At 36.2% G+C, this 72,089-nt stretch overlaps 7 protein-coding genes and 2 long non-coding RNA genes across 13 annotated transcripts; 3 read left to right on the top strand and 6 right to left on the bottom strand.

Moving 5' to 3' along the window:
* Positions 1–398: 398 nt before the first annotated feature.
* LOC121769817 (dof zinc finger protein DOF1.2-like) lies at positions 399–1,339 on the bottom strand. Its single transcript, XM_042166581.1, has one exon. The coding sequence runs from the start codon at positions 1,218–1,220 to the stop codon at positions 567–569; it is 654 nt and encodes a 217-aa protein (XP_042022515.1). The 5' UTR covers positions 1,221–1,339; the 3' UTR covers positions 399–566.
* A 15,955-nt stretch (positions 1,340–17,294) lies between these two features.
* Positions 17,295–18,397, top strand: LOC121771780. The gene is made up of 3 exons (XM_042168661.1): positions 17,295–17,703; positions 17,769–17,895; positions 18,039–18,397. Exons 1-3 carry the CDS (start codon positions 17,462–17,464, stop codon positions 18,372–18,374), a joined length of 705 nt encoding a protein of 234 aa, XP_042024595.1. The 5' UTR covers positions 17,295–17,461; the 3' UTR covers positions 18,375–18,397.
* A 1,841-nt stretch (positions 18,398–20,238) lies between these two features.
* On the top strand, positions 20,239–21,107 carry LOC121771513 (protein MKS1-like). Its single transcript, XM_042168312.1, has 2 exons — positions 20,239–20,689; positions 20,787–21,107. The coding sequence occupies exons 1-2, from the start codon at positions 20,287–20,289 to the stop codon at positions 20,840–20,842; spliced, it is 459 nt and encodes a 152-aa protein (XP_042024246.1). The 5' UTR covers positions 20,239–20,286; the 3' UTR covers positions 20,843–21,107.
* Positions 21,108–22,983: 1,876 nt separating this feature from the next.
* LOC121772133 lies at positions 22,984–25,067 on the bottom strand. Its single transcript, XR_006044272.1, has 4 exons — positions 24,225–25,067; positions 23,914–24,135; positions 23,689–23,782; positions 22,984–23,594 (listed from the first exon to the last, which is right to left on the bottom strand). It is a non-coding gene; the product is annotated as an uncharacterized LOC121772133 (long non-coding RNA).
* Positions 25,068–25,212: 145 nt separating this feature from the next.
* Positions 25,213–26,655, bottom strand: LOC121793079. The gene is made up of 3 exons (XR_006048988.1): positions 26,608–26,655; positions 25,778–25,869; positions 25,213–25,251 (listed from the first exon to the last, which is right to left on the bottom strand). It is a non-coding gene; the product is annotated as an uncharacterized LOC121793079 (long non-coding RNA).
* A 3,216-nt stretch (positions 26,656–29,871) lies between these two features.
* LOC121772213 lies at positions 29,872–30,327 on the bottom strand. The gene has a single exon (XM_042169225.1). It carries the CDS (start codon positions 30,325–30,327, stop codon positions 29,872–29,874), a length of 456 nt encoding a protein of 151 aa, XP_042025159.1.
* Positions 30,328–33,399: 3,072 nt separating this feature from the next.
* On the bottom strand, positions 33,400–37,096 carry LOC121785744 (tubby-like F-box protein 8). 4 transcript variants are annotated; one of them, XM_042184174.1, is made up of 5 exons: positions 36,922–37,096; positions 35,804–36,241; positions 35,585–35,672; positions 34,730–34,862; positions 33,400–34,266 (listed from the first exon to the last, which is right to left on the bottom strand). In XM_042184174.1, exons 2-5 carry the CDS (start codon positions 36,149–36,151, stop codon positions 33,564–33,566), a joined length of 1,272 nt encoding a protein of 423 aa, XP_042040108.1. In that variant the 5' UTR covers positions 36,152–36,241; positions 36,922–37,096; the 3' UTR covers positions 33,400–33,563. The 4 variants fall into 4 exon arrangements, with proteins under 4 accessions (XP_042040108.1, XP_042040100.1, XP_042040122.1 ...); XM_042184166.1 differs by having other exon boundaries at positions 35,804–36,221; positions 36,922–37,095; XM_042184188.1 differs by lacking the exon at positions 36,922–37,096 and adding an exon at positions 36,829–36,875 and having other exon boundaries at positions 35,804–36,221.
* A 16,479-nt stretch (positions 37,097–53,575) lies between these two features.
* LOC121785734 (trihelix transcription factor DF1-like) lies at positions 53,576–56,056 on the bottom strand. The gene is made up of 2 exons (XM_042184156.1): positions 55,642–56,056; positions 53,576–55,153 (listed from the first exon to the last, which is right to left on the bottom strand). Exons 1-2 carry the CDS (start codon positions 55,896–55,898, stop codon positions 53,869–53,871), a joined length of 1,542 nt encoding a protein of 513 aa, XP_042040090.1. The 5' UTR covers positions 55,899–56,056; the 3' UTR covers positions 53,576–53,868.
* A 12,144-nt stretch (positions 56,057–68,200) lies between these two features.
* Positions 68,201–70,458, top strand: LOC121760328 (pentatricopeptide repeat-containing protein At3g61360-like). 2 transcript variants are annotated; one of them, XM_042156006.1, is made up of 2 exons: positions 68,201–68,398; positions 68,561–70,458. In XM_042156006.1, exon 2 carries the CDS (start codon positions 68,613–68,615, stop codon positions 70,122–70,124), a length of 1,512 nt encoding a protein of 503 aa, XP_042011940.1. In that variant the 5' UTR covers positions 68,201–68,398; positions 68,561–68,612; the 3' UTR covers positions 70,125–70,458. The 2 variants fall into 2 exon arrangements, with proteins under 2 accessions (XP_042011940.1, XP_042011943.1); XM_042156009.1 differs by having other exon boundaries at positions 68,553–70,458.
* Positions 70,459–72,089: the final 1,631 nt, after the last annotated feature.

Raw genomic sequence — 72,089 nt, 5'->3', positions numbered from 1 at the left:
ATATAATACTATGTAAATATACATGTCATTTGCTCAACGTGACAACCCCCAGGCGATCTACTTCTATATATTAGTATCTCAACATTGAATAATTATATTTTCTGTCGCCAATCAAATATTACTAGTAACATTACAAGGATTTGCGTAGTTCATTGCACGGAAACCAAACAAGATCACAAAATATTAAAATAGTGATTTGTGAATTTCATTGTATAACCAAATATAATATGTATATGTGTTATACAAGCAATCACAAATGCACAATCAACATCATATATGTGCATCACAATCCACCTACTAACATAAATTGCAATTAGTAACTCCATGTGCCATAATTATTTGACGTGTGAGAAAAGAGTAGCAAAACCACCCCCACACCATCACAACAACTGAAGACATAGGACAAAATTTCATTATTCTCTCATAAAGTATAATATAATATTTTATAGACATCATTATATTTTGCCACTAGTCCCCTTCTTGGTGTTGTGACATTTAACTTCCAAGAATCAAGAGAGAAAAAAAAAAGATTTGAAAAGGGAAAGAAAAATTAGGAATTAAAATAATTAATAATCCTTCCCATTTAATAAATCAAGGGTGGAGTAAAAATCATAGGAGGCGAGATCAAAAGAGCCCCAATCATCCGGTGTTAACAGCCCACAGTCTTCCACCTGCACCATCGGCTGCTGCTGGTACGCGAAGCTCGGCAGAGTTGTACCTTCCTCCCACAAAATATCCTCCTGCTGCATCTCAAACCCATAAAATTCCTGGCTACTGACATCCTGACACGTGGAGATCTGCGGCATCAGCAGCTGATCATCTCCAATCAAACCAAACGGCGTCGTAACGTCGTCGGAGGACGATCCGGTGCTGGCGGCGGCGGGGCTGAACGACGACTCGTTGTTGTCAGCGACGTAGTTGGCGAAGACGGCGGCCATGTCAATGCAGGGTGCGGCGGGGGCGGGGGCGGCGTAGGGGGTGGAAGAGGAGTGGTGGCGGGCGCGGCGGGATTTGCGGCAGCCGCCGCCGACGGGGACGTTGCGGAGGGAGCCGCCCTTGGTCCAGTAGCGGCGGCAGGCCTTGCAGAAGTAGCGGGGCTGGGAGAGGCTGTAGTTGTTGTAGTAGCAGAATTTGGTGTTGGAGGAGGCGCAGCGGGGGCAGCTCGGGGCGATCTCCGCCGTCGTGTACTTCCATTTGCCGTCCATCGCTATCATGCTCATTGGATTTGAGTAGAGAGTTGGGGGGTTTTATGTTTTTGATTTATGGCTTTTGAATTTAGAGAGAGAGAATTGAGCATTAGATCCAAAAAAATTGAGAGAGGGAGAGGGAGTGATAAAATGAGGTGAGGGGTATATATAGAAACTATAGTTCAAATAAAATTAAAATATTAGTACTATCTAATTGAAAATGATACTCCTATAAAGCATGAAGTATAAACACTACTCTAGTGTAATGCATATTCAATGTTATTTCTTTCATTTTATATTTAGATTTTACACTAAAAATTATTATTAAACAAAAATTGGATTTATTTATTTTTTCTATAATTGAAATAAATAAATAAAATAATAAATTGATGATTGAATTTCATGAAATTCATAAAAAGTAGTATAAATTTCAATTTTTAATGTATTAGTATATAAAATAAAACAAAAATGTTAAATGTACATTAAATGAAAGTGGTGTTGGTAGTAATATACCCGTTTATCTATATGATCTTTAACTACTAAAGAATCAACGATAATGCGAACATCTTGGGTGCAAGCTAATAAGTAGTTTGTAATTTTATCGGCTCAATTCTAAGTGGGATATTGGTCTCTAAAACCCTAACTTTGCCTAAAATTTGGTATTTCTCATGAACTTTAAAATTGATCTGTAATATTATAAACTTTACATTTTGTTTGGTATTTCCCAAACTCACTCAAATAAGAAATATTCATCAAAATCTTAATTTACGTAGGCAAACTTGATACGTTTTATGATATTTTAATTCACTTTTTAAGTTCATAGCATATAGGATAAAAAGTCAAGTTGAAAACCACGTTAATTTAATTATGTCAAATATGATAAAAATGTCTCGTAAGTTAGGCAAATATAGTAATACACATGTCGTGGGAAATACCAAACAAAGTGCAAAGTTTGTGATATTATATACCAATTTTAAAGTTCATGGGAAATACCAAATTTTAGGCAAAGTTTATGGTTTTATGGACAAATTTCCCATTCTGATTTTATAAAATTAGCTGATTATTCGGATCAGTTCACAGATTTGAGACTGTTCTGACATACCTAACTGTAAGTCAACGTGATCAAATGACAGATTTAGGCCGAAGGGGCCGGGGGTCGACAAACCTCACCGTTAGCCTACTAAGGTTGAAAATTTTCATTAAACAAGGCATTTGAAGGTACTGCCGACTCCATGACAAGGTAGTTCTACCCCATTCTTCGTTCGTCATCCATTCTCAGGGACAACCACCTCACCGCATCTATCTTTTGACGACGGGAACGACCTTCTTAACTGTGTCCCATCTCATGCCCACCAACGCTCTTTCATCGTATGTTTTAGATCCATTCATATGTAAACATGCTCTTTTTTTCTCTCTCGGAAGAGGTGACTATGGACGGTTAGCGAGTCGTTAGGAGTAAGGAAGTATAGACATGTGAGGAGGAAAATGGGATATTAAGACATAAGCATGTTTAATTGCGGCAAAGAGATTACGTTTGGGTAATGTGGCATTTCCCCATTGGTTGTTGATGACCGCGATTGATGCCTATTGGTCAATGCCATCCCTCCTCAAATTTTCCATTTTTGTTGATTTTTTTCTCTATTTCATTTTGGCATCACATAGTTTGTTGAATTTTAGACAACGAGTTTCTTAACAACCATCTTGTTTCATTTGAGTAATATTTCCACTTTTATATTGCCTACAAATTATGTATTTCAGTAGTATGTATTTTGTTCTACATATGAATCGCTTGTTTTGGATTTGAACGTCTTGCGAAATATATGATGGATTATGTCTAAATATATTGAATTAATATTTTTTTAATTATAGAGCAAAGTTAGTTATTCAAAATATTTGCCTTCGCTATTGTATTTTTTTGAAGGTAAGTATTTACTTAAGAAGCACAATTACGATAGCAGTATAAAATAATACTCCATCCGTCCATAAAAAATAATCTTGTGTTTTCTATTTTGGAATATCCATAAATCCAATGTCTAAAAATGAAAGTTTCTCTCTTATATTTTATCCAATTTTCCCTCATTTCTTTCCCTCCTTTTCTCTCTTATTTACCAATCTCTCACTAGAACTTGTGCAATCCACTTATGGCATATTTTTCGTGGACGGAGAGAGTAGTATGTTCAAAGATGTTTGTCGAAAAAAATATTCAAGAACTTTCAAGATTTTCACCTTAACTTTTATTTCCATTTTCTTCTATTTCTCAGAGCTTGTGTGATTGCTCGCTTAAGTTGGTCAAATTCTAATCTATTTTGCAACTTTAAAAATCAATATGAAAAATAACAATGTTTTGACTTGTTTGTAATTATCAATCGGTGAACTTTTTTTGAAAAAATTGTTCATATGATATGTTGGTCGAGAAATCATACGTGCACGTAATGAGTTAAACCTAGTAATACAAAAAACGGTGCCGTTTCACTGAAAAACATCATCATTGTATTAAACGTAGGTGGGCAAATTTTTCCTTGTGGGAAAATTGGGAACAAGTCAAATTCACGATTTTCCTTCCGAGTTTTAAAGTTGTAGAACATGCTGAGAAATTGACAAAATATCATGATTTTTCCGACAACTTATTCTTAATTTTTTTAATCTAATTACTAAATACTACTACCATCTATCAAATCTTCATTTATTTTCGGGAAACTTGTGTGTTAAACGTATACTTTTGGGGATGGACGTGTGGTGCATTTCCTAGAAAGAAGTTACTACTATTTCTTGACTCAAAACAAACAAAATCTCTAAGAATTCAACTCACTCGAAGTTGATTACAAAAATAAAATAATTTGGTGTTTTCATATTCATAGCCATTTCAATATATGCAATTCATCAATCTTTATAATTATTGTTATATATAATTGGAACCCTTTCCAAATATTTTCACCACATATCGTCGGCAAGTCTTTGGACAAATACATCGAACGTAACTCACTCACCTAGGGATCGGTAAAGAATTAGTGTAATAGCTAGAATATAATTATAATAATTAATTGTCTTAGTTAATTCACGTCAAATGTTGCACCCACATGCCCATGTGCCTACGTGGCAAGATTTGGTGAAGTTTAATTTCTTAAACTCCACTAAATCATGTTTTTAAACCGTTTTAAAAGTGATTAAATCAATAAATAAAGCCCAAAATATATCTTAGTACGTACTTTCTCGAGTTCAGTCATTCCCCCTGATTCATTCCACAATTAACTGTGCGTTCATTTCAAAGTCAACCTTTTCATATCACAAAATTATTAGTATAATTAATCATTAAAAAGGTTAAAACTTCGTGGAGGGTTAATGAGTTAATGTCCTTTTGCTCATAGATTTTAGTCAAATGACCGATCACATAATTAATTCAATTCACTCGAAAGATTTTCTGAAGTTTTCTTCTTTTCAAGCAATGTATATATAGGGAGTATAAGAATATTTAATTCGAGGTTTGATTTTCAATATCGATGCACTTACCTTGGGACCGGATACTTAGATATTTCATTTAATTTTTAAAATACAATTATGATATTTTTTTTGTCTTTACCCTCATTTAATACTTAAATTTTAAAATTTAGTAATTAATTAGTTCTATAGATTCATTTATTAAGGTTAGGTAAATTTTATATATTTTTTAATTTGCTACAAAATGAAAGCAAAAAATCATATATTTATCATCATTGATCTTAATTTGTTTTTACTATTTATAATATTTCATTAGGGGTGTGTTATATTGCTAACTTTTAAATTGTTAATTTTGTTAATTCATTAATGCAGTGTTTTAAAAATATCAATACGGTGGACATTAAAATGTCAACACATTATATTGAAATGTCATCACATTGACATTTTTAACATACTGTGTTGATGAGTTAGCGAGTTAAAAAGTTAGCAATTGATTACATCCCTGCTCCATTATTTTGATTTTACAAGAAACAACATTCATCACACTTCAATCATTTCAATGAAATTAAACTCAACACTACTAAATTCATTGTAGCTGCAATGCACTGGATATAAAAGAAAGTAAAAATGTAGAATTGAAAGGCATGGTCAAATATTTATTAGTACGAATACTAGCTAGTTGCAAAAGTCTCAAGGAAATTCATGTGGGTGTTTTGGGTCATTTTCGTGTATGAGTTGTGCAACGAGACACAAGAAAGATATTAACACTCAATTCCTTACACGGATCTAATAATTACCATAGTTTTCTTGGAAATAAGCCTACTCCACACCTCATTTTTCTAACTACATTTACAAACAAGCGTAAAATAGGCACTTCATTTCATTGTAAATTAGAGTTTGTATTTTTTTTTTGATGTCACTATGTTAGTTGCTTATTCTAAACACAAAATACAAAATGAGATATAGTCGTAGTTTGCAATAGAACCCAAATTGTTATAAGTTTTGTAATACTCATATTTTAGAATTTATTCATAAGTGCAAAACAGCACATCATTTTATTATAAGTAATTCGTTAGATTTTTAATGTTAATCAGTCGTTATATCATGTATTGAATTGAGTTTGATGGAATAAAGATTTAGAAATCGTTAGCATGTGGGTGATGTTGGTCTAATTTGGGTGTGTGAGGGGTCCCTAATTCATAAGGTGCTCTTTCTAGCTAGCTACAACAACTATATGTTTGCAATTAGGTCATGTGGTATAACAACTTGGAATGTTGGTTGATAATGTAAAATTTCGATCCGTCCTAGAAAATTCTGTCACTTCCGTTTATAATAATAAAGCCTACATAACTCATCACACATTGTAATCATAGCAAATTAATGGTTGCAAAAATGTGTACTTATGGAATTTTTCACTTTTTTTCATAAACTTCGAAATTAAATAAAGCTTCTTAATTTCGCATTAAGATATAGTTCATAATTTACGGTTGGAATTTGATCTTAGTTTTGAATTAAGAAATTAGTCATATTTGATTACACCTCTGCATATATTGGTTCTTAGTCACAAAAAAATTGTTACACTTCACTCAATCAAAATCAGTTTTTGGACTATAATTCAAATTCATCATAAGTGTGGAGTCCTTGTCCTATTACTTATCTTGGTGGGCATATTTTATCTCACGAGTAATTACTGGCACCATACTTTTTCTTAGAATTTACATATTTTGATAGTAAGATTTCGAAATTAAAATGGAGAATTCTATTGTTATATTTGCCCCTACTCTAGTGGGCTCGTTCCTCAATATATGGGCCGCAATTCGGGCTTAGTTTAACGCATTCAATTAGCTCAATTCTACGCTTTCTCTAAACGCGTTTAAATAGATTTTATCATTTTCATGTTGTACAATCAAAAGGGAGGATAAAGTATAAATTATTCTGTTTATTGGTTTAGTGGTAGAGTCATAAATGTTAGAGACCAAACTTTAAATTGACTGTGATTGAATAACATAATACGAGCACATTTATATTATTAAATTGACAAAAAAGGGATACAAATCAAGTCATTAATTTAATAAGGTAATTCTCTAAATAATACTACTACTATAGAGATACAAAACTTCATTGTTTTTCCCCTCAGTCTTCGTTTTTTCTTCGATGTAAAACTTAAAGTCTCCATCCAAGTGAATACTAGTATGAGTTTACATATTATATAATGTGTAATATAATGGTCAATCCATTATGATAATATCACTAGAAAAAATATTTAACTTTGACTAAATTAACTTCTTTTTTTTCTAGAATCATATATACCCTTTTTCCTAGGTAACCTTGAAGTTGACATTCAAGTTCTTGTTTTATTTATGTGAACTAAAATCGGAGTTCAATATCTAAGATTTTTTATTTCAAAAGGTCTAGCTAAGTTTGACTCAATAATAACTTTGTTCTTATTTATTTTGTTGAAGAATTAAAGGTGCATTTTTGTTCGTTAAAACGCCAACAATATCCTTTTATTTCTAGTCACTATATGAGAATATATAACTTATGATTTTTATCTCCTCAAATGTCTAAATTCAACAATTTTGGCATATTCTATTAACTTTGAGTCTATATAACCAACTAGACAAACACACCACAGAGAAACAAATGAAACTTTACTTTTTTTTTATCAAACGAAACGTGATTGATTCTGTAGGGATCACACGAATTCCGGATTCACTATTTACCGAGACCTCTTTGGTCTTGTTACAAGATGGCTCAGTCAAACCATCAACCAAGCGACTGATATGTACAAAAGATCTAGCTATTACAGTCAAGATACACAATAGCTATTACAGACTAAGTCCTTGTGCTTAATCAATTCAAGACAAGCATCAATAACCCTGCACACTCAACAAAACCTTGTTAGTATCACAAGATAATAGATCCAAACGGATCTGGTACAATAAAGGCAGAATACCGAAAGAAATCACAAAGAAAACAACAATCAACGGCTCAGCCACCCGCCGATGATACAAGCCTATTCTCCAGAACACAGATCCAAAGGAGCACAGCTGAATCTGCCGGTGATTGACCTCACACTCCAGATTCTAAGCCTAACAGACTCCTACACCTCAGATCTACACCGTTCGAGAACAACCTCGCACAGAAATACTCCAAACAGAAACCCTAGTTCCCACCCAACACTAGCAACCGAAATAGTTGCTTCCTCTATTACTGTAGCAAGATCTGAAGCACTTTCAACCGTGCAAGATCACACAGAATCACCAGAGAACCGTCGGAGAAGAAGGGAAGAAGAAGAAGAAGAGTCGAAGAACTCTGAGAGAGAGAGAGAGATATCCGAATAGAGAGAGTGTAGAGTATTGAATAAGATAGAGAATCAGGAGACTCACACACATAACAAGCACACCCTACAATCCGACGGCTGAGAGCCATGATCTGGGTGGGAGAACACGTGGCTGCATCTGGAGTGGAAGTCATGAGTCTTGGGCCAGGCCCAAATCAGCAATGCATGGGCCAGAGACTAAAACCAGCCCAAATGAGAGTCCACCAAATATTCAACATGCTCCACCTTGGACTTCATTCTGGGAAACCAGCTTGCACCACACGGCTAAGGTGTAAATTCATCACAGCCTACATGGTAGCCCCCTCAGCCCCAAAGAACAAAGTTCACTGGCATTTTTGGGAACCACCAAGTTGCCTCTAGACACCAGAGGGTTGAAGACCCATTAGTCTAAGAGGACTTGTTGCCTCAAGTCACCCATCACCCTTACCAAAGTGGATTAGGTAACTGAGGTCTTTTTTCCCCCCGGGACATGCAATTTAACCAAAATCAAAATGCAAAAACTTAATACAGAAAATTAACTTTTCAAGAGGTAAGCCTTTAGTACTCATGTCAGCTGGGTTCTTATCTGTGTGCACTTTAGAAAGAAAAACTTCACCTTTTTCTACAATATCCCTAATGTAATGAAATCTTACATCAATGTGCTTAGTTCTATCATGGAAAACAGGATTTTTACACAGTTGTATAGCAGATTGAGAATCAGAAAACACAACAGGAGGAGTTTTCACAAAATTCAGTTCAGAAAGTACTCCCTTTAGCCACACAGCTTCTTTCATGGCTTCAGTGATAGCTATGTATTCAGACTCAGTAGTAGACAGAGCCACTATATGCTGCAGTTGTGATTTCCAACTAATACAAGACCTACACACAGTAAAAACATAGGAAGTGGTGGACTTCCTCTTATCCCTGTCATTAGCATAGTTAGAATCAACATATCCAGCAAGTTTAACACCTTCTTCACACTTAGAATAGCACAGACCATACTTTGCAGTATGCTTCAAGTATCTCAACAACCATTTCAAAGCTTCCCAATGCACAGGACCAGGATTAGACATATATCTACTCAAGCATGAAACAGCATAAGCAATATCAGGTCTAGTACTGACCATTAAGTACATAACAGATCCAATAGCATTAGCATAGGGAACTTTCTTCATGGAATTGATTTCAAGATCAGTTTGAGGGCAAAGGTCTTTACTTAACACAAAATGAGCAGCTAAGGGCACTGTAGCAGGCTTAGCATCATACATGTTAAATTTTTTCAGAATTTTGTACACATAGGGTTCTTGATGTAAAACAAGAGTATAATTCTTTCTGTCCCTGGAGATATTAATTCCCAGAATTTTCTGGGCATCCCCTAAATCTTTCATGTCAAAATTCTTGCTCAAAGCAGCTTGCACAGCACTTATGGTTTTCAAACAAGGACCCATAATTAGCATGTCATCAACATACAATAACAGAAAAACAGGAACAGTACCAAGGTTCTTCACATACAAGCATGCATCAAAAGTACTCATCACAAAGCCCAAATTATGCATACAAGTATTAAACTTAATGTTCCACTGTCTAGGAGACTGTTTTAAACCATATAGGGCCTTTTTCAGCAAACAAACATGATTAGGGAACTTTGGATCTACAAAACCTTCAGGCTGTCTCATATATATGGGTTTATCAAGATCACCATGCAAGAAGGCAGTTTTAACATCCATTTGTTTTAATTCCCAATCAAAATGAGCACATATTGCAAGCATTAACCTCACAGTAGTAAATTTAACAACATGAGCAAATATTTCAGTGTAATCTACCCCCTCTTGTTGAGTAAAACCTTTAGCCACCAATCTGGCCTTATACCTCAGCCCCTCCACCTCATTCTTTAGTTTATACAACCACCTACAGTCAACTACAGAAGCACCAAGAGGCAGAGGTACAAGGATCCAGGTCAGATTTACTTTCAAAGAATTCATTTCCTCAATCATTGCATGATGCCACTTATCCCAGAATTTAGATTTGGTAGCCTGCTTATAAGTTTGAGGCTCATCCCCATCAGATTCATGGACATTGAAAGCCAAGTTTATTAGAGCAATTAGCCCTACATACCTAGCAGGTTTATTCACATTCACCCTTCTGGATCTGTCCCTAGCTAGCACATAATTATTCAAAGCAGAGGCATCAATAGCATTTTGAATTCCAGAAGGACTGTTCAAGTTCTGAGTAGGCACAGAAGCATCCCCCCTATTAGGACTAGCATGCATGTCATCATGAGGTAAAGCCACATTATCAACATCATTATTAGGTAAATTTCCCTCAAGGGGTGTATCACTAGGAGTAGAAACTGGCACAGAGTTCCAAAATGGTTGCTCCACCTCACTTGAAGCATCCACAGGATGCTCCATAACAGTGGGTATATCTGTGGACTCAACCTCACTAGGAGGGTCACTGTCCACTTTCTCTAGAGCTGAGCTTTCAGTCATCCTCAGACATGGGAATTCAATCTCATTAAAGATCACATCCCTGCTGATTATGACCTTAAAACCAGGCTCATCTCTAAGCCAGATCCTATATCCTTTAACACCCTCAGGATAACCCAAGAAAACACCTTTCCTAGACCTAGGTTCAAGCTTATCAGTTGTAGTATGCACAAAAGCAGAGCAGCCAAACACCCTAAGGTGGGAAAGATTCAAGGATTTTCCAGTAAAAACACATTCAGGGCACTGCCCCAATAAAGGAACAGAGGGAGATCTATTTATCAGATAAGTAGCAGTCAATAAAGCTTCACCCCAAAACTTCTTTGATAAACCAGATTTTGAAAGCATGCATCTAACTTTCTCAAGTAAAGTCCTATTCATTCTCTCAGCAACTCCATTTTGTTGAGGGGAATAAGGGACAGTTTTGTGTAATACCATGCTCAGCACACAAGTCATCCATTTTTTGATTGCAAAATTCAAGACCATTATCAGTTCTAATTCCTTTAATTCTCTTTCCAGTTTGGTTTTCAATCAAGGTTTTCCAAGTAGTAAATTTTTCAAACACATCAGACTTATGTCTCATTAGAAAACACCACACTTTCCTTGAAAAATCATCAATCACAGAGAGGAAATAGACTGAACCAGAGTGGGAAGATACATGAGCAGGCCCCCAAACATCCATATGCAGGTATTCAAGCACATTCTTACTCACATTAGTAGGGACAGTTGTAGAAAAGGACACTCTATGTTGTTTGCCAAGCACACATGTGTCACAAAAAGGTAATTCACCACAGACATCTGAATCAGATAGAATGTCATGTTTTTTCAGGATATCCATACCCTTCTCACTCATGTGTCCTAGCCTATTATGCCAAAGCAAAGTTTTGTCAGACTTTACAACATTAGCAGATGCTTTATCACAAGTAAGAGGCACAGCATTGCAGACATACAGACCACACCTTTTTTGAGCTTTAAATAAACACATAGAGCCTTTACAGATTTTCATACAACCTTCCCCCCACTTCCCACTCAGCCCAGAACTTTCAAGAGCATTACATGACATCAAGTTATAACACAGATCTGGGACATATCTAACACCCTTCAAATTCAGCACATAGTCATTACTAAATTTTAAACACATTGTGCCAATGCCAAGGATTTCACACTTCTTGTCATCAGCCATTGACACATAAGTATTTGAAACAGGCTTCATATCAGAAAACACTTCCTTGAAGGGGCTCACATGAAAAGTACATCCAGAATCACACAACCAGTCATTTGAAGTATAAGGGCACATAGGGGAGGCATTGATTTTCAACAAATCATGCACCATAAACACAGATTCATTGTCAGTTTCATACTTAACCATACTGGCAATGTTTTCAATCTGAGAACTGTTATTATTATGGTGAGGAGGCTTATGCTTCTTAGGCTTGGTACATTCCTTTTTATAATGTCCAGTTTCTCCACAATTGTAACATTTTCTGAAGGATTTAGGGTCCCTACTACTGGATCTGGACCTAAATTTCTTCCTTGAGTTGGATCTGTTATTAGAACCACCATTTGATTCATATCCCCCTCTTGAATTAGACCTACCCCTAACATTAAACACTTTATTGGCAGTAGATTTGTCAGAACCCCTTTCCCTCAGATCAAGTTCCTTAGATTTAAGGGAGCTAATTATTAAATCAAGAGGAGCAGAGTCTCTGCCATATTTAATGGCAGCCTTTACATCATTATAGGAATCAAGTATGGCATTCATTAAAGCAATACTTGTATATTCATCAATTGTTTTATCACCTGATCTCTTAATATCTTGCACAAGTTTCTGAAATCTATCCACATTATCATCTATATCCTTAGACAAATCAAGTTTGAATTTAAACAGCTTTTCAAGTAAATACATTCTTGAGGACATAGAAGTTTCTGTAAACAGAGTATCAAGGAGTTTCCACATTTCAGAGGCAGATTCAACATGATCAACTTTCCTAATCACAGAGTCAGATAAATTGAGAATAATAGTGGCTCTAGCCAACTCATTCATTTCATCTTGCTTTTCAGGAGAAACATCATCAGAAAAAGTACCATCAACAGACTTGAAAACCTTTTGCTGAATCAAAATACACTTCAATTTTTGTTTCCAAATCATAAAGTCATTTTTTCCATTAAATGGAACCAAACCAATGGGCTGAGATATTTTGGACACCAATTCAGCCAAAACACAGTGAGCAAGGTAAGAACACACAACTCTGCACACAATAGGGAAAAGAGACATGCAGGCAAGGGCCTAACACAGATTTTCACAGAAAGAGCACAAAAGAACACGAAGTCAAGTACCCAGAGGGCAGTAACAGCTATCTGAACAAAAAAATTTTTTTCTCAAGAACACAAAGGAACACACCATACACACAGGTCAAGCCCAAATCCCTGACTGTCACGAGCAGCACTGGCTAAGGCTATCCCAGTTCGCAAGCACTCACTCTTGGAGGGCGCAGGGGGTCACTTAGGCAGTATATGTGCTTGGTGGCTAGGTAATAAGGGGTCAGAGAGATAAGAAAAACAACAAACAAGCACGGAAGCAGGTAAACACAGAGAAAACAACGCAGATAAGCCTAAAACCTTGCCAAGGTTTACTACCAGCAGCAAAAGCCCAAACCTAGGGTGGCTCTAAACAGAAAAAACAAGAAAACAGAGAGAGTCACAGCCAATTTACCAGAGCAAACCCCCACTCGAGGGAGGGTTCCACTTGCCCACCTCCTTAATGCGACTCGGCGTGCCGGAATCATCCCCCCGTGGCTCTGATACCACTGTAGGGATCAGACGAATTCCGGATTCACTATTTACCGAGACCTCTTTGGTCTTGTTACAAGATGGCTCAGTCAAACCATCAACCAAACGACTGATATGTACAAAAGATCTAGCTATTACAGACTAAGTCCTTGTGCTTAATCAATTCAAGACAAGCATCAATAACCCTGCACACTCAACAAAACCTTGTTAGTATCACAAGATAATAGATCCAAACGGATCTGGTACAATAAAGGCAGAATACCGAAAGAAATCACAAAGAAAACAACAATCAACGGCTCAGCCACCCGCCGATGATACAAGCCTATTCTCCAGAACACATATCCAAAGGAGCACAGCTGAATCTGCCGGTGATTGACCTCACATTCCAGATTCTAAGCCTAACAGACTCCTACACCTCAGATCTACACCGTTCGAGAACAACCTCGCACAGAAACACTCCAAACAGAAACTCTAGTTCCCACCCAACACTAGCAACCGAAATAGTTGCTTCCTCTATTACTGTAGCAAGATCTGAAGCACTTTCAACCGTGCAAGATCACACAGAATCACCAGAGAACCGTCGGAGAAGAAGGGAAGAAGAAGAAGAGTCGAAGAACTCTAAGAGAGAGAGAGAGATATCCGAAGAGAGAGAGTGTAGAGTATTGAATAAGATAGAGAATCAGGAGACTCACACACATAACAAGCACACCCTACAATCCGACGGCTGAGAGCCATGATCCGGGTGGGAGAACACGTGGCTGCATCTGGAGTGGAAGTCATGAGTCTTGGGCCAGGCCCAAATCAGCAATGCATGGGCCAGAGACTAAAACCAGCCCAAATGAGAGTCCACCAAATATTCAACAAATTCCTTGAAGTCACTTGTAGTTTCATGATTATAAATATTTGAAATAATTAAAGTGCTGGGTGCGAAGAAAAATGAAAAGTTTCCGATCCAGCACAAATAGACAAATTGTTGACACAACTAATCTTGCAATAAACTTCCAAAAGCTACTTTTGGCCTATAATATTTTGTAAGAAATGTGAACATGTATACAACACACACATTATATGTATATTACTTATACAAAACCGATGCATCACAAAATTTTCTTTGTCAAAAGTTCTTGAATACAAATTCTATACGCGTATGATGTATTCCCTCTGTCCCTCTATAGTAGACCATGCATTAGTGCGCAAACAAACTAAATAGAGCCATGTGCAACAAAATGAAGAAAAAACCGAGGGACAAAAAATGAGGCTATATGTATGTCGTTGAGTTCGATTTAAATTTTAAGAATAATATCAAGAAGCTACAATAAAAATAAGATTTATGCAACTTTGTTAAATTTCAATAAACTAGGTTTAATTTTAATCTTGATTTCAAAAGAAAGAGAACTCTAAAATGTCTTTTAGGCCCAACATTACATGTCTGGCTCTGCTGCTACTGGCTGTAACCCTTTCAATGCTTTGCTAGATATAAGATGAGGATCAATTGAAATTAATTATCTTTCTTCACCTTACTTAGGTCATTTTTAGACAAAGTGAACAACTTTGACTACATCAATTATTATATATTGTGCTAGCAAGTGTTTAGACAAAGAATTGATCGTTTCCTAATTGTACTACGGTAAAATTTACCTAGTTATTTAAGAATTATGTGTAGACTTTTTTTTGAAAAGATTTAATATTGTCCCATCAAAACAGTGTCCTTGCTGAGGAAATAATTTCATAAACATTAAATAAGTTTAGTCTAGTAATTTCACGTACTACTCCTCTTTTAAATTTCTACGAGATATACATTTATTAAAACTAACATAAAGTGTTTAATTGATTAGAATACAAAGTCTATAAAATCTCTCGATAGGGCATTAAAATAATTAAGAAATAACATGTATTTATCCACTAAGCATAATTTAGACACCAGAGCGAGGTTCATTGATTAGGTAATAATTGTAGTAGTAGCAGCCAATCTGTATCAAAGTGTATTATTCATCATTAAATGGTTCATTTTAACCTTGTGAAATGATCGTTAATTCGTTATGTATACATATTTTAATTCACTTTTATTATAATTTCAGTAATTAGTATTTGTCTCATGTGCATATTTTATTATAAAACTAATATTTTATTACCCAAGATATATCTTTTTTCCACAATTTAAGAAATCAATGTATTAACAAGTTGAAAAAAAGAGAATAAAGAATGAAAGATAATAAAGCATAGTAAAAGAGAAAGAGAAAGAGAAAGAGAAAGAAAAAGTGAAAGTGAAGTATGGAGCTACAAAAAAAATTCTTGTTTGCAAGCACATATTTTCAAGCACATGGTGTGCTTGCAATTTCTGGAAGAATTTCGACCAAAAAAGCGACCAAAATGCAAAATAGATGGTTGCAAATAATTTTGCGATAACTACTTCGAGCAAATTAATTATGCTTGCTAATTTGCGAGCACACGGTGCTAGCAAAAGTATGTTTGGTCGCAATCACTGACATCATGCGAGTAAACTAATTGTGCTTGCAATTTGGTCGTTGTTTTGCTAGCACCAATAAATTGTGCTCGAAAATTTGCTATCACAAATTATGGTGCTCGCAAATATTAGATCTGATCCAGATTGTACCTGCTGCATCTCTCATTCTTTCTCATTCTAAGTTCTGCTTTCTTCTCTTTTCTTCCTTCTTCCTAGCGAATTTTTCGATTTGAACGTGTTTCTTTGCTCATGGTTGGGTAAGCTTGCCATTTTCCCATTATTACAAGGTACACTTTTTATTTTTTATTTGCTCTTCTAATTCTATGGTTTAAATAATTTATTATTTTTGTTCAAGATGAGAAATGCTAAAAATTAAAACAAATATTGGAATAATTTAATTAATACTCCATCATTAGCTATTGTAGAAGTTGGAATTAGGCCATATAGTGATAACCTAATCTCGGGCTCAACATTTAGAGTTAACATTTTATTATAGTAACTAACAAGCTTCATCTACTTAGCTATTTTCTTCCAAATAAAAAAATTGCTTCCAAATAAAAATACTGATAAAATGTGTAATCAATTACTTGCAAAAGTCTTGAACTCTCTATATTATATATTTATACAGATACATGAAATTAAATAATTTGAAATGTTATTTGATTTGATTTGATTTTTTTTTTATGATAGGATAGTGAAAATGATATTATTCCAGGAAGAGAGTGGATGTATAAGAGAAAATTTCCCACTGGAGAATTCAATCAGGATTTTATTGATGGATTAGATGAGTTTATAAATTTTGCTATTCAACACCCTTCTAGAATGGATGCTCGAAAATTAGATGTCCATGTGCACGCTGTGATAATATCAAATATTTTCATACGGACACGGTGAAGGAGCATCTTGTGAAGAAGGGGTTTACTCGGAATTATTATGATTGGAGATTTCATTACGATGTTGGAGCATCGTTCGATGTCGGAGCATCGTCACAGACAGAATCCATGGATTTTGATACACCATCAAATCTATACCAGCATATGGTGCACGATGCATGGAGACAATCAAGTGCTCACGAGCCTTGGCAATATGTTCCGCCTACGTACATGCCAGAGCCCCCCATTAATGAGTCGCAACAGTTCTATAATATGTTAGAAGCGTCTAAGTCTGATTTGTGGGCTGGGTGTGATTATTCTGAGTTGTCAACAAATGCTCGACTAATGACTATAAAGTCTGAACATCAATTGTCTCAACGAGCTGTTGACAAGTTGTGTCAGTTTATGGAAGAGCGTTTGCCGAAACCGAATCGTATGCCTAACGGTTTTTATAAGTGCAAGAAACAAATGCAGGTTTTAGATATGCCTGTTCTCAAGATACATTGTTGCACGAAAGGGTGCATGATCTATTGGAAAGAAGACGAAAATAGGACCGAATGCAAAGTTTGTGGTCATGCTAGATTTAAGAAATGTACCTGACTTAGCTTCGTTGATCTAATTTATCTATAAATTTTCTTCTGAGCCCTTGTATGATATGTTTCTTATTGTCTCCCAGTGCATAACTTGCATATTTATCATAACCTGATGATACAAATTTTTTCATTACTAGTTTAGGAATGGACAGGAACAATTCTCTTGCTATTCGCTTGCTTGCTGTTTCCACAAATCTGAATGTATCTTGCTTTCATTCATGAACATCATTTTATTCATTCATCAAAATGTCATTTAACATGTAGAATAGCACCAAGAATTTGAGAATATTACATAATGTTTGAACTTATAGTTAAATGCCTAGAGGAGGATTTACCGGACGACTTAGAGAAGCCTCATCCCGTGGCACTCAGCTTAAGGAACTAGTGGACGTTCCTCCTGAGCTAGAGAATATCTTCACACTTTTTGACGTAGAAGTGTCACCAGAAGAAGAAGGGGATGAAGAAACAGTTGGAGTACATTCACCAATAGCACCTGATCAACCTGATCTCCCTGATCGATACGGAAGAAAAATCATACATCTTAGGGAGGATGGAATGTAAGTGGATGATTATGTTAACCTAATTTTTATAATTTACTAACTATACATTGATTGATGTGCAGGCTCTACCCTACCAAAGATGTATCCAATATTTGTCTTGATGTTTTTCATAAGATTGTTCTCCCAGACGCCTTCTTTCAAAAAAGTCTTAAGCAACACCACATTGAAGTTTATTGGATGGAATTCAAGGTAATATGCATCTTTTTTTTTATCATCATTGATTAGATAGTCTTTAGAATTTACCTTGACTGTCATTATAACACACTTCTTTTCTTTTTTGTATTTATTTGATATATTGTTCTAACACTCTTTTTCTTTTATTATTTGTGCAGAAACATGCTAACGTCGAGAAATATGATCAAAATCTCGCGTTAGATGCATTTAAAAGAAAATGCAAAGTTAGGTATGGAGATTATATCAGCAAGATGAGAAAGGCAAAAAAGAAACCAACCTACTTCCCTGACGCCGTGTGGAATGACTATTGTAAAGCTTGGAATACGGCTGATGCTATAAAGGCTTCCAAAAGATGTTCGAACAATCGCAGACAGGGGAAAGAGAAGGCTCTTGGCACACATGCTAATGGCTGTGTTGCCTTTGATGTGACAGCCAAAAAAATGGTAAGAATTGTATTTTCCAGTTTCAGTGTTTACATTTTTAATTATTGTTAAATTTTTATTAAAATTGTTTGCAGGTTAAAGAGAACCATGGAAATCTCCCTCCATTTTGGGAACTAATTCTCAAGACTCATAGGCTAAAGGACTCATACGAGTTATGTTCACAACAAGCCAAAGAAATTGAGGTAATTTGCTGTTTGAGCTTTACTTTCCTGTTACAGTTTAGGTGAATTTTATTGACATTATAAAACATGTTTAGCTTATTATCATGCTTCTGTAAGTTCTGTTTTGGGAGAGTATGCTTCTGTAACTTTTCAGAAGAGTAAGTTCTGTAAGTTCTGTTTTCAGAAGATTAAGAGCTCTGAATATATGCGTCCATATATTTACAAAATGAACTCAGATTTTGGAAACATAAATAGACAGACTATGCAGACATTATCTTTTGCTAATTGCTTGCTATTGTACATTTGTTTGTTTGAAGGAGAGAGTTTTGGCAAGGGCTGAAGAGTTGCGTGCTGAAGGGGAAGATCCAAATTACGATGCAATCTTTCTCGAGCTTTTTGGGAGGGCTAAGAAAAGGAAACAGGTTCCTGGAGCTGGGCAAGCGACAAGCATGTATTTTCCATGTGCTACCAGCTCAGCTGCGGGCTCTGCATCTTCCGGCCCGTCTTCCGGCTCGTCTGGCCTCAGCACTGAGCAGGTTGATGAGCTTCTCGAGCGACGAGTACAGCCTTTGCATCAAGAGCTCGAAGAATTGCGGGAGCTAGTAAAAGTCCTCCGTCAGCAAGTTCAAAAGTGTAGAAGAAGTAGCTAGTAGTATTTGAACTAAATAGTGGAAACTAGTAGTATTTGAACTTAATTTGTGATTTGATTGAATTGAAGTGTGAAACAATATTTTGTATCTATGTAAAATTTGAATTTTCTTCATTCAATTGAGTTATTTCATACTATGATTTGAAAAAATAAATTCTGATATTAATTTTAAAAAAAATTACAAATATTTAATAGAAAGTTTTTTCAAATAAATGCTGAACAGCGAGCACAGCGGTGCTTGCAAAATGAAGTTAGAAAATGGAATTATTTTTGCGAGCACGAGAATGCTCGCCGAAGTTGAATTTGCGACAACATTGAGGAAGTATTGCTAGCAAAATTTCTTGCAACGGCCACCAGATTTTGCAAGCCAGTTTGCGAGCACTAGTTAATGTGCTTGCAAATTTTCAGAATGTGCTTGCTATTGTTCTTGCAAATTTTGCGACAAGCGAAAAGGCTAGCACCCTTTCTACTTGCAAAGTGCTTGCAAAATGATGTTTTTGCGAGCATAAATGCTTATTTGCAAGCACTTTGGTGCTTGCAAATCAACGTTTTTTTTGTAGTCGAGAATAATTTTTTTGCCAAAAAGTGAAATGATTCATTTACCTTGAGATAATCCGAAATAAAATACAACTCAATGACCCTAGAATTGAGAGTGTATATAAAAGTATGATTCAAATTCACATGAAAGTGGAGTTTACTCATGGAAAAGTTGTTTGTATTATATACTCACTGACAGTTTATTCGTTAATAAAATTTTCGGCACTTGGGATTTTACTGATGGGAAAAATTTTCAATAAATCCTGCTTATTTTCTAATACACTAACTTTTTTGTTCATATTTTAAAACACATACCAATCTTTAATGAGACAATTAATAATAAACGGATGGAGTACATTACAGGCCACCAGAAAGAAGAAAAAACACTACCTTTTCCCTCTTCAAATCTTTTGACAAATTCAAACTCAGATCCTCAAACCCCAGAAACAATACAAATTATACAATGCACAACTGGCCAATAACTCTAAAATACTAAAACACTCCTCCTAATATTATATTTCAATTCTTACATATATATATATAATACCCTTACTCCATTGACAAACATAGCTTACATATTCGCCATTTCCAAAAAACAAAGCAACATTTACCACCCATGGACACGCCCGACTTATTTTCCGGCCGGTCTCCGTCTCCGAGGAAGGAGCTCCAAGGCCCCCGGCCCGCCCCCCTCAAAGTCCGCAAAGACTCCCACAAAATCCGGAAACCACCGGCCGTCCAGCCCCACGCGCCACCGCAGCCGGTGATAATCTACACCGTCTCCCCCAAAATCATCCATGCAAACCCTAGCGACTTCATGTCGCTAGTTCAACGCTTGACCGGCCCCAACGCCACGTCCCCGGCCGCCCGTTTTGCCTCCATCGAGCGGACCAAGTCGCCCGACGTCAGAAAAAAGGTCGAGATAGATTCGATCATTAGAAAAAACGGGATTTTATCGCCAAATCCAAATGCTCTTCCTCAAATCCATCCGATTTTCTTCAATTTCTCGACGGATAATGGTAATAATTTCCATGATTTGAGCCCAGTTTTAAATAGCAGTAGGAATTATTCAGAAAACAATCTCATATCGCCAAACACTTTGGATCTCTTCCACAGCTTATTTGACCTACAATCGCAAGAGGAACTGCAGGGAAGGTAACCGTAGGGATTGAATGGATTCTGGTTTCGGACTTTGCTACGTTACTCCTTAATTCAATGACCATGAATCAATGTGAGGTTCATGGCTGTCTTTAGTAAGTGGGTGTGCTATTTAATTCATTACTATTGATTCTCTTTTATAATTGAAAATTTAGTTGTGTGGGCCTTTTTAGGTTTTAGGTTCAAATAGTTGGTTTTTGGTTTACGTTGATTGTATTTGTAGACTTGTAGTAATCATCTTAATTAGTTTATGATAGCGATTCATTTATTTTTTGGTCACATTTAGACTGGACGACTGATTTTGCCGTCCTTATACGCATTCAAATACGATGTGTGTGTGTGTGTGAAATGAACAATGAATATTATAACGTTCAATGGAATCTTAGTTCAATTCTGGTCATTTCCGAGACTTTGAAAATCAGCCGGAAATATAATGAAACATGGCTTTGTATACAATTATCCCACGATAAAAATAAAATAGTGTAATATGTCGAGGTGGTTAAACGATGTTTGTCTATTCATAAAGAAAAACACATTAATTCGCTCATAAACGTCAATATATGTTAAATGTAATTGATCTGACTTTTTGTTGGGTAATTGAGAACAAATTTGAAATTCTTGATTTTATTAACCGATTTTTAAGTTATGAGACAGCTCTGAATTTAACAAAGCTTTATGAGTTTTTTTTCTAGCAATTGGCCATTCTTATTATTAAAAAAATTGTCGATTTTGTGTATGGATTTTTGCAAAAGAACCCCTACATCGAATCACGCGTATATTTATTGACTTATGAAAAAATCAAATTCGAAAATGAAAAAAAAAAACAATGTTTCCGCCTCTCATTAAATTGTAAACATCACTTTGTTCCGCACGCTTGCCTTTTCTTGACGATGTAAATAAAATTCAGGTTGGAGATAAAATAATTTTAAAGAGATGATTACCTTCGACGTTCTTAAATGTTGTAAATCGTCTTGTAGATATTCGTTTCATTATAATATAATCAAAATGTTGTACTATGATAAATTAATAATATCGGCCTGCATTTGACCAGTATTGCATTTGTAGCAAATGGACCTATTATGTTCACAGATGTGAATTTATATGTTTTAAAAAGTAACGTGTGTGGAATGCTTAAAAATTTGAAAAAATATTGTTGTTTTGGTTAAAAAGTGAAAAACTGAAGTAATTAATTGAAAGGTAAAGGTGGGATGATGGTGCAAAGACTAAAATTTGGCCATTATCCGTCCACCTAATACACGGAGACGTGTATAATTAGTTAAAAATTAATGGATTAATTAAATTCGACGGCCATCTGAATGTTTATTCCTTTTTTTTATTTTACTAATTATTCTTTTGCAGATGAATACATCTGATAAATTAATCCTCTTTTGTTGAATATATTTTGCATTTTTTTGTTCTTTTTTACTTTGCCTTCCTATGCAACTACAAGAATGGAAAATTGATAGTACTATATACTATATATTTTGCCTGCATATTCCCAAAAACATCAAGTCGAGTTAGCATTTGATATTTTCTCATTTAACACAGAGAAGTAAATTACTGTACTCAATAATATATTGAGATACAGTATTAAATTTCCTTTATAAGAAATTAGATTTGGAAACAAATCTTACTTCTGGCTCCCTTCTCAAATAAGAAATTATAGTCAATTGCGAAAAATGAAAAAGAAACAAAAAATTACCAGCTACTTGTACAAGTGGGGCTGACAGCTTTGCTAGCAAAAGCATGATCACATTTTCATCTTTATTTCCTTAATCTTTTTTATAATCCCCATCTTTGAATAATTAGCCCAAATTTTATCTCTTATGGAGTAGAATGAAATTATTAAATATACGATGTAAAAAAGTTCGCGAATAGCATCAGTGCAAATAAAGCATTTTCCCAAAAGTCTATGATAAACAATAAAATTTTTAAAATAGCCAATGTGCCATTTTAGGAAATGAAATACAAACAATTGCAATATTAAACGAAATCACATTTCAATATATATGGCCTGCAACCTCTTAATGTTTTTTTTTCCCGAGTTCGAGATACATTGGCAAGTGAACTAGCCTCCCCCATCCCCTCGTGGCCGCACGAACTAGCCTCCCCCAGCCCCTCGTGGCCGCACGAACTAGCCTCCCCCAGACGGGTCCAGGCCCATAAGTTGTCCACCCTCAGACGGGTCCAGGCCCGTAAGCTTGCAAAGCCCCAAGGCAACAAGCCTTGTTTAGGCCCACATGGGAAATTAATCCCAAGTTGCGTCATCCAAGAGTCGAACTCGAGACCTCCAGGATGGCGCGGTATCCTTGCCACCCTCCTCAACCACTTGAGCTAGGGGCTTGGATCCTGCAACCTCTTAATGTACAACTGCAGTTACTGCACCATCAATTAACTTATAACTAACTAATAGACTACTAGTATATAAGATTAATTTTCACTAAGTGTAGCATTTTTTGATGTTCTTTTGAGTGGAAATCTGATCAAGAAAAAAACCATGGGAAAATATGTCATCAAATGCTGAAGTTTCTCGCCTTCGAAAAACAGCCACGAACGATTTTCATGGCCAGCACTTGACATACAAGCCTAGGAGGCACCTAAACCACTAGTAGAAGAATCAATCTGTGGACTGAGTAGGGCTCCGGTCATCACATCTCTTTCTTGTCTAGGGAAGCTCAGCGACTTATCCTATGCGTGAAGGATGATTCGATGGGGCAGCCGGTTTTCCTCTAAATACACCCCACAGATAATATTTGTTTTGAAATCCTGCAGAATGATCATCAAAGAGTTTTGGTTGTGTAAGGATTAAAATGCAAAAAGCAGCAAGAGTATTACATGACATCAAGGAACCATAACTTACTCCAGTAGCGCAGAGGCAATTCTGTCGAAGTAAAAATCAATAGCTCGGCATTCTGCACAAGCCCTTTGAAAGCAAGTTCTTTATGAATCATTTCCTGAACCAATTGCCAAATACACTTGGTTGCTTTCATGAAAAAGTACGTACGAAAGGATGAAGTCAATGCAAAAGGGAAAAAAGTACTATAATAGACATTGTATGGGATGAAAGATTTATTTAAATAGATACCGTATCTTGGATGGAAAGAAATAGAGTGCGATGCTATCGCCATTTGGTTCTGATTTCTGAAAACTTTTTGGCCATATGTCGGATTTTGGAAGCATTTCAAGATGGAGGATTGGCTGAAATTGAGAGGCTTCTGCATATACCTTATGGCATGCTTTGTTCGAAATGTGAGCAACAAGCTCATCAATACTGTCATGCTTAGAATTCCTAACTTTGAAACTTCCCCTGTCATTTTTACAAGTTAATTGCTGATGAGCATGCCTATAAAAAAAGTGTAACTCGGTAATATGCAACCATATTATGGAGTTTCTTACCTCCAAACTGGAATGGCGATTGGTTGAGCAACTGAGTAATCTACATATTTGTCTCTGCTTTGACGACTTGCACAAGTCTGCTCCACTTTGTCCTCTGGTCCTCTGCTTTTAATACGGTCATCGCTTGAACCTAAATCCTTTTCTTAAGTGCTCAAGTCAGCAAGCTCTTTTGCATGAAGAGGTTGAGAAAACCCGGTTTGAAGCACTTGCTTCTTTTCACTTAAACTCTTTGAAGCCCCATCACATGAAATGACAAGATGATCAGTGATTGACTTGAAAGGTTTAGTGACGCATGTCTGATCTTTCTGCCCACAGCTTTCATTTTCTTTCATGCTCGTGGGTAATGTTGAATCAATCCCTGGTCTCATGCCCTCATTGATGTCTACCTTTATATGTTCATCGTAACTTGTTGTATGAAGTCTATGTTGGACTTTGGCAATGGATCCCATTTTATTTTGTGTTCTCTGTCTCTGTCTCACCTTCGTCTTCCTGTTCTTGATCCTTTTTTTTCTCTTTATCATCACCTGAAAAGATGAGATGATCTGCATTGGCACCTACGATGCCAAGATCAGCAATTGACTCGAATGTTTTAGTGATGCATGTCTGATCTCTCTGCTTACAGCCTTCATTTTCTTTCACCTTCGATGGTAATGTTGAATCATTCCCCTGTCTTGTGCCCTCATTGATGTCTATCTTGGTATGTTCATCATAAGTTGTTGTAGCAATTCTACATTCTATCAGATTTCCCTTAACATTTTCACTTACACCTGCTGGTAAAAGGATAGCATTAGCGCCATGTTTTCCATCCTTATGAACATGCTCGTTTCCATTTATCACCCGACCATTTTTCTCCTTTTCATCTCTAGAGGATCTTTTAATATTTTTTGAAACTTTATTATGCCTTGTCTGGCATGGGATAGCATCATGCTCGAAGACAGCAGATTGATTTCCCATTTTTACTTTACAGTCATCACAAAACCAACATACGAATTCATCAAAAGTGTCTGGTATCTTATCCAGGCAGTAGCTGAAACAACAGAAAATAAAGTCAAGCAAACAACCCATTATTTGTTAATCGCTAAACAAAATGAACACACCAAGAGTCTGTCGGAACAATCTTTATTCTTCACCAAACTTTCTAAATCCAAGCACAACCTAAACAATAGCTTCCTTCTAATATTATATAGGGTGTTACAAGAATAAAGTTCAAACGTAGAACGCTCTATAATTTGCAGGCAAATACAAAGAAACTCGAGATAGATTTAGAAAGACAAAATTTCCTTATCTGCGCTAGACTAGACCAGATACTATCATTTAAATAGCGCAATATGACAAATGTCAGACCACAAGCAATATAACAGTTGCTTCTTTAACAACTATATTTATGATCCTAAAAATGTGATTAGTGCAAAAAGATCATGAGATGGTTATTAATTTCCCGAATCTAATTTCCGGTTCAGTCCATACTAGTAAGGCACAGATAAGGAAAGCAAAAGAGAGGAAGAGCTGAATGAGCAGCAGAGTCCAGACACCATCAATTCTATCCAGCTTACCGATGCACGGCAAATTTCAGACATCTGATGCAGTAGACAAATGCATTCTCAAATCCTTTGTCGCCACACTGAAGACATATTGTTCCCTCGATCTGCATGATGATTTTATTCAGAAAACCATACTATTAACTGGTTAAAGAAAGAACTCTCCTTGGTTATTTCTTCAAGTTTGTCTCAGATAATCGTTAAAGTTTAGTCGATTATAAAGAAACCTAGAAGAACGAGTTCTTGAATCTACCATACCGTAATTGGTAACAGAAATCATCCAACATATAACCATAAATACGAAGTCTTACGCCATTTTAATTAACACAACTTTCCTAGTCAAACATATTGCACAAAGACATTTCATAGCTAACAGAACAATTCGAGTCAAATATAAATCATATTCATACAGCTAAAATACTCTTCTGCACCACAAGGAGAAATCAAGATGCTTATGAATTTTCAGTAGCTTTTTTCAGTCTCCATAAAAATTACTAAAACAAACACACCAGTTATCAAGCAGAAAGCCCTTGATTCTTTCATGAAGATCATTAATACATTTCATATTAATCTTTAATCCTTAGAGGCCAAATATACATCAAAGGGCAATAAAAAGTGAATGTGAATATCTTCAACATTTCCTTCTCCTTCATTTTTTAGGCTGAAAAGCAAGAATTGCAACTTACATGAACAACAAAAGGGAATGCCCATTACAGAAAACAAAATAAAAGACAGAAATTTTCCTCAATATACGTACATGCAGAAACAGATTCACAATTCCCACACATTAATCCCTACGATTAAAATTTACCAATTTTTTTTAAAAAAAAATTGGGGAGCTGTACCATTGATGCAGCAATTTTTCTTCCTCCTTTGCTTCGTTCCTTCTTTTTATTCTTCTTTTCCTTAATTGCACACTAAAATCGCACATAATAGGAATGGAGATTCATTATCACTTCATTAAGTTTGATTTTTTCACCTGATTCAAAAAGGGTTTATTTTTCAACGGCAAGAACCCTAAGACTCTGTTGATTAGGGCTGATAATTTTTGACATGACACGAACTGGCACGAAATTAATGGGTTTGGGTTAGAGCTTATTGGGTTCGTGTCCTTATCGGGTCGACCCGTTAAGGACACAAAAATTTCGTGTCGTGTTCGTGTCGGGTTCGTGTTATCCGTTAACAATACGTGTTCGTGTCGTGTTCGTGTCATGTTCGTGTCGTGTTCGTGTGGGGTTCGTGTTATCCATTAACAAATAATATTTTAATATTATTAATTCTTATTATTTTCATTTTTCAATATTTATTAAATTGACTCTCATAGTCTCATATGGTCATATCTCATTTAAATCATTTAAATATTTAATCACTTTCCAATACGTGTTGTTATCGTGTCGTGTTGACCCGAAGTGGTTCGTGTCGTTAATGAGTTCATGTCGTGTTCGTGTCTGAGGGTAGCGGGTCGTGTTCGTGTTCGTGTTCGTGTTTGGGGTTTTCTTAACAGATCATGTTTGTGTTTGTTGTTATCGTGTTCGTGTTTGGGGTTTTCTTAACAGATCATGTTGCCAAATCGAGTTTAACATGTATATTATTTAGGATTAATTACTAAGAAATCGTAGCATATAAATTTTGTAATTATTCAGTTGTAAATTTATAAATTCGATTGTGCAATTGCAACATTTATTCCAACAAATATTTATCCAAAGTTCATTGTAAATTTTCAAACTTAATCTGAATCAAATATGAGTAATATGTATCACGTGTAGAGTGCGTCACGTATCTGTCCATAATATGCAATTGAATTCATAAATTAATTTTCAAAACACTAATATTTATTCTAATAATAGATTGATTAATTTTGACATAAAATAATCAAAATTTTATTCTATCAATTTATCATACCATAAGTAAATAAGTAATCTTTAAAATACATTAATGACGATTTTTGACCAACTTAAGAACTCAAAAAAAATTGCACTAGTTATTTAAGACGAAAAGAAAAAAAATGACAGCAAAGGAACAACATATTATCAATTTATCGTTGATGCATTATGCATTTTAATGAATATATTCATATCAGTTGTTGGCTAGTTTTAATGATATATAACTACTTTGGAGATAATATTAGAGAAATGATTAATAAATACTAAATACTCATTTTTATAAGATTGGCATGCTTACATTATGGATCTTGTAATTGAAGGGACATACCAATATTTTGTGCATTTATTAAAAGTCTATCTTTTATTATTCAGGTAGAAAACAATCTTGTGATGCATGGGTTAGCCTAAAAAATGACTTCTTTAGTTGATGCCCATAAATTTATCATTTAAACATCATTGTGGAGTGCTAAAGAAACTAACTTTATTAAGAAATCTCCTCAAACCATGAATATATACTAAACTAATACTCCTACCACTTTGTGAGCACCATGTTTAAAGTACATATCTTAAATTTATTACGAAAAATGGCAAAAGGACAGTGCTCGAATATTATCTAAGAAGCCCATATTTAGAAGCCTACATAAATTTGATTCTTATTTTAGAGTAGTGGGTTTGGAAAAGGAATTTTCCACATTTGATGCTTTGAATTTGTGATTTACATAGAAAAAGATTAATATGTTTGTGGTTATATTACCTTCTTTTTTTTGTCCCTTTAATTATTTTAATCTAAATTAACACCACGTTCTTTTCATCTTTCATAATTCACACAATTTTCATATTTGAATCGATTATCCAACAAGTCGGGTCTAAACACGAACCGATCTCAAGTAATTAGAGCATCCGCAATGGCGGACGTCCACGCGGAATTCTCACCGGCGTGCGGGAATTCCGTGGCGGACGCCCGCCATTGCGCATCCCTTCCACGGATACGGAATTCCGCGAAGGAATTCGCAGTCCGCGGCCATCGGCGGAATTCCGCGGGGAATTCCGCGCGGACGTCCGCGGGGAATTCCGCGCGGACGTCCGCCATTGCGTTGACGCCTGCGGAATTCCGCGCGGAATTCCCGTTTAATGCATTAAATGTTTTTTTTTCGGTTCCTATATATACATCCCGTTGAACTTCATTTCATTTCGACTATTTAATTCCGTAAATTTCTTACTTCCGGAAATTGTTTAATTTGTGAATTTGTGAATTTTTTTAATTGTGGGAATTCCTTCAGGGATTCCGCCACTGTGCAGTGGGAATTCCTTATGACGTGGGAATTCCGCGGGGAATTCTGCTAGGAATTCCGCACCACTGTGGATGCTCTTACGAGACTTTTGAACCTTTAATTTGCCTCTATTTCAAAAGTGTATTAAAAAATATATATATTCACGTGGTCAAACTCTTAGCTTTTATAATTATAATCAAGTATGAGTAATATGTGTCACATGTAGACTGTGTCACGTATATGTCCATAATTAATATGCAATTGAATTTATAAAGTAATTTTTAAAATATTATACTATTTATTCTAATAATAGAGTGATAAATTTTGACATAATTTGATAATTTTATTCTTCAAATCGTCAAAATTATACTATGCACATAAATTTAAGAGAAGAGACGATATTCTCATATTCAGGTAGAAAACCAATATTGTGATTAATGGATTAGGCAAAAAATAACCTCTTTAGTTGAGGCCCATAAATTTGTTATCAATTGACCATAATTATATAATCCTACTAGGTAAAGATACGCTTAACTTTACTAAGAAATCTCCCGAAAAGAATACAGTAGTATCTAGTTTTTAAGACAAATCTTTTTTACTCCAAGAATATTTAATAAGCTTATACCTCTCTTCTTCTTTTTTTTAATCAAAAGCGCCCTTTATGGGCGGGGGTTTAGGCAGACCCCAACCCATGAGTAAGATCAAAAATATAATGTTTCAACACATGATCTTAGCCCAAAAGTGACTAAGATCCAAACAAGAACATGAAAATACAAAGTAGAGGTCCCACAAGCCAGGATCCTCCATGCTATCAAGAGAAAAAAATGACTAAATACACAAAAGAAAGATACGAATATAGATCAAAACCAACCATCATGGGAGCAAAATCAACCCACATCTCTACGTCGGAAACAGAAGTTAGGATATCTCAGCTGGTCCATCATAACTAGCGCCTTCAGGTACCGAGGCGCAGAGATTGGATCGTAGTACGTGAGGGTAGGGGTCTGGGCCCCCTACCTGCCAGAGAGTCGGCAGCCCGGTTCCCTTCTCTGTAGATGTGTGAGAATCGAACATGCCGTTGAGCTGTCATACTCCGGATCAAAGCCATGTGATGTCTAAGATCCGCAGATCCAAGCTGTCCAGATGACAACAAGGTAACCAGAGCCCCTGAGTCTAGCTCTATCCAAATGTGAGTCGAGAGCTCCATAGCCATCTCCAAACCTTGAATCAGAGCCAAAAGCTCCGCCTCAAAGCTCGATGATGCAGCAATCGGGGAGCAGAAGGCCCACAGAAGGCCTCCATCAGAACCTCGAACCAATCCTCCATCCCCCGCCTCCAGTGTCGATGTAGAGAAGGCACCGTCAGTATTCAGCTTCACCCAAGGGGCATCAGGGGGATGCCAGAGGACCATGAGCGACCGCAGAACACGCTGTCTAGGGGAGAAAGGCATGAAATCAACTGACGGGGAACATCCCCTCCAATGAGTCGGGGTGATCCTGCCGGCCAGAACAAGCACGTGCAGGTGATGAGTGACCTGCCAAATAACATGTGAGTGACGAAAAGGACGACCGCCATGCTAGCAGTCGTTCCTCTCCGTCCAAAGAAACCAAGCATTCAAACAGGGAACAAGAAAACTAATATGCATGGCGGGAGCCCTCTGGAAAGAGGACCTCCAGCAGTGACCTAGTCTAAGTGCAATATCAGTGCTCGTGTGAATCGGTGTGTGCGAGGAGGGAAACCAGGCATCGAAATACTCCCATGCTGAAACCACCGACTGACTCGAAAAAAAGACATGACTGAGAGACTCGACCGAAGGAGACCGACAACACTGACACCTAGACGCTAACTTAATCCCCCTCCTCTGCAACTTCTCATCCACCGGCAGCCTACCAAACAGTAACCTCCAAATGAACACAGAGATGGTAGGAGTCAGCCCCTGATTCCAAATAAGGCCAAAAATCTCCATCTTCGGCAATCTAGTCCGGATGCTCTCCCAGGCTGAGGTCACAGAGAACTCGCCCTGGCTAGTCAGACTCCACCGCCTCACATCCTTCGCCCCCAACTCGATCGGCGTGGCTCTGATCTGGTCTATCACATCGGGAGGTACGCAAAACCTGAAAGACAAACTATGCAGCATATCCTCATCCCATGCATGCTCATGCCAATATGATGCAAAGGCCTGGGATTGAGGAGGGTCATTTCTCGGAACGGACAGACTCCGGGTGGGGCTAGCCCCAAGCCAGACATCATCCCAGAAGCTGATCTTCCCCTCACCCAAGGACCAACGAATATAATCATGCATGTATGACCAAATACGACGCAAACGACGCCAAGTAGGACTATCATGCGACCAACAATGAGATGTATGCAAATGACAAGTGAGGATACTGTACTTCTGGGTCATGAACTGGGCCCAGAGAGAGTCTTGAGCGAGGAGTCTCCACCACAGCTTGAACCCAAAAGCCACTACCACTTCCCTGAAGCGGCGAATACCCAAACCACCCTCATCAAACGGCAAGCAAATCTGTCTCCATGAGATCTAGTGTAACTTCCTCTTCTCTCCAACTGTACCCCAAAAGTATCTAGCAAGGATCCGCTCCAACTCGTCCAGAAAACCAAGCAGGTGGCTCATGACCTGTAAGATGTGTAGCGGGATGGCTGCTAACGTGCTTTTAATCAAAGCCAGACGACCCCCAAAAGCAAGATGTCGGTGTGACCAACTGTGGATCCTGTCCACCAGTTTCTGCCTTAGGGACCCCTAAGTATGTGAAAGGCATCACCCCTCTCTGGAATCCTCCTACCTCTTCCACAATGTCTGCGAACTCCATGTGCTCGTCCACCAAGTAGAACTGTATTTTCCCATTATTCACCATCTGACCAGACACGGCTATGTAGTTATCCAGGCATCCCACCAACTTCTCCACTGCCTCCCTGTGAGCTCTCGAGAAAATGATGATGTCATCCGCATATGAGAGAAGAGTGATAACTGGCACATGTTTAAAGCACATATCTTAATTTATTACAAAAAATTGCAAAGGGCAGAGCTCTCATTTAAGAAACCCGGCCCATTTTTAGAAGCCTAAATAAAATTAATATTTTAGAGTAGTAGTAGTTTGGTTTGGAATAGGAATTTTCGAATACATTTGATGCTTTGAATTTGTGATTTATATGAAAAAAGATTAATATTTTTTGTGGTTATATTACCTATTTTTTTTACCCTTTAATTCTTTTAACGTAATTAACACTATATTCTATTCATCTTTTATAATTGACGCGATTTTCATATTTTCGTAATTTCAAAATCTAATTCCAAAAGTGTATTAAACAAAATAGTCACGTGTTCAAGCTTTTTATTATCCTACTAAAGTTGTTCTGGGTGGTCACAATATGAATCCAACTTCATGCACACACACAAAACAACACAATTGAAATCTAATTTTAAATAATTTAAATTTTTGGGTTCCATAATATTTAATTTAGTGCTACATGACATGACTAGTCGACCCCTTAATTTGTGTCCACCTATTTATATCCATCTACCTATAAATTATAATCACTTAATTATGTCTATTTATTTTCTCAAATAATGAACATAGAATAGTCAATTATGGTAAATACTACATATAGTTACTACTCAAGCCCTTTTTTAAAATTTGAAACATTTCATACACAACATAATAAAAAGTTTAAATTTCTAAAAAAAAGATGATTAAAGTGGAGAGCATGACTGAAGATATAATTAAGAAAAAAAAACATCGATTACTACTTTACTTAATTTAGTTGTAGATTCCACTAATTTGAGAGTGCTAAATCCCATGCAGCAACATTTATTTAAATTTGTTGGATCAAGACAAGCAGAAAAGCTTAAATCTGAGGTCATACTGTGGCTGCCCTTGTATTAATTATTCAAATCTATATTATATACTATATGTACTTAGGAGACTGGTCCTGACTTGCCATCATTCTCAATCTTAATCTTAACCTTACATTGTGACATTATTTTGTCTGTTTTAGTATGAATCAGCAAACTATTTGCATATATACTAGTAGTCATTTATGCACTTCATATTAGGAAGAAGGTTTCATGTTGAGTGATTAGATTTGATCAATCTCTCCTCCTACAAAGTGCTCACTCCTCAGTATCTGTCATTACCATCCGGCGCGCCGCCTTCTTCACTTGTTTTTTTTGCAGAAGTGGGATTGCTGAAAAAAGGTTCAAGAATTTGTTATCATGTTTGTCCTCTCAACTGGTCTGGAGCTGTGTGTTTTTTCTCAGGTGATCAGTAGTTTCTTAACATCTGATGACCACGTTTGAGAAAATTGATGGTGCTTGTCTTCTTTTCTTTCAAGCACTTTGTAATCAAGAATCAAACTTTTGACTTTTGTGTGGCTAATGGAATGTTAGTTTTGTTTTTAATGTTCATGTGTTTTCGATAATCACAAAGCTTCAAGTAGTCCTAAAGAGATAATGATGATCAGTTAATTACTGCTAATTTAAGAGCACTCTGGCTTAATAATAAGACAAACAAATGTATTACAATTAGAGAGAGCAGAATCTTACTACTTCATATATAAGGGCAAACCAGTAATTACTGGTCACCAAATGAGAGAGAGGCCTAATTCACAAATCTTCTGCTGCTGATGCTACTATTCACATGCCAATTTCGTGTCGAAACTGCTCAAACATATGGCGAAGGCTTGAAATGCTGACAAAGGATATCGGTAATCCATTGTGAACATATCTTTACCAACCTTGCCAAACTGCAGTATGATCTTGTCATGATCGGACTGGTTTGGTTGGGACGGCGTCGCTCCTCCTCCCTGGGTTGCGGCGATGAGCTGGAAATTCTTGACCGATGCGACCGTTACCCTTCCTCTGAAGTTGAGGCACCAACACTGCAGCTGTTCGTGCCACCTCGGAGCCTTATTTTTAAGAACTAAAGGTCTATCCTTTCCACCATCTTCTCCCTCGTGTGGGACGGCCATGTCTGAAAATCTGGCACTGCTGAACTCTGTTGAGCTAGCTATCGATTTAGATAAGGAGATACTCCTGAAAGAGTCTTCGAGAGACCGGGGAAGCAGCTCGGATTGACCAGGGACAGAACCGCCGGGCTCGAGTGAAGAAATGGGGATTGTGTGCATGGCGCAGTGCATCCTACGAGGACCCCTTGTGCCAAGCACATTAAGCTCATATGATACCTGTGCAATGCTGTAACTTCCACTGGGGACTTTTGGCGAAACTTTTTTCGAGTAGAACCTGCGGCTGGTACGACCAGGTGGGGAGATGTTGGAGTTGTTGTGTGGCGGCTGAGTGTCATAAATTATGAACTTGGTTCCAAGAAAATTGGACCTGATCAAAACAAGATAGCAAATTATATCAGTTAATCCGTTACCAATTATGAGTTGAATAGTAACAGACAGAAATCAGAAGTCAGAATGAAGGAAGATTCACTGTATCACAACTCCCCTCACAAACCCATATACAAAATCGAATAACCAAGTGGTTTCAGCTTCTTCAGTAAAAGTGGGTATCAATGATGACCAATTGAACAGTGCAGGTTTCATGATGGATAAACAAATAATTGACACTTCTTTTCCAGATATCATCTAGGTAACTTTAGAGGATTTTGCCTTGGATGTCGTAAGGAAGCAAGAATAAGGATCCTAGAGATGTTATTTAGAAACCTTGTTGAATCTTACTACGAAAAGTAAAAAATTTTATCTTTCAATCCATCGAGTAAAACAATGTGGCTTTTGGATGACCAGAACATGGCAAAGCTCAGAGGAAGGTGTGGCTTAAGAAATATTCTAACCTCACTTTGCCAATATAACTGCTGCTCGACCTTGATATGCTATCAGCATCCATTGAGATCACATACTCTGTACAAGTCGTTCGGCGAACCCGTTTTGCAGAAAGAAGAAATTTACCATTCTCGACAAGCAAAGCTGCAAATACATAGGAACATTAACAAGTTAGATGAATAGAATTAAAAAATCAAATAAGTATAGGGAAACAGCAACTTTACTTAAAAACTTGAGCCCTAGACACTGAGAATGCCTTCATCCTACAAGATTCTTTACTGTGTATCCTTAATTCCTTTTACAATTATTATAGAAGTGAAGGTTTCCACAACGGCACAACCAATTATTAATATCATAGTCTCCAACTTCTAGAGAGTGCGGTTGTATCAAAACAGAAACAGGAATTCGGTAAATAGATGAGCTAGTATTACTATTTACTAGTATTATAATTCTATTTAGCCTTCAAAAGTATAGCCAAAACAGAACAAATCACAAGCATTTCACTTAACTCTTAAAACTCAGAGTGAGACCATGCATAATCTGAGATGCTATAAAGGATTACCATTTTTTGTATCACCAGAGGATAATGTAATTGGCATCTTAATAGAATACCTCTGAAATTTAATATCCAGCTTTGCAAAACAGTTAATATGAATTTCAATTATTAAAACTTGCATTGAATTGAAGCAAATGCAAAACGACAAATAACTCAAGCGTCTAATTTACTATGATCATGTGGTCACAAACGCAACATGAATCTAAAACGATACTAGGTTCCTCTAGCAATGAGTACTTAAATCAATAAAAACAGAAACAGGGTTGAACTTAAACTTCAAGATTTTACACAGTCGTAAACAAACACGTACTAGGACTAAGGCACAGAAATAATTGGTAAGTAAACTTAGACTTGTCTCTCTTTATGAAACACTGAATGCTTCCATCTCGAAACCCTGGCTGCATGAAAAGAAACACAGCATAGCATGCTTTCAGCACAACAGTGATCAACAGGAAACCAATCAGCTAGCATTTACTTGATGAGCAAAAGGTAATATCCACAATCAATGAAAAAATAAAGAAACACTAACCTGCTTGAGGGATATTGGAAAGGTTAATTTTCCACAAAATTCAGGGCATTGAACAATTTCTTTGCACATCTCCCTCCATGACTGGCAAACAGCTCCACATGCCACCATGTGTTTTCGGGCAGGCCATGTACTTTCACTCTCTTCCAATCTTTTGATCACATCACGGAGTAATTCAGGTGGAAGACCAGCCCAACAACTGGTCTGAATAACTTCAGGCTGGTCGTGCAATTCATGGACAGCACCATGAGACTTTCCACGGTGGTGAGCGTGCAGCCTCAAATCAAAACTTCGTTTCGACAAGCTTCCTATACTGTCCCTTAAGTCACGAGCTAGGCTACGGAACGACATCAACTGAAGTAGCACTATCCACTAGTAGTTAATAAATAACTCACTTCTTATCCTGCTCTTCCAAGCTCTTCTGCATTTGGATCACAGGAACTATAAGCCACGGAGGTTAAATTCAAATCATTAGCATCTTTCTCACAGAAGCTTGAGCAGTTTACCAAAATGTCTTTAACAAACCAACTTTTTTATAGCTTAACAGCAAAGGAAATAGTAAAGAAGGAGGAGGAAAAGCTCAAAGCAAGAAAAGAAGATTCCCCAAAAGAAGAAGCTCACATGGAGGAAAAAGCAGATTAAACACTCTATTTAAATCAGCAACCAGTTTCCCGCTTATTTAACATTTTCTGAAACAAAAAGGTTGTAAATCCATCAACGGAAAACGGTAATTTTAAAAAGGAAAAATAGAATCCACAAAAGTGTTAGTTCGTACAATACCTCCAAAATCGAAAAAAGGAAAACGGAATATATTCAATTTCAGTTTACGTACACCACCTCAAACGAAAATTGTCAAACAAATTTCCTAAACAGAGTCGCATTACTCAAAAACCGGGAATACATAAAAACACCAGATTACTTCTCCGATTTAACTCTGATTCACTCAGCTACAGTACAAATCCGAAGCAAACACTGCATACATCCAACTAAAATTGAAAAATTAAACCGAAGAAGAAATCATAGCACACATTTTTTACTAAATTGGCGCAGACATTGATACGCGGATAGCTTGAATTGATAGGCAAGAGAGGAAACGGCGAGAAGAGGAGGGGGTTATATACCTGGTCCGTGGATAGCGTCGGTAGTTGTTGTGATTGCGTAAAAGCTTATGCGAAATGCGGCCGTATTTCTTCCTCGAGATTGAAAAAGATGGCAGTTTTTGGTTTTTGGATGTGTCTGCCGAAGCGCGTTTCTCTCTCTAGAAAACTGCTTCTGTGTGTCGGACTCCACTCCCAATGTTTTTTATACAATCGAATAAATTAAAAAGAAAAATACAAATTCCAGCTCTTTTTATATTCAGTTGAATTTTACTCCTTGGATTTGTGTCAGTTTATATCTGAGAGTCGCATAGACGAGACATAATTTATGCTAGCGCTGAAATCTTGATTAGTTGTACTATTCATTGTGTACGATCATGTAAACTATAATGGAAAAAAAAATTCAAAATACGAGCTTCCACCAAAGGTATAAATCATTAGGTCTTCTTTATTTTCTCTCTTTATATGAATTAAAACGGGCAGGTTTTACTGATTTAACAAATTTAATTCATTAGATCACATTTAATCGGATATAGACGTTTATTTAATAGACAAGTTTAAGATTCAAACCACGTCATTATATATTATAGTCTTTTTTAATGATACTTATTTTATAAAAAAAATAGAGCTCTTTGATGGAAGAATTTATATTTTGGCTCAAGATGAATATTATTGAGAAGAATTTAGCTTTTAACAAAACAAATTAGTAGATGTATGAAATTGTATAAAGGATATAAGGCGATTGTCTCAAAAATAGCACCTTAGAGATAGAGATAAAGAGTCGAAGTTTCTTTTGAATTCAGAAAGGCCAATTCCTCATGCACTTAGGCTCCATTTGGTACACGGAATTCGAATTGAAATTGAGATTCTATGGAATTGAATTAGAAGAAATTGAATTCTAATTCAATTCCAAATCCTATGTTTAAGAGAGAGTGAAGTAATTAATATGAAATTGAATTTAGATAATTTGTGCAGACACACAGTAACCACTATACACAAAATACACATACTATACACATAAAATACACATACTATACACACATAATACATACACTACACACATTTCACACACTTCACACACTACACAAATTTCACACATGTCACACACTTCACACAATACACAAATTTCACACATTTCACATACTACACAAATTTCACACATTTCCCACACTACACATATTTCACACACTACACACACTTCATACACAAAACACACATTTCACACACTTCACACACTACACACATTTCACACACTACACAAATTTCATACACTTCACACACTACACAAATTTCACACACTTTCACACTTTACACATATTTTACACATTTCAAGAATCCGATTTTTAGATTTTTTTTCAGTTTTAGAATTTTTTTTCCGACCTAAATAAAATAATTGAAATTTTCCAAAAGTTTAAACTGAACCAAATTTGAAATTTTGGTTTGTGAATAGTGTGTGTATTTTATTTTGGGTATATTGTGCGTAGTGTGTGTATGTTGTGTAAAATTTTTGTCGTGTGTGTAATGTGTGTAGTATGTATATTTTGTGTAGTGTATGTAGCGTGTGTATTTTGTGTAGTGTGTGTATAGTGTGAAATATGTGAAATTTATGTAGTGTATAGTATGTGAAATGTGTGTAGTGTGTGAAATTTATTTAGTGTGTAGCGTGTGAAATGTGTGTAGTGTGCAGTGTGTGAAATTTGTTTAGTGTGTGTAGTGTGTGAAATGTGTGAAATGTGTGTATTGTGTGAAATTTGTTTAGTGTGTGAAATGTGTGTAGTGTGTGTAGTGCGTGAAATTTGTGTAGTGTGTGTAGTGTGTGAAATGTATGTAATGCGGGAAATGTGTGAAATTTGTGTAGTGTGCGTAGTGTGTGTAATGTGTATAGTGTATGTAGTGTGTGAAATGTGTGTAGTGTGTGTAGTGTGTGAAATGTGTGTAGTGTGTGAAATGTGTGTAGTGTGTGAAATGTGTGTAATACGAGAAATGTGTGAAATTTGTGTAGTATGTGAAATTTGTATAGTGTGTGAAACGTGTGCAGTGTGTGAAATGTGTGTAATGTGGGAAATGTGTGTAGTGTGTGAAATGTGTGTAGTGTGTGTGTGTGTGTGTGTGTGTGAAACGTGTGTAGTATTCCGAGCTTTCATAGGCTCAATAGGTTGCGCTGGACATAGTAGGAAAGGAAGTCACGAGAGTCGCCCGCGAAAAGTAGAGCTTGGCTTAGTTCTAAATCCTGGTTCTACGATCAAGATCCGCTTTTCAAAATGTGAGTTTGACGCGCGGGAGCCAAAAGCGCGATTTAACGCATTTGGAAGGCCTCTGGGGAGGTAGTGAAGCTATCTAATTTTATGACTATTTATAATTCCAATTTTCTACTTTTGATATGGAATTCAAATCATGGAATTGTAAAATTTGGAATTATAATTCAATTCCAATTCTATATATTTTTGTGATACCAAACAATGGAATTGGAATTGGAGGCTCCAATTTCAATTCTATAGCTCCAATTCCATGTTCCCAAACACACCCTTATAGTTCTTCCCACGTCAATGGATTAGATAACTAATGCCATTAATCAACAACAAACTATGTCCCTGATACAACCCTTTGTCGTATCCCTTTCTCCGGCATCCTAGCGTAGGATCGGCGGCGGCGAAGATCTGGCTGTGCGCGGAAGTCCTCTCCGTCGGGCAGCGCATAATCTAAGTTACAGATAATTCTCCAGCGTCCTGCGACAGGATCGGCGGAAGTTCTAGTTCTAGCTGTGCGCGGAACCCCTCCGTCGGGCAGCGATGGAACTAGGGTTTGATTAATTCATGTTGGGTGTGGGCAAATAATATTGTATTTCATTCATGATCCTTCAAATGATTACATTCTGCCCTATTTATAATACTAAGTCCTAACTTACCGAACAAGAAAATAATATATGAAAAGATACTATGAATCAAAAGATAAATAAATAGAAGATATGGAATATATGGGAAGATATCGTATCAACTCCCCCACGGTTGAAATCCGCCTTGTCCTCAAGGTGGAAATTACGAAGCAACGACGATAGTTGGAAGCAAAAGCTTTGGTGAGGTGTCTCCTCCTGGATCGAACACACGCCAAATAGGCAAACGTCTCCTGACATAGTAATCCCCATCAAATTCCTGAACATTCGTGAAGACAACAGGTTTTGCCGGCATGTTTAGCCCGATGTTAGATGTCTTTGTGGCTAGTAAGCCCTTCATCCATCCTCCATGTGGCAGCTCTTTATCATCATCCGATTTCCCCTCCACCAGAGATTTCACAATCTGCTTCCTCAGCTCCTCCTGCTCTTGCGAATAACTCTTCAACTTATTATTCTCTCCATCATTCCCACTTTCATCCTCTCCACCACTTAGCTCTGGACATGCCTCAATCAATTGCTTCGAAACGACGTCTTTCAAATACATTGGCTTCCCCTTCTTCATACTTGCAGTATCCTCCTCTTCATCACTATCCTCGTCATCGGATTCGAACAATTTCGCATCTCGCTCCCTCAAAATCGGGTCTTGATTTTTCACCTTAATCAACGCCTTAAAAAAATTGGCGTCAGTCTTCTTACTCGGTTTCTTCAACTCTTCCTCCCCAGACGACGATTCCTCTGAATCCGAGGCCGACGAGTCGACTCTGCCCTGCTTCTTGAGCGCTTCGTACCTATGCAGTTCATCTCGCTTCTTGTTTATGGCAAATTCCTAGTTGATTTCAATTTTGGGCAGGTCGTCGTCTAAAGAAATGTCGTCGCTGTCGAAAAGCTTCAAACGATCCATTTCTGGGGGATTTCGTGGTGGTACGTCCGACGAATAGGTGGGTTGCCTAATAGTCGAGGTCTTGTATTGCCTCGGCGGTACATATGAGGAATCCCTGTTGGTGAAGTGCGGCTGCCCATATATTGATGAGGACTCCACGTTGGTGAAGCGCGGCTGCCACGGCGGTACATATGAGGAGTCTGAATATTCTCGCGATGCACGGCGAGGCAGTGGTTCCCAACAAGGGGGCCTCTGTGACTGTGGTGGGTCGTACAACTGGCAACTCGGCCGTGGTCGATCACCGGGAGGATACCAACAGGTGGGGCGACGGGTTTGGACCAATCCCATGTGGTGATTACTATTCCAATTACGTTTGCGACGATAATCCTCATACTCTCATTCATCGTCGTCATCGCAGGCAAGCGGCTGGCTGAACAAGCGCGGGATTGCAAGTTCCAAATCCTCAAACCGCCGGTCCGTCTCCTCTCTCCAAACATCTAATTTATCCATCCTATCCATCAATCGATCCAGTTTGTTGCCAACCGAATCATCGGGACGCATCTCGTCCATGGGTCTACTCTCGAATTCACTTTCGTCAAACTGCTGGCGTTGGTAATTGGTGGGATCGCGGCAGCCAACAGGGTGTTGGCGACGGGAAGATCCGTTCGGGAAGGTATCCGGGCGAGAAGCACCCCAGCGCTCCCTTCCGTTGTTGTTAAATCGTTTCATGAGTTACACAGGATGAAAGCACCAGATGATATAACCCTTTGTCGTATCCCTTTCTCCGGCGTCCTAGCGTAGGATCGGCGGCGGCGAAGATCTGGCTGTGCGCGGAAGTCCTCTACGTCGGGCAGCGCAGAATCTAAGTTACAGATAATTATCCGGCGTCCTGCGACAGGATCGACGGAAGTTCTAGTTCTAGCTGTGCGCGGAACTCCTCCGTCGGGCAGCGATGGAACTAGGGTTTGATTAATTCACGTTGGGTGTGGGCAAATAATATTGTATTTCATTCATGATCCTTCAAATGATTACATTCTGGCCTATTTATAATACTAAGTCCTAACTTACCGAACAAGAAAATAATATATGAAAAGATACTATGAATCAAAAGATAACTAAATAGAAGATATGGAATATATGGGAAGATATCGTATCAGTCCCACCTTCATCCACGACAAATATCGTACTATAAGGTTGCATTTGGTACATTATACAAAATAATAGTGAAATATATATGAGATAAATCACAATAAGAATTGTCTATAACTAAAGAAATGCAATTTTTGTTTAAACTCACTTATTTTTCTATTTAAGAAGTTTATCACCTTCAATAAAATAATTTATAAAGAAAAATAAATATTATTATTTTGAATGGAATAAATATATAGAAGTGAGACTAAAATTTTATTAATTTTTTTAACTCATATTCGATAACAATTTTGATAACAATTTTTAAAATGCATGTCGAACTTAAATGAAATTTTTTTCATAGATAAAGGGAGTTGTATTTAGTATTCTTACAACTCACACGTGGTCCTTCATTGGTCACCCTAAATGCTTATCTTATGATGACGATGTTGTCTTATAGGATTGATCTCGGTGGATTGTCTTTGGAAAAATATCTACTACTACTACTTTTTTGGTGCTAAGAAAAAAATATCTATTTTGAAAAAGCACAAAAAGTATAATCCATAGTGTTGGCGAAATTGTTTGCTCCACGAATGTTCAAATACAATTTTTTAATTAAATAGTGAAATTCCATGTTGTGCTCTCTTTAGTTTTAATAATGCGGAGTATATCACTTAAATCTTTATTTTAATTATTTAATATATTTTCAATTTCTAATATTCTCTTTATTTATAAAAAAACAGACTTTTTTTTATCCTTTTCACCAAAATTAGTTAATAGTTATAGTGCTAAAAATGGAAAGTTACTCTCAATTTAGTACTAGTACTCCATATAGTACTAGTACTTTACTTTTTATCGTTCTCTCTTATACTTTGTTAACATTTTCTCTTTATATGTCACACTTTATCTGTTTCTCTCTTAAACATTATCAATTTTGCGTTAAAATTCATGTCGTTCATTACTGAGATTATTTTTAGTAGATGAGAAGGAATGGTTTTATGGGACTTAACTTATACTATGAGTATATGACCGTTAATCAACCTAAACTATCATATTATAAGGGTGTTTTATTAGTATCGAATGTTGATACGGCATAGATCCTCTACTGTGTTAAAAAAACACATGAAAGAGTGCTGTTGTTAAAACGCAGCCAATTTCACATGAAACGCAGCAAAATTTTAGAGAGAGGAATTGCAAGTTCGATTATTATTAAAGCCACCCACTTCACTTTCTCTGGTTATTTCTTTTACCCTATTTCTTTGATTAAATAACTTCAGATGGGGCCACGTCATTTTTACATATCTATTAACAATATTATAATATAACTAATAATTACACTTATTAATGTCATTAACTTCATTCCTGTAATTATTAATTGATTTTCCAGTGAATCATACTCATTTTTCATAAGTTATTAAAAGCGGCGTGCAAAATTTTTTTCGAATATTTCTTTAATTTATGTATAAAATATATTATAAACATCAGTTAAACTTATAAATTAAAACACTTATAAATGTCGATCATATAATAAATTATTTCTCTGTATTTATGAATTGTATCATTTATTCTATTTATATTTATATTTTATTTTTCAAACAACTTTTATTCAGAAATATTCAAAGTCTAGAAAATATAAAAATAATTTATTATATCTCATATATATCTAGATGTACCAATAGTGAATACAAATAATGAGTTAATTAAGTTGTCGTTAGATGAATTAATTAATACTTCAGTAATTAAATTAATTTTACGCTATGTTTGTGTGTTGATGCATCAATAACAAAACTTATTTAAAATAAAATAAAAGCTGTGCATAATATAAGTAGCTATATAAAAATGACTTGGACCCATCTGAAATTATTTAATCAAAGAAATAGGGTAAAACAAAATAACCAGAGAAAGAGAAGTGGGTGGCTTTAATAATAATCGAACTTGCAATTCCTCTCTCTAAAATTTTGTTGCGTTTATTGTGAAATTGACTGCGTCTTAACAACAGCACTCCCTGCTGTATTTTTTAACACAACAGAGGATCATCTCCCTATTAAAATGACATATTGTTAAGGAAGAAGTTTCTCAACGATAGATTCCGCGTCGAACGTCGCGGGAGCTTTTGCCCGTCCATCAATCCGGCGTTGAAATTATTTATGCTTTTGTGCACGATGAAAAAGAGAAGAGAGTGTGAGAATAAAATAGAAGGATAATTGATATTTCTTGATTGATTGAAATGAATACCAATGTCCACTATTTATAATAGTGGATACTAACTTAATGAGCAAGACAAAAGATATGCACTCCCTAAATATCTAATTAAATAACATAACTAACTAATAGATATAAAATATATATAAAATAATAAACGTATCACATGCTAGAATGGCAGCACGGTGGAAACAGAATATACATTGGAAAGGTCAAATTATCATATACATTGGAAAGGTCAAATATTGATTCAATGTACATAAGCTAAATGGATATTAAACATAATTAAATAATTTTTTTTGACCTTATCTGTTTTTCAGTCTATTGGCTGTGAAGTGTGAAATAACAAAGTGGCGCATTAAAATAGAAAAATATTACAAATAATAGTTTGAGGAAAGAAATTGTTAAGATGCTTATGTTAGAAAGCGACTTTTGATTTTAAAAACTTAAAGTTAGGCTTTGAGATAAAAGGAAAAATATCATATGCTCCAGTCCACTATCATAATAACTGTTTTCATTTGACTTGTGAATAGAAATCAGCACTAACATAAATAATGAATTTGATCAATATGTTTCTTGATAGTCTCTCTCCCTTTTCCTTCCAATAAAAGTTATAGGGCATACACAAGATCTAATAGATTCACAACAAAATTGGGTTGGATCACTATGAAGATGACACAAACCAACATCAGATTTAAGGGCGTAATTTATTTCTTGAATAATTTAATCATAGAAATTTATTTTCAAGGCACTATGAAAAAGTAAAGAAAATGCACAAGTAGGTTCCCATTCATGGGGTGATATTGACACGGGCCGGGCCCTCAAATGGGCTTCTTCAATTTGATTATCCAAAACTTCTCGGGTTAAACTTTAAAAAATTAAAAAAAATATATATATATATATATATATATATATATATAGGGTAGTGATCAATGTATAACTAATCTTAAGTGTATAACTAGAGAACAAATCTCAGCCACACATCTTAATGGAACAAATATTATTTATTTTAATTATAGAAAATATGCTGAGGGTAATTTTGGAAATTACTTTCTGAATTAAAACATGCGATCAAATTACGCGAAATCTTCCAAATCTGCGATCCTTTCTTCTTCCAAATCGTAATTCTGAGCTGGGGGTGGCGCCGGAGAGGATACTGGCGGCGGTGGGGGAGCTGGCAAAGGCGATCGGGGCGGAGGGGCTGTTGGCAGATTCAATCGTCGCGCCAATGCTGAAAAAACCCCAAATCAAAACCTACCTCTACGTCGGACTCACCGGAATCAGCGTCGGCGGGTAAGGAGACGCAACGATGAGCTGCCGTAGAAGAGAAGCGGAGTTTCGGAACAAGAGCGGGGCGCGGTGGCTGTAGTCTCTAAGATTCGTCTTCGATATAGTTAGTTTCCGTCTACGTTTAATGTTACTGATGTATCTTGTGATTTTACTTCACTCTTGTTTACAAAACATCACTCTTGTTCTGATTTTACTTCACTCTTGTTCACAAAACACATCACTCTTGTTCTGATTTCACTTCACTCTTGTTCACAAAACACATCACACTTGTTCTGATTTCACTTCACTCTTGTTCACAAAACACATCACTCTTGTTCTGATTTCACTTCACTCTTGTTCTGATTTTACTTCACTCTTGTTCACAAAACACATCACTCTTGTTCTGATTTCACTTCACTCTTGTTCACAAAACACATCACTCTTGTTCTGATTTCACTTCACTCTTGTTCACAAAACACATCACTCTTGTTCTGATTTCACTTCACTCTTGTTCTGATTTTACTTCACTCTTGTTCACAAAACACATCACTCTTGTTCTGATTTCACTTCACTTTTGTTCACAAAACACATCACTCTTGTTCTGATTTCACTTCACTCTTGTTCACAAAACACATCACTCTTGTTCTGATTTCACTTCACTCTTGTTCACAAAACACATCACTCTTGTTCTGATTTCACTTCACTCTTGTTCTGATTTTACTTCACTCTTGTTCTCAAAACACATCACTCTTGTTCTGATTTCACTTCACTCTTGTTCACAAAACACATCACTCTTGTTCTGATTTCACTTCACTCTTGTTCTGATTTTACTTCACTCTTGTTCACAAAACACATCACTCTTGTTCTGATTTTACTTCACTCTTGTTACAAAACACATCACTCTTAGCATGATTTTACTTCACTCTTCACTCTTAGCATGATTATTTTTGGGACAATTCAACATTGATATTATAATTAGATCAGAGCAAGAAGAAACAGAAAGGGGCTACATCTGAAATGCATAGCTAAAATCTCACAAAATTCAAATACTACACTACATCCCATCATAAAAATTGCAACGATAGCTTATCACCTAATGTTAATTCCCTAATTAAAGGAAATCAAAACTAAGAAAAACAGAAGATAAATTGGGAAATGCAGGCTAAATTATATCATAGATCTGTGTGTTCCCGCTCGGGGTCAGATGCCACGATCATGTGCGACAAGATGTCGTAGAGCGTCCCGCCCTTGGCCATCGCCTCCTTCTTCTCCTTGATCACCGCGATGAGCTCCTTCCGGAGCGCCGCCGCCGCCTTGTTGACGGTGGCGGTGTTGTTGGCCGCTGGAAGAGTGATGATTGGAGACATCGATGCAGATTCCTTCGTCGGGTAAAGAGAGTCACTTGAATCGCGAAAATATTGATAATTTCCAATCGAATTCCTCTTCAATCGGACGAATCGGCGGTAGGAGAGCTGAGAACTATTTTGCAGAAGAAGGAAGAGGAGGAGAAGAGAAGAATGCGGTTTCTTTTTCAAATGCCAATGATGTAATCTAATTTTGGATGTGCAATGACCATTATACCCCCGCCTTATTATTGTGGAGTAAATTTGTGATTGAGGGAACTAATATCTCATTAAATTCAAAAATTAATACTAGCCCTTGATTTTTTTGATCTTGTGGCTATTATTTGTTCTCTAGTTATATGGTTAAGAGGTGTTTTCCATAGATCATGACCCTATATATATATATATATATATATCAAGATTTTTTATTAATTTGTAACAAATGACCTGGACTTTAAGCATTTAAATAGAAAATTCATTTTCATGAAATTTGAAAAGTAGCCCCACATTTATCAGAGACAAAATAAAAAATAGCTATTGAAATTAGTTTCATAATTGGGCAAAATCATTGAATAGAAGAAAGATTGTAGTAGAAGACTAACCTACACCTTTTTTAACTATAGTGGCCACTGGCCATAGTCTTTTAAGATTGGTTATTTTCATAGAGGTTAATAATATCTATATCTATATCTATAATTACTCCGTATTATTTTTAAATTAAATTATCGGATGTCAAATTTTTGAACACACAATAATGATTCATCTTTTATCAAGTATTCCAAGTCTCGATCTACGCGATCGTCTTTGAATGATTTATTAATGAATTTTAGCACTTCATATTATATTTTTAATTACAGGAAAATATTAGGAAACGTGTTCCGTTTGTTGTTGGGCTTTGCATTGGGTTTCAGCGTTTTACTCAACAAGAACCCACCAGACCTTATTGTTTCGTAATTGAGTTTAATTAGCTTCTTATTATGGACCACCAAATGTAATAAAAATCTCAATTAATCTTCTAATTCAGAATAATTGTCTTTAAAATGGTACTGTGACTTGCTTGTCGACTTAGTTCGTCCCTACCCGTACCCTATAGAATTTATTCCAGTCACTACTACACCTTGCAACATTTTTTATAAATCATTTTTAATTTTTAATTTCACTCTTTCATAACATCAATGCAAGTTGCAGTTTCATTGTTAAAAATAAAAATAAAATTGTTGGAATAGAGGTGCGAGGAGAGGTATGAGGTTATAGGAATTGTGAATTGTATAAAAATTGAGGGAATGATGATATGGTAAATGAGAAGTATAAGTTGAGGTACAAGGTGAGATATGGGTTACCATTTACCAATAGTGTTATAGAATAATTTTAATTTCGTAGGCTTTGATTTCCTTAATTAATCCAGCTCACATTCAATAATCGATTTTAAAATAAAATAGGATTCATCCGTAAAACAAATAAATACTCCATTTAGCTTAAAGTAATATAGATTGATGAGTTTTAATTAGCTAAATTAATCACTTCCCCAAGTCATAGTAGTAGTGGTAAAAAGATCAATAATTTCATCATTATTCAGAAAGACGGAATGCCCCACCCACCTATTCTGTTTTCCTTGTTCATTTCATTACAATAACTCATAAAATAATACATGCACGTGCCTACAGATGGACTTTACCTTTTGGACCATCAACATTTTAACTAAAGTTTTGATGCCACTAATTATTATGTACCCTACCACAAAATCATGCCCTCTACTCCACTATCAAAAATCGATTGATGTATAAAATGAAGTCGATTCTGATAAATTTTATTATGCCATTCAATAAAAATGTCACTTTACTCGAATTTTATAATGGAACTAATAGCATCCACGTCCGTGCTATTTAGCAAGAGTATAGATGTGGGCCCGTACCCACTTTTATTAGTTTTTACTCCCTCCTCTTCCCCAAGAGCATAACACCCACATCCATACTCTTCCGCAAGGACGTGCTCAAGGGTCTCATCATTCCATTATTTAATTTAAATACTTCAATTACTAAAAATCCTAAAAATTAAAAATTGCATAATTAAAATCCTAAAAACTAAAAATACATAATTAAAATCATAAAAAAATACATAATTAAAGGCTAAAAAATACCCCCGTGGAAGACTATTCCTCTGGCCATATCCCTAATGTTCTTCGGAGACCCCGTATCATTGCCTAATGTGAATCATATTTGACCTATCGGCCAAATTGAGTTGGGTCAAAAGGGTCCACAACGAGTTGATGGGGGGTTGAGGTGGCACAAAGGGAGCGGGGGCGGATGGAGTCGCGGCGCGACTGCGGTTGGCCGTCGCGTTCTTCCTTCCTTGCTGCCGGCGTTGGGAACTGCTCGGGCCAGGATGGGGGCTACCCAAGTTAGCTCCGACGAGCTAGCTAGCCACCTCATCCTCGCCGACGTCGGATAGGGATACCGACCTCGACCGTTTGCTGGAGGAGCTGGAGGAGGATGATACGCCTCCCCTATACTTCGGATGCACACGCACCTCCTGCCAAGCGCTGAGGTATTTGAACGGTTTGTAATTTAGGGATTGGTAGGTCGCCAAAGCGGCACTGATGATGTCGAGCTCGCTCCTGCCGCTCCCCGCCGACCGCTCTTCCTGGAGGTAATACCCCTGGAACTTTTGGATTTCTTCGTTGGCTCTGAATATGGCATTGTGCATCATACTCTCATTGCGCTCGATGGTTCCAGTCGGGAGGTTTTCATTGTACCGGCGAGAGACGCGCCACCAAAACCTATCACCGCTTTGGTTCGTGCCAACCTCCGGATCTTCGGAGATAATCAAATATGCTTGAAATAATTGATCCATCTCCACCGGAATGTACGGGGTGCGGACACCACGAGGAGTAGGAGTAGGAAGATGAGGAGTTTGAGAGCCGCCGCTCCCTCCCGATCTGGGTTCGGGTGGCCGCCCGTATCGTCCACCGGGTAAGGCTGGTAGCCACCCGGAACTTGAGAACCTTGGGTTTGAGGAGGGGCCGAAAATTGCATTTCTGGACTAGGGAATGGTTGTGAGCCGAACCATTCATGGTTCCAACCGCGGGAGCCGAATGGGTGATCGCAGGAGCCGGGTATTTTTTTTAAGAGTGAAAGATTGAGAATTGATAAGAGAAGATGAAAGAATTTAGATGAGAATTGTGTAGTGTGGTGTGAAATTTTTTGTGTGGAAGTGGGGGTATTTATAGATGAAAATGTGAATTTTGAGGAAAAAATTGAAAAATAAATTAAAAGTGGGGAGAAAATAATTTTGGGAAGTGTGAAAATATTTTTTATTTAATTTGGATTTTTTAATTAAATCTGATTTTTTTTAAAAGAAAAAATGAAAATGCCAACGGCTTTGCCGTTGGCCAATCCGGTGCCGCCACGTCAGCTGCTCAGCGGCACGGACGTGCTCGATGCATCGAGCAGCGCCGTGCCAGCGGCAAGAGCACAGCGGCGGACAACACTCCGCCGTGCCAGCTACACGGACGCCGTCCGTCCCTAAGAGCAGCGTTGCGGATGCTCTAATGTGCAATTGATAATGGATGATACAAATTTAAGCAAAATTAATAACATAAAAAAAGACATAAAGAAAAAATAATTAAAATATTCTTAAGAGAATGACGTTTAGCTTATTAAATATAGAAATTTATGAAAAATGAAAATGAATTAATTTTATGGAATAAGCAAAAATAGGAAAACAAGACTAGTGTTTACGAATAAGTGAAAAAGAGTACTAAATCAATATGGGACACATATTTAATTAACTACGAATTCACATTTTTTTAACTTCGTGTCTGAAAATGTAAGACGACGAGAGAGTATAATATTTAAGTCGTGTTCAGTAAAATTATCTAGCAGTAATACATAGTAGTATTATTTTTGTTATTAGACCAAGGGTATCTATTGACTGGGTCATTGAATATTTATCGTGTTGTTTTGTAGACACCTCGAATGATGAGACAACTGACCTAAGAATTTAAAGTTGCTACATACCTAAAGACAAGAATCAATCCTCTGGCTATTTGGTTAAAGATGAACGAGTCGGAGTCACATGCCACTCGACCAAACTCATTAGATTAACGGTAATACACATTTTAGTGACACTTATAAGATTGTTTAAAGTGGAGTACTATGTTACATCGTAATAAATTTTAGTTGGTTGCATGCATCTGCACTGCATATGTATAAATTAATTTGTTACACATAATTATATAAAAATATACATAAAATTTGTTCCATTCAATACATATTAGTCACATCTCAAATCAATGAAACTAAATAATGTGAAATAATTTTATTTTCGAGATAATTTAATTTATAGCGTTTACTCATTAGTTACTCTCTCCTTTTTGATTGGACAATAAATAAAAAACTAAGTGGAGAGAATCAACATAAAGATTATACATTCCCTTTTAAACATATACTCTAAGATTATACATTCCCTTTTAAACATATACACTAAGATTTATACATTCCCTTTTAAAATCTGTATATATGAAAACACAGTAAAAGCAAAAAATAAAATTAATAATTAAAGAAAATATTTAGACAAAAAATTGACAATACATCACATGTACGCAGTACGATTATGCAACTGAAAATATGACTGTATACCGTTATATTCATGTCTTAAAAGTATCGTCACCCAAAAAATAACAAAAAACCAATGAAACTTTTATGCCATTTTTACATTTTACCGATCAGTAAATAATCATATGTGCCCATGTTTTTAAAAAAACATTTTATAACATGAGAAATATCGACTTCTTCATTTTCATTTTCATTTTTATTTTTATTTTTATTTTTATTTTTTTCCCTTATAGAAGTTGTGGACTACACTAGTTAATAAAATTATTAATGGGCCGCATTTATCAGTCTCCAATAAAATTGAATAAATAATTGGTCTTCCTAGCTAATTAAAGTTGATTGATGTGGACTAATTATGGAGTAAATTACAAGTAAATCAGTTACTACTATCTACCCGAAATGGCAAGATTCACGACATATAAAGTGTCTTCTCATGTCATGTTGAAAGTATATACGCTGTGAGGAAGATTTGAAAAGACATTAGAGTAAGATTTATTTATTAATTTGATAATCAAAATTCATTCTATTTTATAATAATAGTACTCTTTTTAAGCCCCATTTGACCTGACTTGCAGTATTTATTTTCAGATTGTCCTAGTTATGATAGTCCGTCACTATTTTCTTAATTCCATAGTTATTTTGTTACTCCCACAATTACATATCGATCTAAAGTCGAGACATAAATATTGTCAATGATTATTCCACATGCTTTGAAATTCTCTCTCTCTCTCTACTGAAATAATCCAAATTCACTAGGTACTGAGTTTATGACAGTATTAACACACAATTTTATTAGAAATTACCCCAATTCCCAGAAAACTAATGGATAAAGTTTAATAAGTACGAAACTTGCATGTTTTATTCATATAATTAAAATAAATAAATCAAATAATAGAAAATATTGCTTTATCTACCAATAATTTCGATTAAACTATATCGACAAAAGATATGCATATGGACATGTGGGCACATGCCCCCAGGGGCGTAGTTCAGTTGGCAACGGAGGGGCAGATCTTGCTGCAATGAGTCTGGGTTCGAATCACACTGCTGTCGTGTAGTTGCTTCTATCTCTCAGGCACAAGTGTGAGGCTTTGGGAGATGGGCTTCTGACAGCCAATAGGTTAAGGTCTCCCCCTTAACGGGCTACTGCGTATTTTGATTGAACCCCCCTCACATGATGTGGGGGCCGCCAAGGCAACGGAATCGTCTTTTTTGCTGCAATGGACATGTGGGCACATCGCATGGTACAAATTGAAGTATTACAATAACTATCTGCATAACCGGCAGTACAGATTTCGACACATCACATGGAAAATTACATTTGTTGTACAAATATATAGATATGCAAAATGTAATACAAACTCATAGTAGTACTTTTTTTTAGCATCCTAGAGTTTTTAAAATTGTCTTACTAATAGTATAACTAATTAATTAGAATAAACAAATATACGGTATATAGTTTTCTTTTAGTTGATATGTTTATTTCTTTATTGTAAATTGAGATTTAATGTTCATTTTATGAATTTGTAGTGGGTATAGAAAATTAAGATTCGACTTTTTTAGTACTCCTCCGTACTACTTACTTTTTACTTCGAATGGTGGTTTTAGATAGTATTATTGATTGTTTGTTAACTAAATTATTTGTTAATGGTTTAACTTTTTTATTGTTGTAAGATATATACTTGAATGGTATTAGCTATTGGTGATTGTTTGTTAACAAAATTAATTTTTTCTTAAATTTGTAGATGTTTAATTTAAAATTTTAATATTTTCCTAAATTGTTACAAAATGATTAGCATGTAATTTTATTTTAAGTTAATTCATATTTATAAATTAATTTTCATTCTAAAATATTTAAAATATTCAATTATGTATGTACGTACATTTATCACTACCAATGTATTATACGAAAAATTGATTTTGTTAGAAATTATTTCTTATATTTCCTCATTAAGAAAGTTCTTGACTTATCTCTTAAGAAATGATTGTAAAATATTTATAGTCTTGTATTGTTGCTAATAAAACTATTACATGGCATCTAATAAATATAAAAAATAGACGATAGATATAATATGGTCTGTTAAAATTCCCTATAATGAAAATTGAAAATAATATGCCTTGCAGTGTAGATTGACACATGCATCTCTAAAATAGTCGACTTCAATGTCGAAGCCACTCTCTCACGTTGGGTTATTTTTCATTAATAAAACCCGTGTATATTCAGACATGCTAATAAATAGTAGGAGTAACATTAGTATCTTACAAATAAATTCACCAGAAAGAAAATTAAATGAAAAGTCCAATAGTATTTGAAATTTACAGTCTAGGATGAAAAATAAATGAATAAAAGAAAAAATAACAAAATTCCAAATCCCTTTGATTAATTTAATCTGTCCCTCAGTTTATTTAATCTATAAAAACAAACATATAGGAAAAAATAAAATGAAAAAAAAGGTAATTAAGCTCTCTTGTCCAACAAAGCAGTACTGTATTTTTAACTGTGAAAATATAAATTGTTTTCATCACCATTCAACTCAAAATGAGAATGCCAACCCATTTTCTGACTCCTTTCCTTATCTCCTCCGCCCACATCTGACACCCCCACTTGCCCTCATCTTTACCTCCCTTTCTTTCTCTCTCTCTCTCTCTCTAGCCTCCTTCCACTGCGTTCGTCACCGAAGGCGGCTGCTTCGTCGCCACCATTTCGTAATCGCCTGCTTCGTCTTCATCATCTTCACCTTCATTTTCATCTTCACCGTTGTTGTCGTTATCTCGTTCGCTGTCAGGCATTTGTTGCTGCTGAGGCCACTGTTGTTCGGGCTGGGCCATTAAGGGCCCGAGGTTGAATGAAGGGACGAGGCTCTTGGCCCGCTCCTTGTACATGGCGTCGAGCTGGTTGAAATATGGGCATGTCTTGGAGTCCTCGGGCCGCTTCTTGTTGCTCTCTTTTACCTTTTTGAAGTATTTGTTGATATTCTCCCATTTCTCCTTGCATCGTTTCGAGCTTCGGTTGTAGCCTATGTTGCTCATCGCCTTCGAAATCTCCTCCCACAGCGGGCCCTTCGGCCCGCTCTCTTGGTACTTCACTTCTAGATCCTTCCGCAGCTTGATCAGCGCTTCCACCTCCGCCTTCGGCCACCGCGACGAGCTCGCGGAGATGTAATCATCTCCGCCGCCGCCGCCGTTATGATCTCTATGCAGCGTGATGTCTAATGTTGGCTGGGGCTGCTGCGGCGGCGGAGGTGGAGGGGGCGGAGTGGTAGGGATCTGGAGATCGGTTTGGCCGGAGACTTTCTTCAGGAAGGAGATGACGGCGGCGTCTTTAGCGGCGGCGGAAGATCTCTCCTGGATGAGGAGATCGCGCTCGCGATTCAGCCTTGCCATTTCCTGCACTCGCCATGCCTCCTCACGAGCGATGCGGTCGCGCTCTCGTTTCTCCAGAGCTTCTAGAAACTTCTTCTGCAGATCCTCCTGCTTCTGCACTACTTCCGCCATCATCTTCTCTAAGTAGTCCTTCCACTTCCTCTTCCGCCCCCTCCGCTGCTGTATGTCCTCGTCGGAGGAAGTCGACGACGACATCGAATTCCACATCGGCAGTTGAAATTGAGAAGCAGACGAAGAATTGATCGGATTAACGATGGATATATTCTGTGGAGGCACCACGCTTAGCGGCGTCGGACTCGCCGATGGAACAGTGACGTGAGACGGCATTGGTGTGGACGCGGCGGAGGGAGGCGGCGGCGGCGGAGTGCTGAAATGGTGGTTATTCGGAGAGGTGTTTTCGAGAGCTTCTAATTGGTCGAAGAATCGATACGCCTTCGCGTCTTGTTTGGATGCGCGGCCATCTTTGGTCCTCTTGTGGTATTTGAAGACGTTTTCGAATTTCTCTTTGCATTTTTTAGCGCTTCGTTGAAACCCAAGCTCCGCCATTTTTCTGAAATTCCATGATTCTAAATTAGTAACACATAAAATCAAGGAAACAAAGCAATAAGTAAAAGATAATTGGAAACAGCTCATTTTCCAGAATGGTCCCAGAATCTGTTCACTCATTTCTACAGAATTAGTGGTGGAAATTAAAAAAGGAAGAATTCACAGATTTTAAGAGAAAAAGAAGATGCCTTCCTTGAATCAGCTCATGCTTTTGCTAAAATTAGCCTAAACTGCCAAAAACAAAACGAAATCTGAAGGGTGAAAGTTTGGAAACATAAGCTTCCTTGAAAGCTGCTGAATTATTGTTTATAAGTGAAACGGAAAGACGAAAACCCCTTTTTGATGATTAAAAAAAGCAGCAAATTGAATGAAAATCATGATCTGAAAGATTCCTCATACAGAAAATTCAACAATTCTCGAAATCGGTGAAACGATTCATTAAATGATAACGAAAAACAATTAAAGTTTGGAACTCAATTATTATATCCTCACCTGGAAACTTCCTCCCATAATGGCCCTTTAAGGCTTGCATCGCGAAAGGTAACATCCATGTCAGACCGAATTTTCAGCAGCGCCACCGTCTCCTGCCTCGGCCACCGGTTTCCGCCGCCGCCAATTCTCTCATTTTCATCCACTCCGCCTCCTGCCCCGACCTCGCTGCTGCCTCCGCTAGCTCCGCCGCTCTCCTGATTATTCTCTGCCTTGGATCCGTCGGTGGTGGTTCCGATGATACCTGAAACCCCAATCATGGTGTGAAAAGGAGTTTTCTTCTCCAGCTAGCTGATGTAGCCTTCCAATTACTGAATTATAAAATAAAAAATAAATAAATATACTATATATATCTCATATGATGGTGAATTCTATGGGTTTTTATGAAGATAGAGAGAGTGGTGAATTTATTTAATTTATTTGGTGGGATCTGCCTGTCAATCTCACTCTATTTTAAATGGGATACAAAATGGAAATAGAGTTTTTATTTTATTTCCTTTTCAGCTCAGGAATCTTTAGTAACCCTAATGTTTCATCACTCTAATTTTAATTGAAATATTTCTTTTTTTATGCGAAATTTTATACAGTTACTGTGAGTTTAGTGAAGAGAATAAAGTAAAAAGGTGAAAAGGTAGAGAAATTAATGTTTCTATTTTAAAAAATGTATCATTTAAAATGGGACCCCGAAAAGAAAAATGTGTCATTTAGAGTGGCATGGAGATAATATATTCTTTATAGAGGCATCACCTGTAATTAGGGTTACTAATAGCATCGGAATAGCCCGGGATGCCGAGCTCGGCACGTGTCGATTTTACGGTCGACCGCAACATCTGTCTGAATTTGAATTCAACGGTAATCTCATACAGATGCAACCTAATTAATATTCATTCGGTATATATGGCTAGCTGTATGTATAATTTAGTTTCTACATTCGATAAAATTGCCGATACTGATGATAAAATTTAGTTTATGTATAGCTAGTAATGTTACATGCTTAAGTAAAATTTAGTGGTAAATTGTTTGATAGTGAAGCTCAATATAACATTGGAATACATAAGTTGATTTTTGCATTAGTAAATTCTGCAATTGATAGCACCCTCGAAACTGATGAGATAGTTTAATTTATGTATGTGCACTACTTCCATTACAACTACATGCTAATGTAGTACTTCCATCCAAAAATAGATAAAGTTATAGACGATATAATATTAAATGTGTTTTAATACACAATTTGTACAATAAAAGAGAGTGAGAAAAAGGTGGTGTAAGTGCAGGCCCGTCCCTTGGCCCGTGCGGCCTGTGCGACTGCACAGGTCCCCCAATTTTCAGGGGCCTCTGAAATATTTCAGCCCATATACATGTATTCCTATGATAAGTACCAAAGTTACCAAAATATTTTTGCCTATTGTTGATCAAGCTATTTCCTCACTTACAAGGAGATTCGAACAGTACCAAAGTTACCAAAATATTTTTGCCTTCTTATTTACCAAAATATTTTTGCCTTCTATAGTGGTAGGCCTCATTTTAGATTTTTGCACATGGCCTCTGATTTTGTCGGGACGGCCCTGTGTAAGTGGTGTCAATAGATTGTAGAGTATACATTATAGGGAACGCCATAGGGCGCTCCATTGCAGGTGGGGGATAGGAGGATAAAACTGATGACGTGGCGCGCCATAGGCGCGCCTTAGGGCGCCCCATTGGTAATGGCCTTAGTAGTATTGTTAGTAGTGTTTTTATTTTAAATTTAATATAATTTTGATGGACGATCCAAAATAGTAAAACTAACTAGTCTATTTTGTATGTAGATGAGTTGATATAACTTTGTGGTAGATTCCATATTCGATTGTAAAACTCGATATACCGTTGTAATACATAAATAGATTTCTGCATATTGTGTATAATAATATAGTGATAAATTCTTCGATTGGTAATAAATTCGAGATAACAGAAGGGTGTTCAGTTCATGTAGGTCAGCTTTGCTTTTGGGCATTTGGATTTCAGTGGCTATTTTGGGTTAAACAGGTGGATATCTTTATAAAATGTCCGAATTGCCCCTCACATGTATAGCATTGACCTTTTTAAATCATTTCCCCTTTTATATTTCACTACTTATCCGTTCATAATAATGGATTTGTTTCGTAAACGGTATTATCCTCCCCATTGTTTATACTGACTAAATTGCCCTTTCACGCCAACTAGCTGATAAATTTAATAATTATGGAGCTGAAAAATACTAGTAGTAATTGTTAGTACTTGTGGCGCCACGTTGTACAAGGGCCCCACATGCAATTTTCGTGAAATTGAGTTTGATAAATATTTGTGTATTATTTTATAGTGGAGTACTAGATAATTGGCAAAAAAAATAATTATTTTTCTCAAATTCTGATTTGTCCCAAAGTTTTGAAAATATACTAGAAATATCATTTTTGAGAATATGTCAGAAAAATATAACGTTTGAATTTGCTCTTAATAGTACTTCGTCCGTTCCATAATAAGAGTCACATTTTACCATTCCAATCTGTTCCACAATAAGAGTCACTTTTCACTTTTATCATAAATGGTAAGTTGGTCCGACATTCCAATAACTCACTTCTCTACATTCTACTATAAAATTAATATAAAAAGTGGACTACATATGTCACTAACTTTTCTAACCCACTATTCTTTACATTTATTAAAATCTGTACCACACCCAATGTGACTCTTGTTGTGAGACGGAGGAAATACTACTATACGAAAATAGTTTAATAAAATTGCATTTGATATGAGAGCCAAAAAATAATAAACGCATGTCATCATCGATGAGTTAAACAATTTTATCTCTTCATAATTAAACCGATATTGTTGGATAAAAATATAAACAATATATAGCACGCATGAAATCATAATTTTTTTACCATAAAATAATTAAGAACAAATCCAAACATCCTAATTTTTCTAATTAATTTTAAAACACAGGACGACAGAACAAAATTTAAACATAACTTCATAATTTTTTTTAACCTTTTATATACTAGTACTTACTTTGTTTAAAATTTTAGTAGCAAAGAGAAGAGGTCATTTTAAGGGTGGGATCCATGGGGTTGAATTAAACTAATTATGTGTGGGCCATGTTATTTGGCAAAGTCATTTAAGAGTAGAAGTAAATAGTGGCCAAATTCTGTTAGGTTGCAACCTACCGTAATAAATGGATTGGAATTTTCATCCTATGTATGATTGATCATTAGAAAATAAAATCTCATACATAAATCTAGCTGTGATACCCCACTAATCATACAATTATTGATACACACACATAAGCTATATAGGTATTCACGAAACTCGAATTTGTCCAGAAAGAAATTATAAATTTAATGATAAATAACAAGAACAACTATTTGAATATAAAGGCTTGGAAATGATATACTATTTGGTACCAAAAATTTCATATTTGAATTCCATCGACATTTCCATAAATTTGAATTTATCATACATAATTTTTCTAAGTGTAGCTTGTCCGTATATGTGTGGTTTATAATCCATTATATAAGAATCCAAGTACACCAGAAACAAATGAAAATAAAGGTTCAAATTTTTACGGTATTAAAAATCTACTATACTATATGGGTACCTCTTGATTAGTTGTCAACGTAAATTTTAAGCTAAAATTTGTTGTGTGTATGCCAAAAAGAAAATTAAAGATTAATCTGAGTATTATTTATAATGATATATAATTTATACATTTAATTCACGACATAATTTTTTAGGTTCAAATTTTGTTTGTTAATTGTAGGCTGGTACTTCAATATACATACTGTATAATTTAGAGTATCCATTCAGCCTGCAGCCAGCCAATCACAAAGTATTCTTTAACAATGTGTATTAATAATAGTTAATTTTAATATACAATATTGATTAATTTCAGGTGACAGTTTGGCTACAGTAATGCTGCCAGTGTTATGACTTAATTAAAGCAATTTTTAGTATTAAATTTTAGCTGCAGTTTACTTTCTCATCGTTGATAGTAGTGGGTAAGCATACAAAAATTTTAAACACTACAAATAATCAGCATTTATTTTGTCCATATTCGCTGGTTAGAATATATATTCGGTAGAGAATATGACGTAATTCACACATTATAAAATAGAAAAAAACAAAAAAAAAGTACTCCGATTGTGGTTGAAATAAAGTATGAGGCTTTAACATCTACTGTTAAAAATTATTTGAAGATTAATTTGTCATATAAACATTTATATTTATATATAATACAACCATATATTTATATGAACGTGAATACATCTACTGTTAAAAAATATTTGAAGATTAATTTGTCATATAAACATTTATATTCGTATATAATACAACCATATATTTATATTCGTATTCACGTTCATGTGCTTATATCTATCTTTCTATATATAGCATGTTATTAACATATTATATTAATTCGTGTTGTGTGCTAGAAAAGTCCCTTATTCATTTGACTAATAGAAAAATGCTGTAGCTAATACTCACTCCGTCCCTCAAGAATATGCACTCTTTCCTCTTTAGTCCGCCCCATAAAAATATACACTTTTTTTAATTTTGGAAAGTCTTTTTTTTTCTAATAAGTGGGTCTCATTCTCTACTAACAATACTTTATTTATTTTTTTTCTCTACCTCTCTCTTACTTTACTAATTTTATATTAAAATTAATGCCGACCCCAAAATTCATATTCTTTGGGGACGGAGGGAGTATACTAGAGATTCGATAAAAACACCAAACGACAAATCGCAAAAACTCAATAAACAATAATAAATGGCAAAAAATACAACAAAAAATGAACTACATGGTACTGATCATCACATAAACACAAGTAATGGCCAGAAACCGAGGACAACAAATCTGGAGTATTAGTCTTTGTTCCAATCTCTAATATCACACATTTTGCCAAATGATAATTACTCCCTCAGTCCGCGAATAGGAGTCCCGTTTTTATATTTTAGTCCCTTCGCGAATAGGATTCTCGGCTCACTTTTACTATAAATGATAATAGGGCCTCACCTTCCACTAACTTATTTCACTCACATTTCATTTAAAACTAATATATACAATTGGGACTCCTATTCCACTAACTTTTTTCCACCCACTTTTCTTAACATTTTTTAAAACACATGTCGCCCATAAATGAGACTCCTATTGACGGACGGAGGGAGTAAATTGTACGGAGAAAATTTAGACGCCAACGACCTAAGTCACAAAATTAGTCTAGTCTCTTCTATCTCCAATTTTAGTTCAAATCTTTGGAAGGTCTATCATCTTCCTTATAAATAAATAACAATAAGGCCATCTGCAATGGCGCCTAGCGCACGGCCTAGCCGAGCGTCGGCGCTAGGCGTTCCATTGCAACCGCCCAACCATTTTCGGAATTAAAAACCGCCTAGCGCACGGCGATTTTGTGGCGCTAGGCGATGCGCTGGGCGATCCGCTCGGCGCTATTGCAGCGTCCGGATCGCCTAGCGCATCACCTAGACGATTTTTTTTCGAAACACTATATATACGCGCTTTGCACGTCATTTTCATTCGCACCACTTGTTTTAACGAGTACTCTCTCTATCTTAATTTCTGTACAAGATCAACACCGAGAAATGGAGAACACCAACGAAGGTACTCCAGTGACGAGCGAGTCTCAAACTCCCCCGGTACCCGTGGGAGGTGGATGGGGTCCGATGCCAGGGTACTATAACATGTACCCGTGGCAGGGGATAATGCCCGGGATGCCACCTGGAGGGAGTACGCCGGCGTGGCAGGGGGTACCGGGGATACAGCCCGGTGTGCAGATGATGCCGGGGTGGGCACTCGGGATGCAGATGATGCCTAGGGGAGGACGCCGATGCAGCCCCCGACAGGGGGGTACCGGCGACGCATGGGACGCCGGGGGAGGAAAACGTTTATCGCCTCAATTTTGATTTTTCGACTGCTTCTTCGCACACATCGACCCAGCGGATTCGCAGTTCACGCAATTTGAGTCTTTCTCATTAGAGGAGTTGGGGTTCGATATGCTCGGGGTTCAGGAAACTCCCGATCAAATGGGGGGAGCAGTGCGGGGTCGGGGCGATCCAAAGAATAAGGGCAAGGCGAAGAAGAAGGGCGAGTCGTCGAAGCCGTGTGTGGATAGCCAGGTCCGGAGGAGGTGGACGGACGCGGAGAACGTCGCGCTGTCCAAGGCGTGTGTGAGTGTTTGCGACGATCCTCTCATTTCGAACAACCAGAGGATCGTCAACTTGTGGGGCAAGATAGCAGCAGCCTACCAGACATTTTGCCCGGAGGGGAGGCCACGCAACGGGGAGGATTGCCGGAAGGGGTGGGACCGAATCAGGGCTGCCGTCTCCCGATTTTCGAGTTTGTACGCCAACGCCCTCCGCATGCAGAGCAGTGGCCAAACGGAGGAAGACTGCAGGAGGATAGCGGAGAAAGCCTTCCCCCAGCCCGGGTTGTATAAGGAGTTCACCTACTGGAACTGCTATCTTGTGCTGAACGACTCCGAGAAGTTCCGAGTAGGTGCCGACGCTGGCTGGCCGAAGAAGCAACGACTGAACTATACCGGTGATTTCAGCGGCAGTAGCGGTGGTTCCCACGACCTCCCCGAGACGGCCCAGGAGGTCCCGACCCCTCGTTCGTTCGCTCACCGAACTCGCCCGGTTGGGCACAAGCGGGCTCAACGGGAGGCGGGGGGGTCATTGGGGGTTCCCAGGAGATCCAGTCAACATCCCCCCTTGGCCAATCCACAGCGGATCTCAAATTCTTCGCTCGTCAACAAACGCGCGCTCAGATGGTTAAGACGCTGGCCGAATGGCGGGCGGCGATGGACCCCGTGGAGAAGAGTTTGCTTCAAACATTGCTCATGAGCATGCAGGACGAGTTAGAGGCGGCACGGAGGGAGACCGGCGGGAGTAGAGGCGGCGATGGTGGCGACGGAGGCGGAGGCGAGGGTGGCGACAGCGACGGAGGAGACGACGACGGAGACGAGGAGTGAATTATTGTACTTTTTTTTAATTATTGTAATTTTTTAAAATTATTGTACTTTTTAAAAATTTAATAGTATTATTAATGTTTCCCGTATATGTCTCGTAAATTAAATTCCGTATATTGTGTGATTGTTAATTATTTTATTTTTATATAATTGTTATTAGTGATGTGGCTAGGCTATGGCTGAGAGCTATTTGCTTGTTTTGATGATGTGGCAGGAGGATTTTTAGTACTGATGATGTGGCAGGAGGATTTTTAGTACTGATGATGTGGCAGAAGGAGTTTGTGGCTAGACTATGACTGAGTTATTGCTATTGTGGATGGCCTAAAAAAATTGTTACCACGACGTCGTGGTTCATGCAATTCATGTCATTAATTATAGGTTGGAATACGATTAAACATCAACATTAAAATTTTGACAACAATAAGGATATGTTATATTGAAATATTCTTTCATAACAAGGATGGGATATTTTTCTACTCTTCGCTTCCGCCTTCGGGTTGTAATAATCTCGTTTGCTTTATTATTTAATTAAACTCTTTGTATGTAATTTATTGCGGCAGTTACCTACCAAAAAAAAATAAATAAATTATATAGGTTGGAAATGTTGTTTGCAATAATGTGTAATTTATTTGAGACTGAATTTGTACTTTTCTTGTTATCAACTATTATGTGCATACGACCCCAAGAAGCTACAGCACTAGGTAGGCAAGAACATTCGAGCGTTTATTTATATTATCAATAATGATTGGTTTTACAATAAAGATACATTTGCGTTTCTTCTATTTATTGACTATAATCATTAAGTAGTAGTACTTATTTATAATGAATAAATTAATGGTATAAATATTGTACGAAAACATCTTAACCGGTAGAGGGTAAAATTTCATAAATTATTTTGTTTATTCACATTATATATGTATATGTTAAAATTATAATTAATGGTAAATTTTCGGAAAAAACATCAAGTTTGATCAATTTTTTGTCGTCCCACATTTTAAAAAATAGCCGATTGTATACTTTGACATTTATCACAATTATCCCATGATGAAATTCTGGCATGGCACATGTATGTATAAAAGTTAAAAACGTGATTGAAGTTGCTAAATATTTTGTCCACAAATCAATAACAATATTGCTCAAATTTGAAATTATGATATAGTTGAAATAAATTTCAAAATTATAATGTAATTGTCTTTTAAGAAAATTACAATATTAACCAAAAATTGACTAAATTGGATATTAATTTACCCAACAATTAATGGCCACTTATAAGAATGCAATAAAAATGAGATTAACATAACACTAAAGACGAAAACTTACAATACTACACGAGTTGAGTTCTGTAAAGTAGACCTTAGGTGGCGTTCGGTTGCCATGACTAATATCATGAGACTATCCATCTAGGATTAAGTTGTGGGATTATTTTAGTTGGAGGGGGGAGGCTATGACTAATTATCATGAGACTATCCATCTAGGATTAAGTTGAAGGGTCCAATCTTATGAACCAAACAGGATAATGTTTAATCATGAGATTTAATCTTGCCAACCGAACACCCCCTTAGTGTATAAGGCCATCCGCAGCGCGCCTGACCGGGCCACACCTGGGGTCTGATTGGGGCCTGCAGGCTTTGGAGGTGGGGGAGTCCGAGTCTGGGACACGCCTGGGGCCGGTGGAGAGGCATGAGGCCGTGCCCCATTGCGGTCCGGCCCGGCGTTGCGAGCTCACAGGCCGCGCCAGCAGCCCGTCCTGGCATTGCGGGCGCTCGGGCCGGACCCGAGCACCATTTTTTATTATAAAAAATCAATTCTTTTTATTTTATTTTTTTACCTATTTAAATTCCACAATATTTTCATTCCTTCTATGTTGTTTCTATGAATTTTTGAAAATATAATTGTTCTAACGTTTTTTGTAAGAGAATGAAACACTAACATTTAGTATTCAATACAATCACTACTTATGGAACTATATATCACCTTTTATTCATATTATACTCATAAATCATAATCACAGTTGCTTAGACAAAAGTCATTTTTATATACAGTATTTTTTAACACAATCAATTTTACCCTAGAATATCCGAGTTCATGGTATAAAGGATAGCTTACAAAAGTTTTTGACTTTGATTTGTTGGCATTATTTGAATTTAATATGAACAGTGCATGATGAATTTAGAACTAATTATAAATTATCATTTAAATCATAAAATTAGGTTGATCTATAATTATTCTATTTATATTCTTATTTAGTGACTCGAAAGAGAACCTTTTTTTCCTACAAAGTGTTTAATCGTCTCAAAAAAATACAAGCTCATTTCAATCATTCTTCCAAATCTATCTCACAAAACCCAAACCTTTAAATAAAAAAAAACACTAAATAAAAAAAACCTTTACAGCAAATAAATACTACTACTCCACTTGACAAATACTACAACGGATCCCCAATTTGCTAAAAGGGTGTTTCTCTTTTGAAAATTCATGTTCCCTCCCAATATTCCCACTAAATATAGCCACAAAGCCCCACATGCAAATATATCAATTATGGAGTAGCATAAAGATTAACTGCTACATCCAGCACACAAAAATACCTCTATATATATATATATATATATATATAGGGAGATGATCAAAATAAGTATGTGTTTAAATCCAGAAATGCAGACCAAATCTTGGCCCTAGGATTAGATGATCTAATGGTCAATAATTAACAAAAAACACGGAAGGTCATAATTAAGCAATTTTAGGTCATATTATAATATTTGGGTTTAATGTCATGCTAAGATCGTTTTAGGTCATGCTTTGTTAGCATGACCTAAAAATTACCTAATTATGACCTAAAAGTGACCTAATTATGATATTGTTCTGCGTTTCTGTATTTAAATCTAGTTTTGCATAGATCAAAACCCTATATATATATATATATATATATATATATATATATATATATATATATATACATGTGCAATACTTACACGTGTACAGATTTTAATTAGGTCATTTAAAAAAAATTATAGTTATTGAATCAAATCTCCAACAACTAAGCTAAGTATTTAGGGATTGTGAGAGGGACCATATGAGTTGTCTGATAACTAAATGGGGGCACGTTGAAAAGTTACATGTACACAAAGGTTTAATTGAACATGCCTAGCATGTGAAATATAGACATAAATCATGTGTCATCCATCTGGATTTTAACCCTTTTCTATTTTTATCTGTCATTAGCTAATTACCAACCCACCACTTTAGTTTTATTTTCTTTAGTTTTTTATTCAAGAATCCAGATGGATAATTAAGCATACATAGGTATCGAAAATAGTAGTGCTATTTGGTCTAATGGCTCTAACATTGTGCACAAATGAAGTGGAGTATATATTTTAGGAACAAACATATTCTAAGATGAAATATTAATTCTTATTGTCCCATGATTTTTCACCAACAGTAAGTACTCCATAACTGCAAACTGCAAAAGAATACGCAATTTTTTTGAAAATTCATGTTTATGCCTAGAAAAATATTTGAGCATCGGCACACTGTAAAATGTGTGATTTGAAAAAAATTGTTTCTGCTTGATAGTCCTATATACATTATTGGTTCTCACCATTTTTTACTCTGTGCTTAGTTATCTCTTAACACTAACAACCTTATCCTTTATCCATCCTCTCTCTTTTAACTATTTATGCTACCGTCTCATATTTTTTATCCTTTTTTTATATTTACAATAGTAATTATATGGGGCAATTTTTTATTTTAATCAAAATATAAAATTTATGCAAAATAAATTCAGTTAAACTCAATTAGAAATATATTGTGAAGTCATCGAAATTCAGAAATATATGGATAGACTAAATGAATTTATCACAAAAATTAATGATAAAATGCAATTTAATTGGTAAGATGTTTCTCCGATCATGTATCTAATAATTTGAAGATTCGAATCATTTCATGAGTAGATGGTAAAATCATATAAATCTATTCAAAAACAAAAAGAAAAACTATTTGATCTAAAATTAGATGAAAATAAAAGGGTCTTTAGAAAGATGGAGAAAAAATAGTAAAAATAATACTTATAACATTTTTCGTCATCCGTAGATATGTAGTTCTATTTATATGCTGTTTTAAGATATATGTGTGCATGACTAAATTTAGAAAGTCGCAATCTCATATCCGGACAAGTCCAAACTCATAGTATTTTTATTTTTCAGATTATTCTAAAAATATTACTCTGAAATATTAAAATAACTCTTGACTACTTGTAAGGCCAACTTGCCGATGAATATTAACTTAAAAAAGGAAGAGAGAGAATTTGCTATGGAATATGATCCGTATAATATATAGTTATTATAATGGTGAGGTCTCCATCCCAACTTGTAACGTCGACTTTTCAATGAAAAACAAACTTCCAATTTATGGTCCAAATATATTAATCTTTAGTGTATTTTATAATTCGAATATTCATATCGGTAGTTACATAGTATCACAACCACTAAAAACGCTCATTAAGTTTCTAAACTATAGTTCAAGAATATTAGTGATCATTTTTATGAAAAATCTTTTTCTCTAAATCATACTTTTAACATTCAAGTTACATTTTGGGAGTGCAACTCGTCTGTCGTTTGTATGGACTAATATATAAATAGGTTTGTTGTCAAATTAATTTTTGTATTATACATTTCTTTCAAAAAAATGTTTAGCATTGTAGTAGTAGTTTGTGCTGGAATAGTGCATCATAAAATCAACAAGAAAAAATAAACAAAAGTAAATGTTTAATCCACAATTCTAACCACTATAGATTTAAAAAAAGAAAAAAGAAAAAAGAAATGAAGTATAATACTAAAACATAAGTAAATGCGCACTACATATTACTCCCTCCGTCCCGCAATACTTGCACTTATTTCCTTTCTGGGAGTCCCAAGTTATTTGCACTCTTTCCATTTTTAGTAACAATTTATACCTACAGCCGTAATTGTTGACTTTGTCTATCACTCATTCCTTAATCTCCGTGCCCAAAAGGAAAGGTGTGAGTAGTGCGGGATGGAGGGAGTATAACTTTACCTGCTAGTGATAATTGGTTGTACAACAGCTCCAATCCAAATGAGAAGCTCTAAATAATAATTGCAAAATACACGACAAACAAAAAACACAAACTAGACGAACTAAAAGAAAGAAAATGTATCACACAAAAAAGCAAAACACACCAAAGCTATATAATTTATAAATTTCAATCTCTAGTTCTCCAATCCCCAACTCAATATATAAACAATACATTACTACTTATTGTAATCAAACTTCATTCTGTCCAAGACTCCAGTAAATCTCTGTATTTATTTTGATCATGATACCATTAATATATTATGCACTCTTATAAATAACCAGCATATTGGCCCAAATAAAAAATACTCTTTATTTTTAAAATTAAAATTCCAAATATGTTAGTAGCTGTTTATAAGCCCATATTACTAATCATGGAGTATTATTTAAGCCCAGCAACATTATGTTTGGCCCACTCCATAAATTAAAATTCAACGAGTAATAAATAAATTAATTAATTTATTTCTCCTTGTCCATCTCTCAGTCACTCTCTATCCCTCTCTCCGACTATCTGATTTCTGTTAAATCGAACACTACTGCGTTGTGAGCTGGTTGATTTCAATTACCATTTCCGTTGTTTTGATTCGAAATTCCATCTCCTTTGTGGTCGTCAGCTGAATGCATATTATATGTTCGATGAAATACTAAGCAATTGCCGGCGTGCTATAAGCAATATATAGGCGGTGAGTCAAGTTCAACTTTTTACAATAGATTGTTTTAGCTATATGCATCTCATTAATGATATGCTTTCCCTGTATTTTCAACAGCTTTTCGTTTATGTGGAGTTTTGATTGTAGTTTTTATTGTGTTTGAGTTCAATTTTTTTTGTTGTTGAAGCATATTAGGTTTTGGAGCTTCACAGATTTGAGTTAATTGGAATAGAAGCAATTTGAATATATGATGCTTCTCACAGGCAGAAATTGTAAAATTGTTCAACATTTGAATATCTGTAAGAGGCAGAGTGTTGCCTTGTTTTGCTCCTCTATAGAAATGGGTACACAGATTGAAAGAGTTGTTAGAATGATCAGTGACCATCCTTTTCCCGATCAACCGCTTCGTCCCACCTTACAACGCCAAATTCCCCCGACTGCCTTGTCACCCCCATTTGTTGAAAACGTTCTAGGTAGCTTGTTTGGTGCGCATACGAATGGCCTGAAAGCATATGAATTTTTCAAATATTGCCTTGATTGTAAGCTCTACGTTCCTAGTTCCGGTGCATTTGACAAAACGCTGCATATTCTTGCACGTATGCGTTACCTTCACAAAGCGTGGGAGTTATTAGAGGATATCAGGCGGAGCCACCCTTCCCTGCTCACGCTCAAGTCAATGAGCATAATGTTGTCCAGAATAGCGAAATCCCAGTCCTATGAAGTCACCATAGAAGCATTTGAGAAGATGGAGAAGGATATATTTCGAGGAAAGAAATTTGGCACAAATGAGTTTAATGTGCTTCTCCGAGCATTCTGCACCCAGCGTCAAATGAAAGAAGCGCGATCTGTTTTCCACAAGATGCATCCTCGGTTTCCTCCCAACACCAAGACAATGAATATTTTGCTGCTGGGATTTAAAGAATCTGGTGATATTACTGCAGTAGAATTGTTCCATCATGAGATGATCCGGAGGGGTTTTAAGCCAAACAGTGTTACGTATAACATCAGAATTGATGTGTACTGTAAGAAAGGGTGTTTTGGCGATGCTCTAAGACTTCTTGAAGAAATGGAACGTGCAGGTTTCTCTCCCTCGTTAGAAACAATAACCACGTTAATTCATGGAGCTGGGGTGGCTCGTAATATCTCAAAGGCTAAGCACTTATTTGAGGAAATTCTTAGGAGATCTCTACATCCAGACACTGGGGCTTATAATGCCTTGTTGAGTTCTCTCGTCAGATCAAAGGATGTGCACGCCGCAGCACAATTAATGGAGGAGATGGAAAAGAGAAACATTGAGCATGACAATGTCACTTATCATAACATGTTTTTGGGATTAATGAGATCAGATGGTATTGATGGTGTTTCTGCACTTTATACGAAGATGGTTAAGAAGAATTTCGTGCCAAAGACCCGGACAGTTGTTATGCTGATGAAGTTCTTCTGCCAGAATAGCCGGGTTGACCTGGGATTGGACTTGTGGAATTACTTGGTTGAGAAAGGGCACTGTCCTCACAGCCATTCACTAGACCTCCTGGTTACAGCTCTTTGCGCCCGAGGGAGAGTGGAAGAATCCATTGCTTGCTCTAAGCAGATGCTGGAAAGAGGTAGACTTGTGAGCGAGCGAGTGTTTCAAATGTTGGAGAGGCTTTTGGTGGAGATGGGGGAGTCAGAGAAATTAGAGGAATTGGAGTGTTTGATACAGAAGTTGAAGCAATTGTTGCCTTCACGTCCTGCAGATAATATGAATGATCGAATATGATCAAGTTTTAACTTTGTCTGGAAGAACCTACTATTTTCCAGAATTTTAGAAAGCAGAGGTAACCATTCCCCACAACAGAAACCGCCGGGACGGAGGCTGGCAGAACGTTCGAAAGAACAGGTAACCATTCCCGACAACAGAAACCGCCTAATGTGCAGTGATTAGTAGCTCCTTCTTTGTGACATACTATTAATGAGTAGAAGGGGTTGGGACATTAGACACATGTATCTTTATGTTCAGTTAATGATCCATCGATATATATTTCGACAATTTTGGAATTCTTTTCACATGTCACGGTGATGGAAAAAATTCCAATGAATCCGTCTTTCTTTATTTTCTCTCAAAATCATGATAATATTAGTAGTACAGTACTATAGTTAGTAATATAATATCCCTATTGTATTTTTCATTCTAGAATATATAAAAGTAAAAATAGAGAGACCTAATAGTTGAATCGAACCATGTCAACTTGGTGGGCAGCTTTCTTAACTCTCTGATTTGATTTTGTTCACAAAAGAAACTAGCTTCACTGAAAAACGTAAAAAACTAGGCACTACGGAGGACTCGAACTCGAACTCAAGACCATTGGCCTCAGGCTATACCTTTTATCACTTGGTCAACTCACACACGTCCATACCAAGGTGGATTAATATGCGGTGTGTCCAACCAATGAATATTTGACAAATGGAGAACCACATCCAACTAGACTTGAAATTTAATGCAGTTATTTTTAGAAGATATTCGTTAGACTAATTATATGGAAAATTGCATGATAATTAAATACTATATTAACATTATATTTATGGAAATTTGCATGATAATTAAATACTATATTAACATTATATTTTTTTCCATACTTAAATATAGGCATAATACAATGTGTATTTTCATATTAACGTTATATTTTTGTCCATACTTAAATATATGCATAATACAATCGTTTACATGATTGATTGTGAAAAAGAAGAGAGAAAAATGAAATAATGGCTATACTTTTTTTATTTTTGTAGAATTTTCAATTATATATAAATTTATATATACATAAGTACATAAGGAAAAAAAATTATAGCCATAAAATGTTAGTCGCCTCCTGTATATAGTATATTGCATACTTAAATTACTACTAATAATAGTACTCATCTCTTTTTTAGCCGCAATAAAAATTATAACCATACACTTTGTTAGTATTGTATAAAATTTTACGGTGATGATTACATAATTGAAAACTCTACACAAATAATCATATAATAAAATAATTGATACTATTATTTTTAAAATGTATGGGGATAAGTACATATATAATTAAAAAATCAGCACAAATAAAAAAGCATGACAATAATTTTATTTTTCCATCTTCTTTATTTTTAACGCATATAAACAATTATACATGGAGTCAGTAGCTTAATACGAAAATAAAATTTTTATTTAAAAGTATGTACATAGTATATTATACTTAAGAGCTATTGATTTTCTATATTTAAAGATTAAGTAGTTTTTAATGAAAATAGTCTAATGAATACTCCCTCCGTCCGGCAATAGGAGTCCCATTCACAAGTAGCGCGGGTTTTAAGAAAGAGTTTGAGTGTGTATTAAATGTAGTGTGATAGTGGAATTGGGGTCCCACTTAAATTGTTGGTTGAATACAAAATTAGATCTATATGACCAAATGTTAATAATTTGAGTGTGGAATAAAGATTTTACGTGTTAAATTTAAATTTAATTGGATTTTAGTATTCCAATTTTAGTATTCCTGGTTTAGTATACCAATTTAAATTTAATTGGATTTTAATATTCCTGGTTTAAAATTAAAAAAAAAATCGAAAATGCATAAATAAAATTGGCAATTTTCATCACAGACCCACAAACATGCCTTCCATACCTGAATTGACAGAAATATGTTCACACAGTACAAGAGGTGACAAAAAAATTTGAGCTTTCCCTCTTAAACATTTTAGAGGGAACACT

This window comes from Salvia splendens, chromosome 2, assembly GCF_004379255.2.
Source record: "Salvia splendens isolate huo1 chromosome 2, SspV2, whole genome shotgun sequence".
In the NCBI taxonomy this organism is placed as follows: Eukaryota; Viridiplantae; Streptophyta; class Magnoliopsida; order Lamiales; family Lamiaceae; genus Salvia; species Salvia splendens.
Note: the sequence above shows the minus strand (reverse complement) of the source record. Positions and strands in the feature narration are given on the sequence as shown.

Coding starts and splice junctions, on each gene's coding strand:
- LOC121785744 (XM_042184174.1), bottom strand. CDS start 36,151: ATGTCGTTCCGTAGCCTAGCTCGTGACTTAAGGGACAGTATAGGAAGC. Junction 35,673..35,803: donor TTCCAATATCCCTCAAGCAG/GTTAGTGTTTCT, acceptor CTTTTCATGCAG/CCAGGGTTTCGAGATGGAAG. Junction 34,863..35,584: donor ATTTCTGTGCCTTAGTCCTA/GTACGTGTTTGT, acceptor ATGTATTTGCAG/CTTTGCTTGTCGAGAATGGT.
- LOC121785734 (XM_042184156.1), bottom strand. CDS start 55,898: ATGATTGGGGTTTCAGGTATCATCGGAACCACCACCGACGGATCCAAG. Junction 55,154..55,641: donor TTATGGGAGGAAGTTTCCAG/GTGAGGATATAA, acceptor ATGGAATTTCAG/AAAAATGGCGGAGCTTGGGT.
- LOC121769817 (XM_042166581.1), bottom strand. CDS start 1,220: ATGAGCATGATAGCGATGGACGGCAAATGGAAGTACACGACGGCGGAG.
- LOC121771513 (XM_042168312.1), top strand. CDS start 20,287: ATGGACACGCCCGACTTATTTTCCGGCCGGTCTCCGTCTCCGAGGAAG. Junction 20,690..20,786: donor CAATTTCTCGACGGATAATG/GTAATAATTTCC, acceptor TCTCTTCCACAG/CTTATTTGACCTACAATCGC.
- LOC121771780 (XM_042168661.1), top strand. CDS start 17,462: ATGCCTAGAGGAGGATTTACCGGACGACTTAGAGAAGCCTCATCCCGT. Junction 17,704..17,768: donor CATCTTAGGGAGGATGGAAT/GTAAGTGGATGA, acceptor ATTGATGTGCAG/GCTCTACCCTACCAAAGATG. Junction 17,896..18,038: donor TTTATTGGATGGAATTCAAG/GTAATATGCATC, acceptor TTATTTGTGCAG/AAACATGCTAACGTCGAGAA.
- LOC121772213 (XM_042169225.1), bottom strand. CDS start 30,327: ATGGTCCTCTGGCATCCCCCTGATGCCCCTTGGGTGAAGCTGAATACT.
- LOC121760328 (XM_042156006.1), top strand. CDS start 68,613: ATGATGCTTCTCACAGGCAGAAATTGTAAAATTGTTCAACATTTGAAT.